This window comes from Lithobates pipiens, unplaced genomic scaffold (assembly GCF_037356315.1).
Source record: "Lithobates pipiens isolate NorthernLeopardFrog02 unplaced genomic scaffold, aLitPip1_a1.2 Scaffold_10, whole genome shotgun sequence".
NCBI classification, from domain to species: Eukaryota; Metazoa; Chordata; class Amphibia; order Anura; family Ranidae; genus Lithobates; species Lithobates pipiens.
The window spans coordinates 103,040,521-103,112,609 of NW_027507686.1; positions in this window are offsets into that span (position 1 = coordinate 103,040,521).

A 72,089-nucleotide genomic window follows, 5' to 3' on the forward strand; every position below is an offset into this window, starting at 1 on the left:
AAAAGGAAGAAGCAGTTGCCCTAGCAAGACAGAGTTCTCGAACAAGCGATGGGAGAAAGTGCTAACTCAGACCTGTCCATCCCAGCGGAACTGCAAGACCCAGTTGAACACACCAATGGATATGTACGAAAGCATAATACATGCAATGATACAGAGTTTTCTCCTGTACATCTTACTAACAACGCTCTTCTGATTCTCAACACAGAGACCTCTCAGCTCCAAATGCCTAAGCCTCTTCAAGTCTACAACACAAGTGCATCTATGCAGCAAACCACATCACAAGCCGCAGCTCAAGCCACAGCCAGCACAAGCCTTAGGGACTACACCACAGTTAAATGCTCCTGCAACATCATTTCATCCTGGTAAACCTCACTCTACTTCACCAGAGAACTTTCACACCCAAGGGGGTCCACAAGTTACTTCGGCACCGAAGAGTGGGAGATCAGACTTGAATGAATTCGCCAGATATATGGTATGCCGTGAGCTCATTAACACTACCCTCTCAAGGTTTGACGACTGCCCAGAGAGCTATAGGGCCTGGAGATCAACCTTAAAAGCTGCCATTGCTGATCTCAACCTAACCACCAAGGAGGAAATTGATTTACTCAAAGTGGCTGGGGCCATAATCTGCAGACAGTGTTAAAAGACTGAGAACATCAGTCCTTTTATTTGTACCATGGACATGTTTTTGGTATGACACATACGATGCATATTGTTGGTATATCTTGTTATTGTTTGTAATGTTTAACTTCTCTTCCTCAACCTTTCTCCTGAATAAAATTAAGATTGAAGTAAAAGACTGAGAACAGTGCATGTTGACCACCCAGATGCAGGTCTTGTTGCTGCATGGGCAAGACCTGAGCAAGCCTATGGTAGTTCTGAAGCCATAGAAAGCACCCTATTCAAGAGACTGCAAAACATCCCAAAAATAGGGAACAAAGACTACCGCAAGCTCCAAGATCTGAGTGACCTTCTCATGGAGCTGGAGTTGGCAAAGACAGACCCACGTCTACCTGGGCTAAGCTTCCTGGACACTGCTCATGGTGTCTATACAGTGGTGTCTTAACTGCCATACGGCCCTGCAAGAGAAATGGGCACAACAAGGCTCAACGTAGAAAAGAGACTATAACGTATCTTTTCCTCCATTCGCATATTTTTGCAGGTTCATCAGTGATCAAGCCTGGAGGAGAAGTGATCCCAGCTTCAGCTTCAGTGAACCCAACTTTGTGTTAACAAAGAAGAAAGCACTGCGCTAAACCCTAATGAAACAATGTAATAGCATATAAAACAGCTAGCACTCAGACAAGGTCAAAATAGCATGCAGGGAAATATATGCAGCTCTCAAATTTGTGTCCAATAAAAATAAAAACATAGTTAGATTAATCGGTGAATAATCTAATCCAAATAATAATATAAATCATGTAATAATGCAATAATGCAAAAAGCATGTAAAATGTGAACAAAAAAACTAAATCAAATGGTGTTATTAGTGCTAATACAACACAGTAAATTATAGGACTAATTTAAATACAAAGGAAAAATTCTTATGGTTTTGCTTCCAGATGCATTTGGCTGCAGTGATTGGTGTACCGGTGAACTCTTTTCAAGAATAAACACAACGAGGTACTCTTACCGACTTGGGTGGACACATGTACCATACGGTAGTGAGTCAAACAGGCTTGTCACTCTGAAGGAGTATGATGATAAGCAGTTCCAGAGAGTTCGACCAGATGAGACCAAGACCTGTGGTAGATATAGATGATGTCACATAGGATGCGGTGGTAGGCGACTCTGTATTTGGGACCAAACTAAACCAACTGCCAATGGCAGGTGACCAAAGCACGTCACGTAAAGATGGTGGAAAGGTGGTCAGGGATGGAGGAATGTTGAATATGGAGGAAAAGAAAAACAGGAGCTTCACATGGTTCAAATCAACCAGTTAAGGTTTTAATGGGCATAAAAAAATCCTACGACGACTTGCAAGACAATAAAAAAAGTGATCACAAATATACATTTTGATAAAAAGCCATGTGGGTGGCAAAAATGTGCAAGCCCAACACAGGGGTCTTCAACAGGGGCATCAATCTATCTCACCACATTGCTACTTGATTTATAATCATGATTTATAAATAAATAATAGCACTCGCTATTCCTGTATTTACTCTTTTCAATATTGGCGAGTGCTATTATTTATTTATTTTTATTATTTGCGTTATATTGGGCCCCTTCTGATTGAGCCATGGCTTTTGACCTTGCGCCCGCTTGGGGCCCTTGGCCATTTGAGGCTCGGCACAATTCGGCAAAGCCTTCCTGTGATGTTTTTATTTATGCCGTTTAGGTTTTTTTCTTGTTGTTTACTAACATTGTTTATATATTGCACTGAATGAGCATTTCCTCCTCCCAGCAGACACGTTTTCCCCTTCCCCGAAGGTGCTGCCGCGTTATTCTAACCCTGGTTATGGGTTGGGATGCGTATGATGCACATCGGGAGTTAATTCAATATATGTAGGGGTGATTGATTGACTGGGCAGTATGTGATCCGCGTAACCATTAGATATGATGTTGCTGCTCTCGCTGGGGTATTTTGCAAACAAGGTTTGGAACGCTGAGTGATTGCCCAGAATGCCAATTGGCAGAGAGAGCACCACGTGATCTACTGGTATGCTGGAAGTGAGGCCGCGCTTTAACCTTTCTTGTTCCAAAGTGAGGCTTGGAACTCAGCCTTTCCGCTTAGATCAATGGCGGAAATTACGTCATGTTCTGGTTCCTTGAGTTCCACAGTGATGCTTGGATGGGTACTGCTCGTTCGTTGCCAATATGCCGGCTGATTACAAATCTTGAATCGCCTTTGTGGCGAATGGGGTCCTGTTTGGCCATATAGGATACATGAGGGTGAAGTTGTTGCCCCTACTGTCTGTTTGATTGCATATATTACGAGTGGAAGGGATTGTGAGGCTTGGAACGCACGCCGCCTGCACCACTTCGACATGATGGGGGAGGTCCCTTCACTTTACCAATATTATAAATCAAGTAGCAATGTGGTGGGATAGATTGATACCCCTGTTGAAGACCCCTGTGTCAAAACACATTGGGCTTCCACATTTATGCCACCCACATTGCTTTTTATCGAGTTTTATATTTGTGATCACTTTATTGTCTTGAAAGTCGTAAGATTTTTTTATGCCCATTAAAACCTGAACTGGTTGATTTGCACCACGTGGAGCACCTGTTTTTCTTTTCCTCCATATTCCACATTCCTCCATCCCTGACCACCTTTCCACCATCTTTATGTGACCTTCTTTGGTCACCTGCCATTGGCCGTTGGTTTCGTTTGGTCCCACATTCGGAGTCGTCTACCACCGCATCCTATGTGATATAATTTATATCTACCATGGGTTGTTGGTCTCGTCTGGTTGAACTCTGGGACTGCTTATCATCATACTCTTTCAGAGTGACAAGCCTGTTTGACTCACTACCGTATGGTATGTGCGTCCACCCAATTCACTAAGAGTACCTCGTTGTGTTTATTCTTGGAAAGAGTTCACCGGTACACCAATCACTCCAGCCAAATACATCTGGAAGCGAAACCATAAGAATTTTTCCTTTGTATTTTTGTGGTTAACACATGAACTTAATTTACTGAGTTGTATTAGCACTATTAACACCATTTGATTTTGTTTTTTTGTTCACATTTTGCACGCTTTTTGCATTATTGCATTATTACATGATTTATATTATTATTTGGATTAGATTATTCACCACTTAATCTCACTATGTTTTTATTTTTTTGGACACATATTTTCCTACAGTGAACCCAACTTGCCTGCTTCATCGTCATCGTCATGATAACATAGCAGCTAAACGTAGAGACCTTAATAGAGCAATATCTGTTAAAAGGACAGACATCTCACCACCCGTATCATCTCCCGCTCACCAGAGTGACAGATAAAGACCCTAATCATCAGTGCCCTGTTCACAAGAAGCCTCACCCCCTAAAGAAATGTTGTGGGCTTAGGGCAAAGACGTTACAAGAGCGAAGGGAGATTCTTCAGAAACTTGGAATATGCTACAGGTGCTGTGCTTGTTATAGACATTTTGCGAAAGACTGTAAAGTTGTCATCTAGTGCACAGAATGCAGTAGCAACAGACATGTTACAGCTATGCATCCAGGTCCACCCTCAGACAATTCACAGCAGCTTCCTACCTCCAGCCCTGTCTTAAGTCATGGAGGGGAGCAACAAGTTCATGTTCCAGCTAACGTTTCTTCTTCATGCATAAAAGGCTGTGGAGAAGGCTTAGATCACAAATGCTGCACTAAGATATGCCTAGTCAAAATATACCTAAAGGGTCAACCTGAGGAAGCTTTTAGTTTGTATGCCATAATAGATGAACAGAGCAACAGATCCCAGGGTTAAATCGAAATTCTTTGAGATCTTTGGTATAGAGGGACACGCATCACCGTATACTCTCAGAACCTGTTCTGGTCATGAAGAGACCTTCGGTAGAAGGGCCAATGGGTTCATGGTCTCTCATATCAATAAGGGAGAGGGCATACCCCTACCAACATTAGTTGAATGTGACCAGATACCAGATGAAAGGGAAGAAATTCCTACACTAGAGGCTGCATATCGCCACCCTCACTTGAGGCACCTTGTTAATGAAATTCCTGCAATGGACATGAATGCTAAAATCTTGGTCTTTTCTTAGCAAGATAAGACATTCTCAGAGTATACAAAGTACGCAAGCAGTGCAATGGACCTCATGATGCCCCTTACGCACAAAAACTCGATCTAGGCTGGGTAATCGTGGGCAATGTATTCTTAGATAGAATGCATATGTCGTCCGAGATCCACTCCACATACATGTTAGGAAACGGACGTGCATCCCATTTTTAAACAGTGCCCTCACTGACATCATCCAAGTACCTGATATCACTACTAACCTACTGTTTTGTACTACAAGCGATGACAACAAAATAGCCTTGCCAGTCAAAGAAAGAGAGTTAATCAAAATAATGGACAAAGGATGAGTCCAACAGCTGGGTTTCATCATTACCTCTTCATGCTACAAGGGTTAAACTCCCAAACAATCGCAAACAGGCTCTATCTAGATTCAACTCACTTCAACAAACACTAAAAAACAGGTGTGAAATGAAGGACCATTTTATCTCTTTTATGAAAAGGATCTTTGACAATGATCACACTGAATCAGCTCCACCACTTCAAAGACACGGTGAGTGCTGGTACCGGACTTTCTTCAGAGTGTATCATCCAAGTAAGCCAAAGCAAATCATGGTAGTATTTGACTCCAGTGCCAAGCATCAAGGCGTATCCCTGAACGATGTTCTTCTCACTGGTCCGAACCTAACCAACAACCTTGTAGGTGTACTTATGAGTTTTAGAAGAAAGCCATAACTGCTGAGACCGAACAAATGTTTCATTGCTTCACTGTGTGTGAAGACTATAGTAACCTAAGGTTTCTGTGGCACCGTGACAACAACATGGACAATGAGATGATTGAATACCGCATGAAGGTACAGGTTTTCAGAAATAGTCCCTCACCCGCTGTTGCAACATACAGTCTACGAAGGACTGCCCTTTATGGAATCCATATACCAGGCTGCTACACTTCTGCCTCCCTTGCCACAGTCAGAGGAAAGAGCTTCACATCTTCTCAGATTCTACTGAGGCCATAGCAGCTGCAGCTTACCTCAAGTTAAAGTGGTGGGCCAGCGAAAAAAAAAATAAAAAATAAAAGTCAGCAGCTACAAACACTGTAGCTGCTTACTTTTAATAAGCACTTACCTTTCTAGGGTTCCCGCGATGTTTCGTCCACCCGAGGCCGACCCATCCCTCGGCTCTCAGGTCCCGGCACCCCATTGAAAGTAAGGGAAACAGCCACTGGAGCCTTGCGGCTTCACTGCCCATTTACTACTGCGCAGCACATTGTGAATGGGGTGCATGTGTTGTGGGACACACACAGTTCCCACAACACACCACATTCACCAGAAGACAATGCAAGGAAGAGAAAACCGAAGATCAGAAAAGAATAGGGATGAGCTTCGTGTTAGAGTCGAACATACGTTCGACTCGAACATCGGCTGTTCATCCGTTCGGCGAAGTCCGAACATTTTGGCCCGTTCGCGACAAATTCGTGTGGCGCTCACGGCCCACAATGCACTGCGATGGCGCAGTGCATTGCTGGCTCATGATTGGCCAAGCATGCACTGTGACCTCGCATGCTTGGCCAATCGCAGCGCCAGCAGCGAGGAGAGCCATGATTGGCCACAGGCCAGTACATACCGCTATATCCACCTACATAGCTGTTCTCTATTTGAGCCCACTTGCCATCTGCAGGAGTTATTGGAAGTTGTGTGTGCCTCCAGCACAGCACAGTATACATCTGTATATACCCCTTTATCTCTGGTGTTCTATAATAAAGGCATCTGCAGGAGTTAGTGGGTGTTGTGTGCCTCTAGCACAATATACACTACCCAACTGCTTTTTTACCCAACTCCCTTCAGGCCATTACCATGTCTGGAAGGCCAGCAAGGAGAGGCAGACAGGCGCGAGCCGATAAAAGAGGGCAAGCAGGCTCTGTGTCTAGAGACAACAGTGCTGGTCGTGGACGCGGTGCATTGTCATCAGCACGTGGCCATGGGACACGCTTGTCCTTTTCGGCAGCTGGACATGTTGAGCCGCAACATGCCAAGACTTGGTAGAGTGGATGGCCAAGCCCTCTTCATCCTCCTCATCCTCTCTCACCCAGTCTCAGGGTACTAGCAAAGCAGCTGCCAACGCATCGTCTTCCCTCCTCTCAATGTCATCATCAGTGACTCCTTCCCTAGACCCACCACGTCCTCCTGAGGAGTCTCCTGAACTCTTTGAGCACAGTGTTGGGTACATGCTCCAGGAGGATGCCCAGTGTTTTGTGGGCTCTGATGATGACACTCAGCTAGAGGAAGGCAGTAGCGTGAGCGCAGAGAGAGGGGATGCTCAAGAAGGACAGCAATCTGGCAGTCATGTTCCACAAGCTGCAGCATACTGCCAGGTTTGCTACAGCGATGAAGAGGGAGGGGATGATGAGGGCACTGACTCCACGTCGGTGCCTGGAAGGAGGGAGGAGGAGGAGGAGGAGGCACATGTCCAACGAGGCAGGATGCCCTCCGGGGGCCAGCTTAGGGGCAGCACACCGACTGAATCACACCGCAGAGCTCCGCCTGTGCAGGGCGCTGCCTCTGCGCGTTATTCTAAAAGTTCTTTGGTGTGGGCCTTTTTTGAGACGAGTGCATCAGATCGCACCGCTGCTATTTGCAACATATGTCTCAAGCGTATCTGGCCAAAACATCAGCCGCTTGGGCACCACATGCTTGACCAGACATATGTTGACCTGCCATGCAGCTCGTTGGCAAGCGTACCTCAAAGACCCACACCAAAGAACAAAGCGGACCTCTCTTTGCTCCTCATCAGCTGGCATCTCCAACCCCACTAGACCTTCAGTCCTCTCTGAAACCTGCTCTGAGAGGAATGAAGGTGTAGAATTAGGTGTGTCACAGCCAAGTGCTTCCGGGAACTCTGCTAGCGGTACACCCACATCCGATTATAGCAGGCAAATGTCCCTGCCCCAGCTGCTGGACCGGCGAAAGAAGTTCACTCCCAGCCATCCACATGCCCAGCGGTTGAATGGTAGCTTGGCTAAATTGCTAGCACTTCAACTGCTGCCTTTTCAGTTGGTAGACTCGGCCCCCTTCTGTGAGTTTGTACAATGTGCGGTTCCTCAGTGGCAGGTCCCCAAACGCCACTTTTTCTCACGGAAGGCGATTCCGGCTCTCTACCAGCATGTGGAAGGCAATGTCCTTGCCTCGCTGGACAGGGCGGTCAGCGGTAAGGTGCATATTACCGCTGACTCATGGTCCAGCAGGCATGGACAGGGACGTTACCTGTCTTTCACGGCCCATTGGGTCACTCTTCTGGCAGCTGGGAAGGATGCAGGACAAGGTGCAGTAGTGTTGGAGGTTGTTCCGCCACCACACCTCCAAAATGCTACTATTGGTTGTGACACACTTCTCTCCTCCACCCCTCTTCTTCTTCCTCCACGGCCTCTTCCAGTGCTCTGTCCTCAGAACCAGTGGTGCTTCGTAGGCGTTCCAGGGGCTACGCAAGTACGCAGGCAAAACGATGCCATGCCGTGCTTGCGCTGGTTTGTTTGGGGGACAGGAGCCACACTGGGGCGGATGTTTTGTCAGCTCTGCAGGGGCAGGCCGAGAGGTGGTTGACGCCACGTCAGCTTAAGCCAGGAATGGTGGTTTGTGACAATGGCACCAACCTCCTCTCCGCCCTCCGACAGGGACAACTGACCCATGTGCCCTGTGTAGCTCACGTCCTTAACCTGGTGGTGCAGCGGTTCTTGGGCAGGTACCCCGGCTTACAGGATGTCCTGAAGCAGGCCAGGAAAGTCTGTGTGCATTTCCGCCGATCATTTAATGCCTGTGCTCGGCTGGCTGAGCTCCAAAAGGAGTTGAACCTGCCCAAGAACCGCCTTATATGTGACATGCCCACCAGATGGAACTCAACATTGGCCATGCTGCAGCGGCTGCACACGCAGCAGAGGGCCATCAATGAGTACCTGTGCGACTACGGCACCAGGACAGGGTCAGGGGAGCTCGGTTTTTTCTCACCACGCCAGTGGGGCATGATCAGGGATGCATGCACTGTCCTGTCACCGTTTGAGGAGGCCACAAGGATGGTGAGCAGTGACCGTGCATGCATCAGTGACACTGTACCTCTTGTCCACCTCTTGGAGCATACGCTGCGTGGAATAATGGACAGGGCACTTGAGGCAGAACAGAGGCAGGAAGAGGAGGACTTCCTTGCCTCTCAAGGCCCCCTTTATCCAGACAGTGTTCCTGCTGTGCCACCCATCACACAGGAAGAGGATGAGGAGGAGGAAGAGGAGGAGGAGGATGATTGTGTCAGCATGGAGGTGGAGGCTGGCACTCAGCATCAGCAGCAGCAGCAGCAGTCTTGTAGGGATGATTTACAGTCCCAAGAAACACGTGGACTTGTGCGTGGCTGGGAGGAGGTAGCTGCGGATCATGTTGTCCTTAGTGACCCAGAGGACTCCGGACCGAATGCCTCAGCTAACCTACGCTGCATGGCCTCCCTGATCCTGCAAAGCCTGCGGAAGGATCCTCGTATTGTTCGGATCAAGGAGAGGGACCATTACTGGCTGGCCACTCTCCTTGATCTCCTCTCCTTGGCCCTGAGGAGAGGTCTTGGATCACTGCATCTGAGGTCTTTGCTCCTAGTTTGTTGAGGAGGTTCCATTTGAAGTTTCCCTTTAAGCCTGGACCCAGGCGGGGGAGGGGGAGGCCTCTTAAGAGGGAGGGTACTGTAATGGTTATGCAATAGAGTTTGTCTGCTTGCCTGTTTCCATGTGTTCATCTCTAGAGACCAGCCGACCTTCACCTGACTGCTTTTGTAATCCATCCTCTGGCATGACTCCACCCTAGCTCCTATCAGAGAACTCTATATTAACCTCTATATATCAGCCTACTGTGGGTGCAAGCTGGGGGACCCTGAGGGTCACGACCTGGAGCCAGTTGCAGCTAAGTCCATCCTCACCACTAGAGGCTCTGGTGAACACCTGCTGGCTCTTAGCCCTTGTACACACGGTCGGAGATTCCGACGGAATGTGTCCAATCGGACCGTTTTGTCGGATATTCCGACTGTGTGTGGTCTACATCGGACTGTTTCCATCGGAGTATACGACGGACCAAGTTTTACAACTTGTTGGTAACATTTTCCGACAAAATGCTCCCATCGGACATACTCCGATCATGTGTAGAGAATTCCAATTGGACACGCATGCTCAGATCAAATTCCTACACCAAAGCTATTGGCTACTAGCGTGAACGTAGTCCCGTCGTAACGAAATAACGTAATCCGTCAACTTTGTCCGACCGTGTGTATGCAACAGTTTCGGACAAAATCCGACGGACTTGGTTGTCGGAATCTCCGACCGTGTGTACAAGGGCTAAGACTCCGCGCCCCAGGGAATCTTACGCTCTAACCTCGGTGGGATCTGTCTCCGTCTGCAGCAGTCAGCCTTAGGGTCCACAACCTTGCGGTGCACTCCTGATCCCTACGGTGTGCATCTGTTACCTCGCCTCAAGGTGACCTGACACAGGGAGAAAACATAACAGATCTCCCTCTCCAGAGCCTGATCCTGATGGTGAGTCATATGAGCATCAGGACTCTAATAACCAGGCAGGGCCAGGGGATCCAGAGCCAGAGAGGGAATAGGATCTGGTCTCAAAGTATCGGGAAGAAGGAGAAGCTGAGGACTCCTCAACGGGGGAGTCTAGCTCAGAGGAGCCTTTCTCAGCCTCCCATTCCCAAAAATTATTTGTCCAATCTCTAACAGAGATGGTTCGAGCTGGGTTTAAATTACCCCCAGTTCAGGAGACTGGACCCTCCTGTTGTACTTTGGGTTCTCTTTGACCTCAGCAGGGTTCCCAGGCATTTCCTGTGCATCCATTATTAGAGCAGGGGATCTACACAGATTGGGATCTTCCTGACAGGATATATTTACCTCCAAAAAACTTTCCCCTCTTATATCCTATGGAGGAGCAATTCAAGAAGAAGTGGGGTACACCTTTGGTAGATGCCGCCATTTCCTCAGTGAATAAAAATTTGACCTGCCTGATAGATAACGCCCAGGTATTTAAGGACCCGGCCGATAAAAAGCTAGAATCCTTGAAGGCCTCCTTTGCAGTAGCTGGTTCAGCAGTTCAGCCAGCGGTAGCAGCTATTCACATCTGCCAGTCCTTAAAGGATCGTGTTAAAAGATTGGTCAGGAATAGGGATGGCCGAACGGTTCGCCCGGCGGTCAGTTCGCGGCGAATTTCGGCTGTTCGCGGTCTGCCCGATCGGCGGACTATTGCCGCTGTTCGCCCGGCGGACTTCCGTGTTTACTGTGTAAAAGAACTTTGACCTATGATGACACATTCATCATGTGGTACAGGACAGCCAATTGATACATTACAGCACATGGACACTTGGACATTCCCCCTAACTTATAAATAGACCCGATCCGGCGGCCATTTTACATTCTTTCATATGTCACTATAGGGAGAGGTTGCTGTGTGGAGCAGGGAGAGACTGCAGTGACCCAAATCGCTAGCTATTAAGTCCACAAAAGTTCTTTTAAGGACTGGTATGGTATAGGTGTTAGGTGTAGTTCAGGATATAGGTTTGAGGCACTGCTATTCAAGTCATTGTTGCAGCAGCCTGTCTTTTGTCAGTGTAGAGAGGGACAGGACGCTGTGTGCAGCAGGGACAGTGAGTTTAATCATTAGCTGTTACTATTAGGTCCACAAAAGTCCTTTTCAGGACTGGTATGGTAAAGTAGTACAGGATATAGTTTTGAGTGCTATTCAAGTTATTGTTGCAGCAGCCTGTGTTTTGTCAGTTTAAATAGGGACAGACAGGAAGCTGTGTGTGGCAGTGAGGGACAGTCAGTTTAATCAGTAGCTGTTAATATTAGGTCCACAAAGGTTCTTTTCAGGACTGGTATGGTAATAGGGTTGTACACGTATAATATTCTTTCTTCCAAATATAGAAAGAATATTATACTTGACTGCTGCCCTTCTGCTGCAGTAGTCCTTTATCAGTATAGGGACTGAGATACAGTCTGCTAATCGCAACCTACTAGTTCCACAAAGGTCCTTCTAAGGACTGGTAAGGTATAGCGTACTAGAGTATATAGGGTTGAGTGAGGTACAATCTGCTAATCCTTAAGGACTGGTATAGGTCCACAATATATAGGGTTGAGGTGCACTACTGCTGACTGCTGCCCTATTCTGCAGCAGTCCTTTATCAGTATAGGGACTGAGGTACAGTCTACTAATCACAACCTACTAGTTGCACAAAGGTCCTTCTAAGGACTGGTAAGGTATAGTGTACTACAGTATATAGGGTTGAGTGAGGTACAGTCTGCTAATCCTTAAGGACTGGTATATGTCCACAATATATAGGGTTGAGGTACACTACTGCTGACTGCTGCCCTATTCTGCAGCAGTCCTTTATCAGTATAGGGACTGAGAGTTTTGTCACAGGGTCATTTAAAATATGACAGGCAGAGGAAGAGGCAGGCCCTTCCGCAGGGGTGGTAGGGGTAGGGCAGGAGCAACAGGCTTGAGCCAAAGTGGGAAATTGCAGAAGGTGTGTGTGATTACGTCAAAGGAAGCACCAGAATTGGTTGAGTGGCTCACTCAGCCTTACTCTTCTGCACCCTCCTCATCCTCTCGTTTGGCACCCTCTTCTTCACTCTCTATGTGCACCCCCAAAGACACTACCACCAACACCACCACCACATACCTTCCGCTTGAGTCACAGGAATTATTTTGCGATCCATATCAAGACATTTCTGATGCGCAGCCACTCTTGGCATTGGATCAGGAAGAGGAAGTAGCAACAACCGCCAATCAGCAGTCTGACGACAGTACCCAGATCAGCCCAAGGAGGAGGTTGGTTCCCGGTGTTGCTGCCTACTCCGAGATCTCTACTTATAGCGGTGGAGAAGGTGACGTCGATGATGACGTGTCTAGTGATGTCACATGGGTGCCCACAAGAGAGGAAGAGGAGGGGAGTTCAGAGGGAGATATGGACCAGCAGATAAGGAGGAGAAGCAGGAATAACTTACATTGCACAGGAGGGACAAAGCAGACTGTTAATGTATCAGGAGCGAGTCATCGACCATGTACGGTCATATCTGGCGCTCTCAGGACGCCGGCACATGGCTCCGCAGTGTGGGCTTTTTTTAACGTGTCCGCTGCTGACAATAGTGTTGCCATCTGCAATCTTTGCAGTCAACGCATTAGTCGCGGTAAGCCCAACACTCACCTAGGGACGACCACCTTAAGAAGGCACATGAGCTGCCATCACCGAGCCGAGTGGGAGCAACGGAACACACAAAGCCACAATCCAGGCTCTCACCGTCCAGCCTAGTCTTCTACTTCTTCTCCTCACAATTGTCCTCCACTCCACCTTCCATCACACCAAGCTCAAGTTTTTCTGCAAAAAGGCAGTCTTCCGTGGGCCTAATGTTCGAGCGTAAAAAAATGATGACGCCGGATAACCCTCTTGCCCAATGGTTGACGGTTGACTTGTCAGAACTGATAGCCCGCCAACTACTGCCATATAAACTGGTGGACTCGGAGGCCTTTCGAAAATTTGTGGCCATTGGAACACCACAATGGAAGGTCCCAGGAAGGAAGTATTTCTCACTGAAGGGCATCCCAGAGCTATATGGCCATGTTCAGCGGCAAGTGAATGTATCTCTGGCACACAGTGTCGGTGCCAAGATACATCTGACCACAGACACGTGGTCTAGCAAACACGGGCAGGGAAGGTATATCACTTTTACTGCCCACTGGGTGAACCTTCTGACGGCCGTCAAGCATGTAACCCATGGCACCCGTGTAGATTTGGTTTTACCGCAACGGATTGCATGCAGGCCTGGCTCTTCTTCTCCTCCTCCTCCTCCTAATCCATCCTCCTCCCTCTCCTCCTCGGCTTACTCCTCCTTTTCAGCTGCTAGCATCTCTTCCGCTGCGCCGCCCAAGCTCCCCAGAACCTATTCGACATGCCAGGTTAGACGTTGCCATGCCGTGCTGCGTCTGTTGTGCCTGGAAGCCAAGAGCCACACTGGCCCGGCACTCCTTTCAGCTTTGCGTTCACAGGCAGATCAGTGGCTAACACCGTTCAATTTGACAGTTGGTAAAGTGGTGTGTGACAACCATGCCAATCTGCTTAGCGCATTGAAACAGGACAAAATTACGCATGTGCCATGCATGGCACACGTCTTAAACTTGGTTCGTTGTCAAATACCCTGGGGTCCAGTACATCTTGAGGCAGGCAAGGAAAATCTCGGCCCATTTCAGAAGATCTTACACGGCCATGGCTCGCCTTGCTGACATTCAGCGGCGACACAATCTGACGGTCAGACGTCTTATTTGCGATTGCCCGACGCGATAGAACTCAACCTTCTATATGCTTGATAGGCTGCTCCAGCAGAAACGTGCAGTTAACGTCTACCTGTATGAGCTCTGCGGCAGAACAGGTTCTGGGGAGCTGTTTTTTTTTTCACCGCGCCAGTGGCTGCTCATGCGCGATGCATGCAGACTTCTGCGGCCATTTGAGGAGATCACCAAACTGGTCAGTCGCAGCCATGGCGCCATCAGTGACATGGTACCTTATGCCTTCTTTATGGAGCGTGCATTGTGTCGTGTCATTGATCAAGCTGTGGAGGAGCAGGAGCGGGAAGATGAGGAAGTCGCAATGCTGGATGAATTCCCAGGGGGGCTACTCTATCTGAGACAAGTCAACAACAGGAGTCTGAGGAGGAGTCAGAGGAGGATGGTGCCGGGCGGATGAGGAGGAGCAAGAAGAGCATGCTTTAAACCTTTCTGGGATCCCTGTTGTTGTGCGTGGATGGGGAGAGGAGAATGAAGAGGTCGATATCCTGGATGATGAGCAGGAGCCAGGCCACCACACCACTTCCAGTTTAGTGCAAATGGGGGCCTTCATGCTCCAGTGTTTTAATAGGGACCCCTGTATAAAAAGCATAAGGGTCAAGGACCAGTACTGGGTGGCAACGTACTTGGACCCCTGGTACAAACACAAAATGGCGGAAATGTTACCGCCGTCACAGAGGGCTGTCAGAATGGAGCACTTCCAGGCCTTGCTTCGAGAAATGCTGCATTCTGCTTTTGCGTGCACTGGCAGAGGAGCAATTCCCACTCCCAGAGAAGGAGTTGCGGGTACCAATCCAACAGCGCCTGCAAGAAGAGGCCGGTTTGAAGATGTGTTGGTGACTTCTGATATGAGGTCATTCTTTTAGCCGCCCCAATCGACAGGTGTCATCCGGATCCAGCATCAGGGAACGCCTAGACCGTCAGGTGTCCGACTACATCAGGTTAATGGCCGATGTGGACGCTCTGAGGAGTGATGAACCCCTGGACTACTGGGTGGGCAGGCTTGACCTCTGGCCAGAGCTTGTCCAATTTGCAATCGAACTGTTGGCTTGCCCCTCGTCCAGTGTCCTGTCCAAAAGGACGTCCAGAGCAGCAGGGGGGATCGTGACCGATAAGCATACTCGCCTAGCTCACGACAGTGTTAACTACCTCACATTTCTAAAAATGAACGAGGCATGGATCTTGGAGGAATTCAACACATGTGACCAGTAGACCATGTATATGTCTATAAACTATTTTTTTAATCGAGCACACAGACCTTCTTTCTTCAGTTGGCTCACTTCCTTGTCCAAAAAAAGCACACCGTACTATATGCCCGTACCCTCCTGTTTGAAGAGGTTGAGCGGTGTCATATTTCTACTGGGGCTGCTTATTATGAGGGGCTCCCACCATCCCTGTGCTGTGCTGACTTCCTCCTGGGACTGCTTATTATGAGGGGCTCCCACCATCCCTGTGCTGACTTCCTCCTGGGGCTGTACCTCTGCTGTGCATATGAGGGGCTCCCACCATCCCTGTGCTATGCTCATTATGAGGGGCTCCCACCATCCCTGTGCTGTGCTGACTTCCTCCTGGGACTGCTTATTATGAGGGGCTCCCACCATCCCTGTGCTATGCTGACATCCTCCTGGGGCTGCTTATTATGAGGGGCTCCCACCATCCCTGTGCTATGCTGACTTCCTCCTGGGGCTGCTTACGGTGCTGGTGTCAGTGCTGTATATCACGGTGCTGGTGTCAGTGCTGTATATCACGGTGCTGGTGTCAGTGCTGTATATCACTGTGCTGGTGTCAGATCACTCTATCACGGTGCAGGTGTCATTGCTGTATGTCACGCTGCTGGTGATCATCTCCTGCACCCTCTTCTTTGCCTACCCTGACCTTCCCTCTCCTCCATTGCCTTCATGCGCTCCACAGTCCTGAATTGTCACAATTTCACATATAAAAAAAGAATGCTTGTAGTTGTCGATCCCAGATTTACCTCATACATGTGTTATGTCATTGGCCATGTGGTGGGACTATGTTTTCACAGCTAGTAATTATTTTGTGGCTGCAAATTTGACCTGTAGGTTTGCAAAGTTCGCCTCCCATTGAAGTCAATGGGTCCCCCCGTGAACGTTACGGTTCGCGAACTATCGGCCGCGTTTGCGGTTCGCGTTCGCGAAACGTCCCGTCGGAAGTTCGTCCATCACTAGTCAGGAACCTTCCTTGTCAAGGAGAAACTACAGAGGAATTATTGGAGCTCTCTCGCGCCTTATGCTTTGCAGTACATGCATTAAAAGATTTGATCCAGCAGATGTCTCGCTGTGCACTTCTGTCTGTGCATATGGCAGGGTCTTGTGGCTAAAGAATTGGTCGGCCGAAACACTATGCAAAAAGCTTCTTGCAGTTTTTCCTTTTCATGGTGAATGCCTGCTTGGCGAAGATCTGGATAAGTATATCCAAAAGATCTCAGATGGGAAAAGCGCCCTGCTCCCTGTTAATAGGAAGAATAAGCGACCCTCCTTTAAGATTCCCCAGGCTCCATGACCTAGTTCTTCTTCTTCCAATCTGTATCGACGGCCTCAGCAGTCCAGTTTTAAAAAAACGCAGGGTCAGAAAAAACTCTGGACTCAAAGGTCAACCAAGCCCAGTTCCAAGTCCAGCCTGTGAAGGGGGGCCCCCGCTCTTACTGGTGGGGGGAAGGCTTCGGCTGTTTTTGGATGCTTCGGAGAAGCTGTTTCAGGACAAGTGGGTCATTTCCATCATAACATCAGGTTACAAGATAGAGTTTTGGGAGTTCCCTCCAACTCGGTTCCTGAACTCAAGGGTTCCGACGGAACCAGACAAAAGGAAATGTCTGCTCCTAGCCTTAGAGCGTATGGAATCGACCCGCTCAGTGATAACATCCCTAAGAAAAGGGGATTACTTGGCGTCCATAGATATCAAGGACGCGCACCTTCATGTGCCTATCCGCATGTCGCATCAACGGTTTCTGCGTTTCGCGGTAGAAGGGCGCCATTTTCTGTTTGTTGCATTGCCGTTCGGTTTAGCCACAGCCCCTCGGGTCTTCACAAAAATACTGGCTCCTGTGCTGGTGGTCCTAAGATCCCAGGGAATTGCTGTGGTGGGATATCTGGACGATCTTCTCTTGAAGGATCAATCTCGTCCCATCCTGGTCCAAAACATCTTGAAGACCGTTCAGATTTTACAACACCTAGGCTGGATTCTGAATATAAACAAGTCAACCCTTCATCCCATTCAAGTATTGATGTACTTGGGCCTAAATTTGGACACCGCCCGAGAAAAGGTGTTTCTACCCCCTGTAAGGATCAACTCCATAGTGGAGCTAGTCCGGAGGGTGAAAAGAGAATAAAAACCATCTGTTCAGCTTTGTATGAGGTTACTGGGCAAGATGGTGTCATCTGTCAACACAGTCCCTTATGCTCAATTCCACTCCAGGTTTTTCCAGAACAACATTCTAAGAGCCTGGAACAAAACCACTCAGAATTTGGATCATCCTATGGTTCTGTCCCCACAGACTCTACGGAGCCTATTTTGGTGGTCAAAAACCAGCAATTTAAAGGTCGGAAAATCCTTTCCAAAAGTGGCCTGGAAAGTTGTAACCACAGACACCAGCCGTCTGGGCTGGGAAGCAGTTCTGGAAGAAGCATCAGTCCAGGGCAGGGCCGGACTGGGAATAAAAACCAGCCCTGGAAAAAATTTCATACCAGCCCCACAGCATTATTATACCAGCCCAACAGCATAACGTTATTATTTTCTTGTTTATGAAAAGGAAAACCATACATTTTAACCTCTTCACGCCCGCCCTATAGCCTAATGACGGCTATAGAGCAGGCGCTTTCGTCCGGGAGGCCGTCCCTGGACATCCTGTTTACTTCCGCAATGCGCGCCGCCACGGGTGCACATCGGGGAAGTTCTGTGGTTGCCGTGTCCCCCGGAGACAGGCAAACACAGATCACTGTAAACGGCCAATCACAGCGGCCGTTTACAGCGCGATCGGCATGTCCAATGTGAGAGATCATCTCTCAGCGCCGCTCTCCCTCCTCACACAAACAGCGTGTGAGAGGGGAGAGATGAACGACTGCAGTGGCCGTAAGTGTAAAAAAATAAAAAAAGTGCCATCCTGCCCCAGTGCCATCCTGCCCCAGTGCTATCCGCCCCAGTGCTACCTGCCCCCAGTGCCACCTGTTAGTGCAATCTGTCCCCAGTGCCACCTGTTAGTGCAATCTGTCCCCAGTGCCACCTGTTGTCAGTGCCATTTGTCCCCAGTGCCATCTGTCATCAGTGCCACGTATAAGTGCCACGTGTCATCAGTGCCACATAGTGCCATCTGTCATCAGTGTCACATATTAGTGCCATCTGTCATCAGTGCCACCTGTCAGTGTCCCGTGCCATCTGTTGTCAGTGTCACGTGTCATCGGTGCCACGTATTAGTGCCATCTGTCATTGGTGGCACGTATCAGTGCCACGTATTAGTGCCATCTGTCATCAGTGCCACGTATTGGTGCCATCTGTCATCAGTGCCACGTATAAGTGCCATCTGTCATCAGTGCCACATATTAGTGCCATCTGTCATCAGTGCCACGTGTCATCAGTGCCACGTATAAGTGTCATAATTTCCACGTATTAGTGCCATCTGTCATCAGTGCCGCGTGTCATTGTCCTGGTGCTCCAGGGCCTTCAAAAGTGTAATAGGTAGTCAACAATTTAGATGTGTAATTTATGCTCCTAGAACACCTGATGGCGCTCCTTGCATGTTGGGCCTCTCTATGTGGCCAGGCTGTGAAAAAGTCCCACACATGTGGTATTGTAATACTCAGGAGGAGTAGCAGAATTTTTTTGGGGGTGTCATTTGTGGTATACACATGCCCTGTGAGAGAAATAACCTATTACAATGACAATTTTGTGGAAAAAAAAAATGAAAAATCTTAATTTTGCAAAGAATTGTGGGAAAAAAATGACAACATCAAAAAGCTCACCATGCCTCTTACTAAATACCTTGGAATGTCTACTTTCCAAAAAGGGGTCATTTGGGGGGTATTTGTACTTTCCTGACTTGTTCAGGTCACAAGAAGCGAGATAGGCCACCAGTACATCAGATGTGATCGATTTTGTGCGATTCGCACCACAGCTTGTAGACTCTCTAACTTTCACAAAGACCAAATAATATCCACTAATTTGGGTTATTTTTACCAAAGATATGTAGCAGTATAAATTGTGGCCAAAATTTATGAAGAAAAATTAATAATTTGCATAATTCTGTCACAGAAACAAAGAAATATGCGTTTTTTTTCAAAATGTTCGGTCTTTTTTCATTTATAGCGCAAAAAATAAAAACCCCAGAGGTGATCAAATACCACCAAAAGAAAGCTCTATTTGTGGGAAAAAAGGACAAAAAATTCATTTGGGTACAGTGTTGCATGACTGAGTAATTGTCATTCAAAGTGTGAGAGCACCGAAAGCTGAAAATTGGTCAGGGCAGGAAGGGTGTTTAACCACTTAACGACCGCCGCATGCCATTGTACGTCATCACAATGGCATGTACAGGCACAAGCACGTACATGTACGTGCTTGCCTTCCAGCGGATGGGGGGTCCGATCGGACCCCCCTCCCGCTGGATGCGGCGGTCCGTTTCGCTTCAGGAGCGATCCGGGATGAGGGGATGGCCGTTGGTTTCTGGCCATCCCCTCTCGATCGCTCCTGGCGAATGAGAAGCTTCCTCCCACTGTGTATTGTATACACAGGCAGGGAGGAAGTGATGTCATTCTCCTCGGGGCGGTCTTATTGACCGGACTACGAGGAGAGGACACAGTAAGTCTGCACCAAACACTACACTGACACTAACTAACACACAGGCACACAAACCCCCGATCGCCTCCCGATCCCCCTCCCCCCCCCCTCAGTCACAGTGTCACTGATTGCAGTGATCATTTATTTACTGATCACTGCATTCAGTGTCAGTTGTAAAAGTAAAAAGTGTCAGGGTAGCTAGTGTTAGGTCCAGGGTAGCCCCCTACCACCCCCCCAATAAAGATTTAACACCCTGATTGCCCTTAGAGTTAACCCTTTCACCCCCTTTTGCCAGTGTCACTAAGCGATCATTTTTCTGATCGCTGCATTAGTGTCGCTAGGTAGCTAGTTATTTTTTTAGGTTCACCACCATGTTTTTGTAGCGCTAGGTACCCCGATATACTACCCAATAATGGATTTAACCCCGGATTGCCCCTAGTTAACCCTTTCACCCCCTTTTGCCAGTGTCACTAAGCGATCATTTTTTCTGATCGCTGCATTAGTGTTGCTAGTGTCGCTAGGTAGCTAGTTATTTTTTTAGGTTCACCGCCAGGTTTTTATAGCGCTAGGTACCCCCATATACTACCCAATAATGGTTTTAACCCGCTGATTGCCCCCAGTTAAACCTTTCACCAGCGATCTATAGTGCATGTGATATAATTATATACCAAAAGATTGTATACCAAAAAAATATTTTATATTAATTCCTATCCACTATTTCTGTGATTCACAACATATTCACAACACATAAGTGTTAAAAAAATTCTCAACTCAAAAATATAACAAAAATTTATATAAAAATTATAAACCAAAAAAAATTATAAAAATAGTCCTCAAATGCAATGGTCTTTAACCACTTCAGTTCCGGACCAATAAACACCTTAAGGACCAGAGGTCTTTTTGCAATTTCGCACTGCGCTGCTTTAACTGGTAATTGCGCGGTCATGCAATATTGCACCCAAACGAAATTTGCGTCCTTTTCTTCCCACAAATAGAGCTTTCTTTTGATGGTATTTGATTGCCTCTGCGATTTTTTTTTTTTGCGATATAAATGAAAAAAGAGCGAAAATTTTGAAAAAAAAAGATATTTTCTTCTTTTTGTTATAAGAAAAATCGAATAAACTAAATTTTAGTCATACATTGAGGGCAAAATTTATTCAGCCACATGTCTTTAGTAAAAAAAATGTCAATAAGCGTATATTTTTTGGTTTGCGCAAAAGTTATAGCGTCTACAAACTAGAGTACATTTTCTGGAATTTACACAGCTTTTAATTTATGACTGCCGATCTCATTTCTTGAGGTGCTAAAATGGCAGGGCAGTACAAATCCCCCCCAAATGACCCCATTTTGGAAAGTAGACACCCCAAGGAAATTGCTGATGGGTATGTTGAGCCCATTGAATATTTATTTTTTTTGTCCTAAGGGATTGAATAATGACAAAAAAAAAAAAAAAAAATTTTTTTTACAAAAAGTTGTCACTAAATGATATATTGCTCACACATGCCATGGTTATATGTGAAATGACACCCCAAAATACATTCTGCTGCTTCTCCCGAGTACGGGGATACCACATGTGTGGGACTTTTTGGGAGTCTAGTCGCGCACGGCACCCCGAAAACCAATCACCACCTTCAGGATTTCTAAGGGTGCAAATTTTTGATTTAACTCCTCACTACCTATCACAGTTTCGAAGGCCATAAAATGCCAAAATAGCACAAAACCCCCCCAAATGACCCCATTTTGGAAAGTAGACACCCCAAGCTATTTACTGAGAGGCATGTTGAGTCCATGGAATATTTTATATTTTGCCAAAAGTTGCGGGAATATTACAAACTTTTTTTTTTTTGCACAAAGTTGTCACTAAATGATATATTGCTCACACATGCTATGGGCAGAAGTCAAATTACACCCCAAAATAAATTCTGCTGCTTCTCCCGAGTACGGGGATACCACATGTGGGGGACTTTTTGGGAGCCTAGTTAACTAGCTACCTAGCGACACTAGCGACACTGATGCAGCGTTCAGAAAAATTATCGCTTAGTGACACTGGCAAAAGGGGGTGAAAGGGTTAACTAGCGGAAATCAGGGGGTTAAAACCATTATTGGGTAGTATATCGGGGTACCTAGCGCTATAAAAACCTGGCGGTGAACCTAAAAAAATAACTAGCTACCTAGCGACTGTAGCGACACTAATGCAGCGATCAGAAAAACGATCGCTTAGTGACACTGGCAAAAGGGGGTGAAAGGGTTAACTAGCGGCAATCAGGGGGTTAAAAACATTATTGGGTAGTATATCGGGGTACCTAGCGATATAAAAACCTGGCGGTGAACCTAAAAAAATAACTAGCTACCTAGCGACACATGCAGCGATCAGAAAAATGATCGCTTAGTGACACTGGCAAAAGGGGGTGAAAGGGTTAACTAGCGGCAATCAGGGGGTTAAAAACATTATTGGGTAGTATATCGGGGTACCTAGCGCTATAAAAACCTGGCGGTGAACCTAAAAAAATAACTAGCTACCTAGCGACTGTAGCGACACTAATGCAGCGATCAGAAAAACGATCGCTTAGTGACACTGGCAAAAGGGGGTGAAAGGGTTAACTAGCGGCAATCAGGGGGTTAAAAACATTATTGGGTAGTATATCGGGGTACCTAGCGATATAAAAACCTGGCGGTGAACCTAAAAAAATAACTAGCTACCTAGCGACACTAGCGACACATGCAGCGATCAGAAAAATGATCGCTTAGTGACACTGGCAAAAGGGGGTGAAAGGGTTAACTCTAGGGGCAATCAGGGGGTTAAATCTTTATTGGGGGGTGATAGGGGGCTACCCTGGACCTAACACTAACTGTCCTGACAGTTTTTACTGTCACAACTGACACTGAATGCATTGATCAGTAAAGAAATTATCAATGCAATCAGTGACACTGTGACTGGGGGGGGAGGGGGGGCGGGGGGGGATCGGGGGGCGATCGGGGGGGGGATCGGGGGGGGTTTGTGTGCCTGTGTGTACCTACATGTCAGTGTAGTGTTCGTGCAGACTTACTTTTACTCTTCTCCTCGTAGTCCGGTCAAAAAGACCGCCCCGAGGAGAATGACATCACTTCCTCCTTCCTGTGTAAACAATACACAGGGGAGGAAGCTTCTCATTGGCCAGGAGCGATCCAGAGGGGGTGGCCGAAAACGAACGGCCATCCCCTCATCACGGAGCGCTCCTGCACCGAATCGGACCGCCGTAACCAGCGGGAGGGGGTCCGATGGGACCCCCCACCCGCTGGAAGGCAATCACGTAGATGTACGTGATTCTGCCTGCCTGTGCCATTGTGCTGACGTACAATGGCAATACGGCGGTCCTGAAGTGGTTAATCTTATATCCAGATCACCCCACTATTATATGGATACAATTCAATCTCTGAATTACAATCCAATGTTAAATCAAAGCCCAAAACCTTCTGTATTTATGTGCCACCGGTAAAAACTAATCGTGCTACCACCACTTTGTAGAATGTCCACTCACCAGACTTCACCGTCACAATACGCCTTCAGTTCATTCAATGGATAACCACTCCTTAATACGCTCTCCCGTTAGAAATTCCACAGTTATTGTATATTCATAAAAAGGTAAATGAAGCCAACATAGTGTAAAACCGTTTCACCTTCAATTATAAAACTTAAAAAACATATTGCACTCACATCTCAATGTGTCCTCTAGCCGACACAAAGCTTATCCAGCCATATGTAAACAGCATAGAATCAGGCAAGCCAATGATGTTGGTGGTTCCTTCCTCCCTCTACTCGGCCAACCTGTCTCTGGCTCCTCTTATTGCACCTATTGTTCCCACAGCCTCTACACGTTTCGCAGCACCCTCTGCGTCGTCAGGAAGCTGTGGGTCTCCTTTCCACCCCCCTTCTTATAGTCCCCTCACTTACCTTTCTCCCTTCAGGTGTAACAGGAAATGGCACTGCCGCCATCTTGATTGCGGAAGTACTCTTTACATCCTTTGACCTGAACCTCTATTTTCATGTTTATTACCAAGTCTTGTTACCAACCTCTTTTCTTATCCCCTGAGCCAACCTTCCTCTTACTCTTTCATGTTATCCTATATCCTTTTCCCTTCAATATCCTTTTATTATCCTCTCTTTTCTCACTCGAAACTGGAAGCACTTCCTCCGCCTTACTGATACACCGGAAGTGCCTCCTCCGCCATTCCCCTCTTGGGCACACTTACCCTTTTGCCAATTCTAGGCTTCCCTTTTGTCTATTTGTTTATCCTCACCTCATATTATTCTCCATTTATTTTTCCCCTTTTGTTAGGTCACCCCTCACTAGGGATGAGCTTCGGCTGTTTGCCCGTTCGGGGAATTCCAAACGTTATGAGCCGTTTGCGCCAAATTCGCGTGGCGCTCACGGCCCACAATGCACTGCGCCATCTCAGTGCATTGCTGGCTCATGATTGGCCAAACATGCACTGTGACCCCGCATGCTTGGCCAATCACAGCGCCGGCAGCGAGGAGAGCCATGATTGGCCACAGGCAGGATGCCTGTGGCCAATCATAGCTCAGGCTGTGTAGTACATGCCCCACACTATATAAGGCCACCAGCACGGCGGCCTTGTGTAGTGTGTTGGCGTCTGTAGGAGTTAGTGGGTGTTCTGTGTACCTTCAACACAGTATACACCGATCGTTATCGGCCAATTTTTCGTTCTTGCTCTTCTGTAGTGGTTGTTGTCTGCGTGCCCTGACCGCAGTATACACCGCTATATTCACCTATATCGCTAGCTATATTTCTCTTTTTTAATAGAGCTTGCAGTCAGTGGTAGGAGATTGTGCATGCTGTCTGCGTGCCCTGACCGCAGTATACACCGCTATATCTACCTATATAGCTAACTATCTTGCTCATTTTAAATAGAGCTTGCAGTCAGTGGTAGGGAGATTGTGCGTGCTGTCTGCGTGCTCTGAACCCAGTATACACCGCTATATCCACCTATATAGCTAACTATCTTGCTCGTTTTAAATAGAGCTTGCAGTCAGGGCTAATTCCTGCACTAAAACTAGAGTATATGGGAGAGGTTGCAGTGTCGTGGCACCAGCACCAGTGCCTAAGGCCCAATTTTTATGCCCCTGTTTAAGAGGGACATGTAATTACAATTCTTGATATAATATTTCACAGGAGGGCCCGTTCCTGTGCTCACCCAGAGTAACTGAGGACTTATAGTGTTGTGGCACCAGCACCACAACCACCAAAGGTCAATTTTTCTACCACTATTCAACAATGGCATGTAATTACAATTCTTGATATAATCGTTCACAGCAGGGCGCTCCAGCACCTACCAAGAGTCACATTGAGGGCTTACAATGTTGTGGCAAAACCCACACCTTGTTCCGCCATTTCTGCAGAGTATATAGGGCAGGCCCCTACTTTCAAACATCCAACTTACAAACATCTCCTACTGCAAACGGAAGGAGACAACAGCAAGTGAGGTGAAAAAAGACGGACGGCAAAACAAATTATACAGGGGTGATAACCCTTCCCTATGTTTTCCAAAAAGCTTAAAAATTGTTTTTTTGACTGGAGCTACACTTTAAAAATGTACCAGTTGAAAATTACAAACAGATTCAACTTAACACAACAAATCTACACAGTCCCTGTCTTCTTTGCACCGCCTGTATACTGCTGTTCTGAGTATATAGGGCCTGGGGGCCACATGTATTTCCTTTTTTTAATATGGGTACGGGGTTCCCCTTAATATCCGTACAAGACCCAAAGGGGCTGGTAATGGGCAGGGAGGGCTACCCATGCCATTTTTCTCAATGATTTTCAACCATATTGCAGGAACCAGATATAACATTAAAACCGCAAGCAGTTTGAAATGACATTATTTCCGTTAAATGTCATTTTGTGCAGGGACTGTTCTAAACACGGGAAACACGTGGCACTTCACAAGCATACTATATACACCCCCAGGCACGATATTTAAAGGAATATTTCACTTTTATCGTCATTAAAATCAGTGCTCCCGCCAAAACGGCCATTTTTAAAACTTTTTTTTGCATTGACCCATGTCCCCTGGGGCAGGAGCCAGGTCCCCAAACCCTTTATAGGACAGTATCTTGCATATTAGCCGTTAAAATTAGCACTTTTAATTTCGAACGTTCGAGTCCCATAGACTTCGATGGGGTTCTAACGTTCGTACGAATTTGGGGTCCGTTCGAAAGTTCTGGTGCGAACCGAACCGGGGGCTGTTCGGCTCATCCCTACCCCTCACCCCCCAGGTCCTCCGTTGTTCTCATTTCCATTCATAAGCATATCCGGAAATCTGACATTCCCATGTCCCTTCCAGATACGCGTCCGCTGCCATTTTTAATTATTGGTAGCTCCCCAAACACTTCCAGAAATGATGACATGCCGTCGCTGCCATTACTATTCCGGGAAGGGTCTGCCGCCATTTTTAACCTTGGCATGTTCCCCGAATACTCCCGGAAGTGACGACAGCCGTCGCCGCCATCACTATTCCGAGATACATCGAGTGCCTATATTGTCTGCTGGCAACCTCCTCTCTTACATCGGGGTTGGGAGAACTATATTCCCATCACCTAATTGGTGCCTTATTCTCTCCCGGGGTTCCCCTATTAGTCTGCTCACTGATTGATTTCCTATTTAGTAAATTAGTTACCATTACTTCTAATTTAATAAACTTACTATATTTATTTTGTTCTATCTCAAGGGATTATATCTATTCACCATTTTATTTCTTTAGAAGGTGTGGGCCGCCTTCCCATGTTACTGGATAGGCTTTTACAATTATTGTTAATAAAATCATTATTTTTCAATTTTTCTAAAACAAAAAATATATATATAAAATAATATATCAAAAATCTTCTATAAAACAATTCAAATAAATTTCCACATTTAATCCTGATGGCTGTATTCTGTTTAATTTATGTGTCCAGTATGATTAATTTCTCAATAAGTTTGAATTCCTCCAGTCTCTTTCTATTCTGTCGATGGCATAAAATTTAAGGAACTGTGGGTCTCTATTATGTTCCTCCCTGAAGTGTCTAGACACACTGTGGTGTTTATAACCTTTTTTGATATTTCTGTGTTCTCCAATGCGGGTAGACAATTTTCTGGTGGTTCTACCTACATACTGGAGTCCACAGCTACACTCCATCACATATGTGACATACCTACTATTGCATGTAATCAATTTGTTTACCTTAAATCTCTGCTTAAATCTCTGCTTAGTAGAATTACGATTGGAACTCTAAAATTTTCTTGTCCGTAAGCCTACATGGTTTGCATTTCCTAAAGCAGAAAACCTTTTGTTTAAAAAAGGTCATCATCCATTTGGGGGGGGGGGGGGGGGTCAGGGATGTTTTTGACAATATGATCTCTCAGTCTTTTTGCTCTCCTATAAACAAATAAAGGCCTCCTGGGAAGTATTTAGCCTAATTGGGGGTCACTGCAAATAATTGGCCAATGTTTTTTAATGGCTTTTTCCATACTTCTATATTGTTTATTGAAACCCATGATAAATAGTAATCCATTCCCTCCCAATGTGGTTTTATTCTTTTTTTCCCAATAATATTTATCTACTTCTACTGCCTATTTGTTCCCTTGTTCTCTCAAGCTCCTTCCTATTATATCCCTTGTTTACTAATCTATTTACCAGCGTTTCTGTTTGCATATAATAATCTGACGGTAGGTTACAATTACGTCTAATTCTAATAAACTGCCCTTTCGGGATTGCTCTCTTCCAGTGGGGGTGATGGCAGCTACTGTAGGGGATGTATCCATTCCTATCGGTTTCTTTGAAATGTGTTCTAGTGTAGAGATGGGTTTCATGCTTGAATATTTCTAAATCCAGGAAGTTTATGCAACTGTGATGTGTATTTACCATAAATTTTATACCATACTGGTTAGCCTTAATATGTTGTACAAAATCATCTAACTCCTCCTGGTTACCCTCCCATATTATCAAGATGTCATCAATAAATCGTTTGTATGTTCTTAGCTGTGGCCACTCCTTCCCAAAAATCTCCTCTTCCTTCCATTTTTTCAGGAAAAAATTGGCCACACTGGGCACATACTTATTTTCCATGCCTACTCCTTTATTTTGTTCATAGTATTTGTGATTAAACCAGAAGTAATTATTCCACATGGCCATCCTCAATCCCTCCAGTATGAATCTTCTTTGCTTTAACTTTAAAATTAGACTGATGTTTCATGGCCCAAGCCACTGCTTCTCTTCCACACCCAAGAGAATGGAATGACAAAAAACAGACTAGGAGAAAGGGGTGCAGAGGGGGGAAAAAGAAGAAGAGAGAACTAGGTCAAGGGATCTTTAAAGAGGAAGTAAACCCCACCAAAAAAATTCTAATTTTCAAATGTTTGTATAATAATTAATATCAGCATTCATAATATCTATAAATCTTCCAAAAACGAGTGTCAGAATTACCTTTTTGAGAAGTTTTATAAAGCAATGTCTTCCGGGTATCGCCAGAACCATTTTTACTGCCGATTTTAGAATCCTTTGCGGACGTCAGTTCCGCCCTTAGTTTGACTCCCTCACGAAATCTCACGCATGCGCCGTATCGTCGTAACCTCGATCACATGTACATTCCAATTCTGACAAGCAGGAAAAACACACACGGCATAGGATACATGCCGCACTTTAAAGTCCATACTGCGCAATCGCGCATGACGTCATGGACTATAAAACAGCGATTTTTATGAAAAGTAAACAAGTACATCAGCTGCCTGAGAAAAGTATTATCTGACAAGCTAAAGATTTATCTGAGGGTTTACAACCACTTTAACCTGACGGATATTGAATCTACACATGAAGAATTATTAGTTTTGAACAAAGGGATTAAGTATGCACCAGATAGGGTTTTCTTTTTTTAATTTATATAATCTTTATTTATTTTCCATAATAATTTTTCCATTCATAGACTTTATACAGTTAAACACTCCGTTTTCCACATTAACATTTCCCTCCCCCTCTCCCCCCCCCCTCACGTACATAACAGGAAGAAGCAGTGGGCCCCTCATACCCAAACTATGACCGTGTTACTCTCTATATCACTAACTTCTTATCACCTATACCACATATTCTCTCTCTCCTTCTTCCCTCCAAACGTCATTCTCTCCAGTTCTTTATACTGTGTAACCCAACTTGTCTAACCATGGTTTCCACATTTTATTAAATTCCCTAAAATTCCCTCTCCTTACATATACTACTTTTTCCTTCCAGATCGTCTCTGTTATTAGTTGTCTCCACTCCGCTACCGATGGGGAGTTTTTTGCCTGCCACCTTTGCGCTATTAGCTTCCTTGCCTGGAACATACATCTCATTACTGCTTTATTTATACAGGCCGGCCCTCCTATTCCTTCATTCAGGCCCAATAGGCACATTCTGGGGTTCCCATCAACCGACACTCCAAATGTTTCATTCAAGTCAGCAATAACTTCTGACCAGTAACGGAACAGTTTAGGGCACCTCCAGAACATGTGCATCAGATCCCCTGTCGCCTGACATCTCGGGCAGCCATCATCTTCCCTTCGCCTAAACCTGTATAGCCTCTTCGGTGTATAATAGGCTCTATGTAGCAGCATTAGATGTGACACCCTCTGGGCTGGTGAGACAGATATCAAGTGTCCTCCCTCCAGTATCCTCATCCACTGCTCATCTGAGAATGTTCCTACTTCCTCCTCCCATTTTATTTTACTTTTAAGTTTATCTGGAGTTTCTATGCTCCCTTCACAAATATATGGATACATTTCTGCTATAAACCCTTTTGCACTATCTTCAGATTTTAATCTATTATAGATGGGGGATTTGCTCCACACTGGCCCCGGTGCACCAAATTGTTTCGATAATGCGTGTCTGATTTGTAAATATTTATAAAATGAGTGTTTTGGTAGATCATATTCCATTCTCAGTGTATTAAATGTTTTTATTATACTTCCTTCATACAACTGGGCCAGTCTGTCAATCCCCCTACTTTCCCAATCTTTGTGCCTCTCTATCATTCCCATTTCCTGTAGGTTCAGATTATTCCATAATGGGGTTTCTTTGGTCATCCCTTCTAGACCCTTTATCGCTTTTACTGCCTTCCATACTTTTAGAGCGAGTTTTATTGTGGGCGTTCTATAGGGAAATGAGTTTGCCTCCAAGGCCTCTACTATGGTTTTATGAGGTGTCCCAGTAATCATTAACTTCCTATTTATATCTCCACTAAACTCATTGCTCGTCCCCAGATGTTGCAATTGTGCAGCTAAAAAGTAACTTCTTGGGTGAGGTACTGCCATTCCTCCTTTCCTTGTCGGTAATTGCAGAATTTGTAGGCCTATTCTTGAGGTACCTCCGCTCCATATGAGTTCTCTAAATAGTGTTTCTATTTTTTTAAACCACTTTATATCTATCCATAACGGCACATTATGCAACAGATACAATAACTGTGGCATCCATAGCATTTTGATAAGATTGCATCTCCCTGCAACCGAAAGAGGGAGTTTCTTCCAGATTTCGATTTTATTTTTAAATTTAACTAGTAAGGGGGCGATATTATCACTTATATACCTTTTTGCATCACTTTGTATGTATATTCCTAAATAATTTTTTTTCTCCACTACTTCTAACTGCGGGATTGTCGATATAGTTTGACTCTCCAGTGTATCTACAGGCATCAGAGATGATTTTTCCCAATTTATTGTTAATCCCGAGAAGCTGCTAAAATCCCCGAGGACTTTCATCCCCTGCCTGGTTGACTTCTCCACGTCCCCCAGATAGAGGAGAATATCATCGGCGTATAGCGCGATCTTTTCTTCCCTCGCTTTTCTTTTAAAGCCTTCCATGTCAGCTTTAGATCTTATTGCAATGGCTAATGGTTCCATTGCAAGGGCAAAGATCAGGGGTGACAAAGGGCACCCCTGTCTTGTACCTCTTTCTAATAATATCTTATCTGAATACTCGTTGTTAACCCTAATTCTAGCACTAGGACCATTGTATAAGATTTTCATCCATTCAATGAATGAGGAGCCAAAGCCAAATTCTCTCAGAACTCGCCAGATGTATCTCCATTCAAGACTATCAAAGGCTTTGACTACATCCAAAGCCATAATTGCCCTTTTCCCTATGTTTTCCGTTGGTATCTGTAAATTAAGGTATAGTCTTCTAATATTCATGCTGGTTGATCTACCGGGGATAAATCCTGTCTGATCAGGATGTATTAATCTAGAAATAATTTTATTCAGTCTGGCCGCCAGTACCTTAGCTAGTATTTTTGCGTCCGTGCACAAAAGTGAGATAGTTCGGTAAGATTTAGTTTCCAACGGATCCTTCCCCTCCTTGTGCAGAACGATTATCGTTGCCTCCGTCATCGAGGTAGGCAATCTCCCTTCCTCCTTTACCCTATTTAACACTCTGAGAAACTCTGGAAGCAGTACTTTCCCATAGTATTTATAGGTTTCCAATGGAAGACCGTCTGGTCCTGGAGACTTCTGGTTAGCCATTGCTGTCACTGCAGATTGAATTTCTTCTAATGTTAATGGGGCTTCCATTGTCTCTCTCTCCTCCTCGGTAAGGGAAGGGACTTTAATATTTCCAAAAAACTTTTCCATCTCCTCGTCTCCCCTCATCCCCTGCGATCTGTACAGTTTTGCATAGTATGATCTAAAAGTATCTATAATCACTGAATTCTGAGTTGAGATTTCTCCCTTCTCTGTTCTGATCGCGGGGACGATGGATGGCGAGGAGTTGGTCTTCACTAGGTGTGCCAGCATCTTCCCGACACTTTCCCCCTCCCCAAACGCCACTTGTTTCTGGAATAGTCTTTTGTTCTCAGCTTTCCTGATAATCATTGCTTTATACTTCTGCTGTGTATCTAACCATACCTTTCGTTTCTCTGGGGAGGGATTTACTATATATTCTCTTTCTGCTCCTACTAACTCACTTTTAACGGTATTCTCCCATTCTCTAGATATTTTCTTAATTTTTGCCACCTGTTGAATAAGGATACCTCTGAGGTAGGCCTTTAATGCGTCCCATATTACTCCACTTGCAGCGGTATCCTTATTGAGCTCTATGAACTCTTCTAGCTGGGATAGTACTTTGCTTGCATCCCCAATAATCTCAAGCCATACTGGGTTCAGTTTCCATACTTTCGGGGGACTTCTCCCCTCTAAGTTAACCGATACCGTCACCAATGAGTGATCCGACACCCCCCTGGGTTGGTATACTATTTCCCTTACCACTTGGTTAGCTTCTTCGTTCCCCAACACTAAATCTATTCTTGAGAGTGAAGAGTAAGAACTTGAAAAACACGAATATTGTAGGAGGTCCGGATTCCGAACTCTCCACAAATCAAATAGTCCCCCTTCTTGCATAAACCTGGATAACCGACTCTCACCCTCTCTCTGCAAATTTGTCCCTGATGGGAACCTATCCTGATTTTTATTTATAACCTCGTTGAAATCTCCCACTGCTACTACTGGGATCCCAGATTTACCTACTATAAATTCCATTAGATTATATAAAACATCCAGTTTAAACGGAGGTGGAATATAAATATTTGCAATGACATACTCCCGATTTTCAATTACACAATGCAAAAATACATATCTCCCTTCTTTATCGATGCTGGTCTGCCGACAGTTAAATGCTACTTCTTTTCTTATCAACACAGCCACCCCTCTTGAATAAGAGGTGTGGACTGAGTGAAACTGAGTGGGAAATTTCCTGCTGTAGTTCTCCAACTTGGAGTCCTCAGTTAGATGCGTTTCCTGTAAGCAGACCAACCCGATATCACATTTTTCGAGGGCATCAAACACCGCTGCTTTTTTAACTGATGTACCCATCCCTCTAACGTTCCAGGAGCCAATATTCATAACTCTATCCTGCATACCTTTCCAGAAAACAGTAAAAAATGACAGGAAAAAGGGATTGTCTCAATATTATAATTGATCTCATAGGGATGTTCTCTATGCCCCCTCTGAAAAAAAGTTGACGAGATGTGAGGGAACAAAAGGAGAGAAAAAAAGCCTACTCAAACTAAAATTCCTAATAACCTTGTGTATCCTTTTGAATATTGTGATACCATTCTGTCCCAAACTTCCCTTTAGTGAAAGAGAAAAGATAAACTTTTCATATATTCCCAACGTTATTTTTAATTTATCCTCTATTACTGTGCAATCTTTGCCCTTTTCCTGTCCAATATTTCCCTTTTTATTCCTTGTTCCTACTCCCCACCCCTCCCCATACCCTTCTGGGTTACCCCTAGGGGCTTTTCCTGTGACCGTTACAACCTCACCCATACCTTCAAACTCCCTTCTCTTCCCCACCCATTCACATACTACCTTATCCCCCCTCCCCCCCTCCCTAACCCAACTTCCCTTAAACCCAACCTGTGCCTCATTTTTTTTACCCTTCCTAATTTCATTCATGTAATCCTTTATACTGTGGGTGTCCCACCTCCCACCGTTGCATGTGTATATACATTGTGCCCGTAATTCAGGTGCATTGTACCCACTATATCTCCCCGTCCGAACCCACCCCCCCCCCCCCCCCAACGATATCAGTCAGGGGTGAGGGGAAGAGAGAGCAGGAGGGAGCAAGGAGAGTAAAGGGATGGACAAACCAAAAAAAAAAAAAAAAAAAAGCAGACTAGACAAAAAAAAAAAAAAAAAAAAAAGGGGAGAGAGAAAAAAAAAAATAAAAAAAAGAAAAAAAGGAAAAAAACAGAGAAAAGGAGGAAGGGGGGAAGAGGCTTTCCTTCCTCCCCCCTAACCCTTCACCTCCTTATCAACCGATCCCCCTTTTCCTCCACCCAAGCTGACACATCAGCAGGAGAATCAAAAAATAAAGTCTCTCCCAAGGCTGCAACTCGTAACCGGGCTGGGTACAGCAGAGCATATGTAACATCTAATTTCTGAAGTCTGCGCTTGGTTTCAGCGAACTCTGCTCTGCGCTTCTGTAAGTCCGGGGAAAAATCAGAATAAAATGAAACTTTGGCCCCTTTATAAGTGATACTACCCATTTCTCTGGCCTTTCGGAGCACAGCCGCTTTAGCTTTATAATTCAAGAATTTCAGTAAGATGGATCTGGGTTGGCCCCCTCGGTTCAGGATTCTAGCCGGGACTCTATGCGCCCTTTCGATTGCGAACTGTTGGGAAAAAGTCTCTCTTCCAAAGGTTTCAACAAGCCAATTTTCCAGAAATATAATTGGATCAGGGCCTTCACGTTTTTCCAGGAGTCCTACCAGCCTCACATTGTCCCTCCGGAGCCTGTTCTCCATTTCATCCAATTTCCCTGCGAATTTCCCCATCTGTATTTTTAGGTCTTTGACCTCTTGATTCAATGGGTATACCTCATCTTCAATCTGAGATATTCTCCCCTCTGCTGCTGTTATCCTATCAGCCGTGTTTTGAAGATCTTGCCGCATCAAAGCTAGCTCCTCCTTAATGCCTCTTGTTTGTTCACATAGCTCTACTAGAGATTGTTTACACACATTAACCGCCCCCAACACCTCCTTTAATGTGGGTTCTCCTTCTCCATTAATCAAATGGTCCTGCATAGACACTGTTTCGGATCTCCCGACAGTACCCACCGTTTGTTTAACTGCGTTCTTTCCCCCTACCAGTCCTGATTGCCCTTGGCTCTTTCTATCTGTTGAGATTTTTACTTGAGCTCCCTTAGTTGGCGTATGTTCAGAAGTATGCGCATATTTTTCTAGTTTTGCTGCTGCTGATGTCCCTGTTGCCATGGCCTGGGAGCTCTTTTCCTTGACTTTATCCTTAGCTGACCTTAAAGATTGCGTTCCAACATTCTCTTGACCTGCCAGCTCTTCCCCTCTCCTCCTTGCTGCCATAATTGATTCGGTATATAACCAAAGAACACAAAAAAATTAAAAAATAAAAAGGGGGGATTGCTCTCTTCTCCTCCAGGGAAAGAGGGAGGGAGGGGAGGGGGGTACTCACAACGCAGCCTCCGCAATGCCGTGGGGATCCACTTTAGTTATATAGCCTCCAAAAGCTCCGACAATTCCCACTGTCCAGCTAGGATCCCCCTCTCTTAATAACAAGAGCAACAAAAACAGGTGCGGCACATTTTTTATTTTTTTTCCTTCCTTTCAAAGGCTGGTCAGATCTTACACATTTGTTAGCAGGTTAATTCATGAAAGTTCAGACAATATAAGTTCCACTCCTCCACACTTTCAGATAGGGTTTTCAACCAGTTTGAAGCTTTTATTGATCTACAGAAATTTATTAGAAAATTAAACCTGAAGAAATATTTTCTGGAAAAGGGTGACAAGGATACCCAGCCTAATGACACGATTTACACCCACAGCCAATTAAGGAATAAGTCCACATTTAATCCGAAATCAAATTCAAACCAGTACATTGAAGTGTTCAAGAAAACGGTGGAGAAGGACATACAAAAGATTGAACCAGCAAAAACTAACATGAGGGATAGAATATGGCAGGGAATAAGGAAATTGGAAAAACTTAAGAACATAGTAATTAGAGATGGCCTTGCAGTTCGCTCAGCAAGTTGGTTTGCGGCGAATTTTGCGTGTTCGCGATTCGCCAAACCAGCGGACTTCTGGCGCTGTTTGTCCGGCGGACATATGCGTTTACATTGTGAAAGAACTTTGACCCATGATGACACATCCATCATGGGGTACAGGACAGCCAATTGAGACATTTCAACACACGGACAATTGGACATTCCCCCTACCTTATAAATAGACCTGCTCTGGCGGCCATTTTACATTCTGTCCTATGTCAGTGTAGGGACAGGACGCTGTGTGGAGCAGGGAGAGACTGTAGTGACACAAATCACTAGCTATTAGGTCCACAAAAGTCCTTTTAAGGACTGGTATAGGTGTAGTACAGTATATAGGGTTTGGTGCACTGTTGCTGACTGCTGTGCTAGTGATTGCTGAGTGCACTGCTGACTGATTCTGCAGCTGTCTTTTGTCAGTGTAGGGACAGAACGCTATGTGTGGAGCAGGGACAGTCAGTTTAATCACTAGCTATTACTATTAGGTCCACAAAGGTCCTTTTAACCGGTTCCCGACCAGCACACGCCAATGTATGGCATGGGCAGGCATATTGGCATACAGGTACGTCCAATCTTTAATGCCGCCCTGCCATCACAAGTGCGCCGCCGGCACACTCGCGTGCTGGTCGGGGACCCCCGTGAGTCCGGTCGCGGATCCCACAGACTCGATCGCCACGGGCATACCCGTGATCGTCTCACGGGGTGGCTGAACAAGGAAATGCCATTGTAAACAGCATTTCCCCCTTCTGCCTAGCAACTAGTGACGCTGATCTCTGCTCCATGTGATTGGAGCAGAGATCAGTGTTCACTAAATTAAAGCCCAGCCCCCAACAGTTAGTAACACACCCCTAGGAACACTTAACCCCTACACTGCCACCCACTGGTTAAACCCTTCACTGCCAGTGTCATTTACACAGGAATCACTGCATTTATATAGCAGTGATTGCTGTATAAATGACAATGGTCCCAAAAATGTGTCAAAAATGTCTGATGTGTCCGCCATAATGTCGCAGTCACAATAAAAATCGCTGATCGCTGCCATTACTAGTAAAAAAAAATATTAATAAAAATGCCATAAAACTATCCCCTATTTTGTAAATGCTATAACTTTTGTGAAACCAATCAATAATCGCTTATTGTGATTTTTTTACCAAAAATATGTAGAAGAGTACGTATCGGCCTAAACTGAGGGAAAAAAAGTTTTTTTATATATTTTTGGGTGATATTTATTATAACAAAAAGTAAAAAATAATGCTTTTTTTTCAAAATTGTCGCTCTATTTTTTGTTTATAGCGCAAAAAATAAAAACCGCAGAGGTGATCAAATACCATCAAAAGAAAGGTCTATTTGTGAGAAAAAAGGACGTCAATTTTGTTTGGAAAGCATGTCGCACGACCGCGCAATTGTCAGTTAAAGCGACGCAGGGCCGAATCGCAAAAAGTGGTCTGGTCTTTGACCAGCAAAATGGTCCGGGGCTGAAGTGGTTAAATTAAGGACTGGTATAGATGTACAGTATATAGGGTTCTGGTGCACTGCTGACTGATTCTGCAGCTGTCTTGTCAGTGTAGGGACAGGACGCTGTGTGGAGCAGGGACAGTCAGTTTAATCACTAGCTATTACTATTAGGTCCACAAAGGTCCTTTTAAGGACTGGTATAGGTATACAGTATATAGGGTTGTACACGTATAATATACTTTCTTTCAAATATAGAAAGCCTATTATACTTGACTGCTGAGCTGAGTGCTGACTGATTCTGCAGCTGTCTTTTATCAGTGTAGGGACTGAGGGACAGTCTGCAAATCACTAGCTACTAGGTCCACAAAGGTCCTTTTAAGGACTGGTATATAGGGTTGTACACGTATAATATACTTTCTTTCAAATATACAAAGTATATTATACTTGACTGCTGACTGATTCTGCAGCTGTCTTTTATCAGTGTAGGGACTGAGGGACAGTTTTGTGTTCTGAGCAGGGACAGTCTGCAAATCACTTGCTACTAGGTCCACAAAGGTACTTTTATAGGTGTACAGTATATAGGGTTGTACACGTATAATATACTTTCTTTCAAATATAGAAAGCATATTATAGTGCACTGCATGCAGTGCTGCTGACCGATTATGCAGCTGTCGTTTCTCAGGGAGGGACAGTTCGGTTTTTGGGACAGTCTGCAATTCATTAGCTATAAGCTAGCTACAATTAGGTCCACAAAGGTCCTTTTATGGACTGGTATAGGTGTACTATTTGGTGTGCAGTATATAGTGGTGTAATACACATATAAAATTCTTGCACATACAGAAAGCATAGTATAGTGCATTTCCACTGTGCAGCATTGTGACTGCTGAGCGGCTCAGCAGCGATACTACAAAAAATGACAAACGCAAATCAAAAAAGTATTTTAACTGGTGTGATAGACCAGTGGCCCACAAAAATGACAGATTGAAGCGGGGTGCTATATACCTTCTTCCACATACATACTGCACTTCTCTAGAGACTTTTGAACCGGGGTCATTTACAAAATGACAGGCAGAGGAGGAGGCAGGCCCTTCTGCAGGGGTGGTAGGGATAGGGCAGGAGCAACAGACTTGAGCCAAAGTAGCAAATTGCAGAAGGTGCGTGCGATTACGTCAAAGGACACACCAGACTTGGTTGAGTGGCTCACTCAGCCTTACTCTTCTGCACCCTCCTCATCCTCTTGATCTGCACCCTCTTCTTCACTCTCTGCTATGTGCACACCCAAAGACACCACCACCAACACCACCACCATATACCTTCCGCTTGAGTCACAGGAATTATTTTCTGATCAGTATCAAGACATTTCCGATGTGCAGCCACTCTTGGCATTGGATCAGGAAGAGGAGGTAGCAACAACCGCCGCTCAGCAGTCTGACGACAGTACCCAGATCAGTCCAAGGAGAAGGTTGGTCCCTGGTGTTGCTGCCTACTCCGAGATCTCTAATTATAGCGGGGGGAAGGTGACGTTGATTATGATTAGACTAGTGATGTCACGTGGGTGCCCACAAGAGAGGAAGAGGAGGGGAGTTCAGAGGGAGATATGGACCAGCAGATAGGGAGGAGAAATAGGCAGAATGTAGATTGCACAGGAGGGACAAAGCAGACTGCTAATGTATCAGGAGCGAGGCATGAACCATGTACAGTCACATCTGGTGCTCCCAGGATGCCAGCACATGGCTCCGCAGTGTGGGCTTTTTTTAACGTGTCCGCTAATGACAATAGTGTTGCCATCTGTAGCCTTTGCGGTCAATGCATAAGTTGCGGTAAGCCCAACACTCACCTAGTGACGACTGCCTTAAGAAGGCCCATGAGCTGCCATCAATGAACCCAGTGGGAGCAACGGAACCCACAAAGCCGCATTCCAGGCTCTCATCGTCCAGCCTCGTCTTCTACTTCTCCTTCTCCTCTCTTCTCACAATTGTCCTCCACTCCACCTTCCATCATGCCGTCCTCGCGTTTTTCTGGAAAAAGGCAGGCTTCCGTGGGCCATATGTTTAAGCGTAAAAAAATGATGATAACCCTAGTCCAACGGTTGACGGCTGGCTTGTCAGAACTGATAGCCCGCCAACTGGTGGACTCGGAGGCCTTTTGAAAATTTGTGGCCATTGGAACACCACAATGGAAGGTCCCAGGAAGGAATGTATCTCTGGCACACAGTGTCGGTGCCAAGATACATCTGATCACAGACATGTGGTCTAGCAAACACGGGCAGGAAAGGTATATAACTTTTACTGCCCACTGGGTGAACCTTCTGACGTCAAGCATGTAACCCATGGCGCCCATGTAGATTTGGTTTTACCCCCACGGATTGCATGCAGGCCTGGCTCTTCTTCCCCTCCTACTCCATCCTCCTCCCTCTCCTCCTCAGCTGACTCCTCCTTTTTCCGCTGCTAGCGTCTCTTCCGCTGCTCCGCCCAAGATCCCCAGAACCTATTCGACATGCCAGGTGAGACGTTGCCATGCTGTGCTGCGTCTGTTATGCCTGGAAGCCAAGAGCCACACTGGCCCTGCACTCCTTTCAGTTTTGCATTCACAGGCAGATCAGAGGCTAACACCTTTCAATTTGACAGTTGGTAAAGTGGTGTGTGACAACGGTGCCAATCTGCTTAGCGCATTGAGACAGGGCAAAATTACACACGTGCCATGCATGGCACACATCTTAAACTTGGTCATGCAGCGATTCATTGTCCAATACCCTGGGGTCCAGGACATCTTGCGGCAGGCAAGGAAAATCTCGGCCCATTTCAGAAGATCTTACACGGCCATGGCTCGCCTTGCTGACATTCAGCGGCGACACAATCTGCCGGTCAGATGTCTTATTTGCGATTGCCCGACGCGATGGAACTCAACCTTCTATATGCTTGATAGGCTGCTCCAGCAGAAACGTGCAGTTAACGACTATCTGTACGAACTCTGCGGCAGAACAGGTTCTGGGGAGCTTGTTTTTTTTTCACCGCGCCAGTGGCTGCTCATGCGCAACACATGCAGACTTCTGCGGCCATTTGATGAGATCACCAAACTGGTCAGTCGCAGCCATGGCACCATCAGTGACATGGTAGCTTATGCCTTCTTTATGGAGCGGTCATTGCGTCATATCATTGATCAAGCCATGGAGGAGCAGGAAGATGAGGAAGTCGCAATGCTGGATGAATTCCCAGGGGGGGCTACTCTATCTGAGACAAGCAATATAGAAGTATGGAAAAAGCAATTAAAAAACATTGGCCAATTATTTGCAGTGACCCCCAATTAGGCAAAATACTTCCCAGGAGGCCTTTGTTTATAGGAGAGCAAAAAGACAGATATCATATTGTCAAAAACGTCCCTGACCCCCCCCCCCCCCCCAAATGGATGGTGACCTTTTTTGAACAAAAAGGGTTTTTCCGCTGTAGGAAATGCAAACCATGTAGGCTTACGGACAAGAAAACACAAGAAATTTTAGAGTTCCAATCGTATTCTACTAAGCAGAGATTTAAGGTAAACAAATTGATTACATGCAATAGTAGGTACATCACATATCTGATGGAGTGCAGCTGTGGCCTCCAGTATGTGGGTAGAACCGCCAGAAAATTGTCCACCCGCATTGGAGAACACATTAGAACCAAGAACCGCCCTATATGTGACATGCCCACCAGGTGGAACTCAACGTTGGCCATGCTGCAGCGGCTGCACACGCAGCAGAGGGCCATCAATGAGTACCTGTGCGACTACGGCACCAGGACAGGGTCAGGGGAGCTCGGTTTTTACTCACCATGCCAGTGGGGCATGATCAAGGATGCATGCACTGTCCTGTCACCGTTTGAGGAGGCCACAAGGATGGTGAGCAGTGACAGTGCATGCATCAGTGACACTGTACCTCTTGTCCACCTCTTGGAGCATACGCTGCGTGGAATAATGGACAGGGCACTTGAGGCAGAACAGAGGCAGGAAGAGGAGGACTTCCTTGCCTCTCAAGGCCCCCTTTATCCAGACAGTGTTCCTGCTGTGCCACCCATCACACAGGAAGAGGATGAGGATGAGGATGAGGATGAGGATGAGGATGAGGAGGAGGAGGAGGATGAGGAGGAGGAGGAGGAGGAGGATTGTGTCAGCATGGAGGTGGAGGCTGGCACTCAGCATCAGCAGCAGTCTTGTAGGGATGATTTACAGTCCCAAGAAACCCGTGGACTTGTACGTGGCTGGGAGGAGGTAGCTGCGGATCATGTTGTCCTTAGTGACCCAGAGGACTCCGGACCGAATGCCTCAGCTAACCTACGCTGCATGGCCTCCCTGATCTTGCAAAGCCTGCGGAAGGATCCTCGTAATCATCGGATCAAGAAGAGGGACCATTACTGGCTGGCTACTCTCCTTGATCCACGGTACAAGGGTAAGGTTGCCGACCTTATCTTGCCATCGCAGAGGGAGCAAAGGATGAGACATCTCCGGGAGGCCTTGCAGAAAGGTCTGTGCAACGTGTTCCCAGAGGCTGGGAGGTTACAAACTCCTGGTCCTGGACAACGTGTTGCTGAGGCATCGGTCAGAAGGAGCGGTGGAGAAGGTGGCTGTCTGACTGATGCTTTCAGACAATTTTTTAGTCCGCAGCCCCAAGGTATGATCGGTTCCAGCAACCATCGCCAGCGTCTGATTTACATGTTGCAGGAATACCTAGGGGCAAGGTCAGACTTGGACACCTTTCCCACCGAAAATCCTCTGGCTTACTGGGTCTTGAGGATGGATCACTGGCCAGAGCTTGCACAGTATGCAATTGAGCTACTGGCCTGTCCTGCATCCAGCGTTCTTTCGGAACGCACCTTCAGTGCTGCTGGTGGCTTTGTTACCGATCACAGGGTGCGCCTGTCCACCGAATCAGTTGATCGACTGACCTTCATCAAGATGAATCAGTCTTGGATAACCCGCAGCTACCAAGCACCTGAAGCTGATGTAACCGAATAATTTTTTTTGAAATATCACATCCCTTCAAGACTGCCTATGCTGATGCTGAGTGACTGTCCTGTTATGTTGATTGTCTATCCTCTTCCTCCTCCGCTGATATGTTGGAAGAACATTTCTGGTTCTGGGTGATGCCATCAGCCCAATTTTTCTGCCCCTGTTTAACAGGGGCGTTTAATTACAATTTTTGATGCAATGCTTTGCAGCAGGGCCAATTCCTGCAATAAAACTAGAGTATATGGGAGAGGTTGCAGTGTCGTGGCACCAGCACCAGTGCCTAATGCCCAATTTTTCTGCCCCTGTTTAACAGGGGCATTTAATTACAATTTTTGATGCAATGCTTTGCAGCAGGGCTAATTCCTGCAATAAAACTAGAGTATATGGGAGAGGTTGCAGTGTCGTGGCACCAGCAATAGTGCCTAAGGCCCAATTTTTCTGCCCCTGTTTAACAGGGACATGTAATTACAATTCTTGATATAATATTTCACAGGAGGGCCCGTTCATGTACCCACCCAGAGTAACTGTGAGGACTTATAGTGTTGTGGCACCAGCACCACAAGCACCAAAGGTCAATTTTTCTACCACTGTTCAACAATGGCATGTAATTACAATTCTTGATATAATCGTTCACAGCAGGGCGCTCCAGCGCCCACCAAGAGTCACTTTGAGGGCTTACAATGTTGTGGCAAAACCAACACCTTGTTCCGCCATTTCTGCAGAGCATATAGGGCAGGCCCCTACTTTTAAACATCCAACTTACAAACATCTCCTACTTGCAAACGGAAGGAGACAACAGCAAGTGAGGTGAAAAAAGATGGACAGCGAAACAAATTATACAGGGGTGATAACCCTTCCCTATATTTTCCAAAAAGCTTACAAATAGTTTTTTTGACTGGAGCTACACTTTAAAAATGTACCAGTTGAAAATTACAAACAGATTCAACTTAACACAATAAACCTACACAGTCCTTGTCTTGTTTGCACCGCCTGTATACTGCTGTTCTGAGTATATAGGGCCTGGGGGCCACACGCATTTCCTTTTTTTAATATGGGTACGTGGTTCCCCTTAATATGCCTACAAGACCCAAAGGGGCTGGTAATGGGCAGGGAGGGCTACCCATGCCATTTTTCTCAATGATTTTCAACCATATTGCAGGAACCAGATATAACATTAAAACCGCAAGCAGTTTTAAATTATGTTATTTCCGTTTAATGTCATTTTGTGCAGGGACTGTTCTAAACACGGGAAACACGTGGCACTTCACAGGCATACTACAGACACCCCCCAGGCACAATATTTAAAGGAATATTTCACTTTTTTTTCCCACTTTAATCGTCATTAAAATCAGTGCTCCCGCCAAAACGGCCATTTTTAAAAACATTTTAGGCATTGACCTATGTCCCCTGGGGCAGGAGCCAGGTCCCCAAACCCTTTTTAGGACAGTATCTTGCATATTAGCCATTAAAATGAGCACTTTTAATTTCGAACGTTCGAGTCCCATAGACTTCAATGGGGTTCTAAAGTTTGTACTAATTTGGGGTCCGTTTGCATGTTCTGGTGCGAACCGAACTGGGGGGTGTTCGGCTCATCCCTAATCAGGAGGTAATATTGGGCACACAGCTAGCAGAGCAAATCTTTTCACATCACATTCAAATTGAAAGAGGAGCAAAAGGCCAAAATTGTAAACATAAGGCAAGCCATAATTTAGGTAAGACTTAAGCCCCATACACACTATCAGATTGTCTGCTGATTTTTTCCTTCAGGTTTACCAAAACCATGTAGTACAAGGGCCTGCCTGATTGCATACACATTGAAACCCCTAAGGTTTGACCTCATATTATATGGTTTTGGTAAATCTGATGGAAAAAAAATCAGCAGAAAATCTGATAGTGTGTATGGTGCTTTAATAGCTAAATAAACATTGAAATAATGTGAGCATGGCTACAGACTGTGATTGAAACAGCAGTGACAAACAGATTTACCTAATAAGCATGTGAGTAGTAGAGTCAGTGTTCAGTTTGAAGTAGATGGGGGTATAAGTGCAGATTTACCTGTGAAGAGAGAAGAAAATGTTCAGATGGATCTTGCAAGAGCAGAAGTGCCACTTATTTAAAGAACCCCACTGCTTTGGAAGAACCCCCTGTATGGGCAGCCCCCTGTATGTGTTTCCCCGTATAAAAGGCCTTGTTATTATACTGTCAGGGTTTCTCCCGCACGGAACGGGCGGGTGCGTGTGTCGGGCGCGTGCGGTGTTCGCGTGGCACGCGTTATGCACGTTCGTGGCGTGCGTTAGCACGGTTTGGCGCCAGTGGCCCTATTTAAAGGAGGCGGCTGCACCTACTCGGTGCTGTTTGTGTGCAGCTCTGTACCCAAACTACCTGCTATCTGCCTGCTGTTGTGATATCTGACCCGGCTACCGTCTGACCTCGCTGACCTCTCTTGCTCTGACCCCGGCCTGCCTGTCCTTGCTTTGGACTGAACCTCTGTTGCCGAACCTCTGCCTGCCTGCACTTCTCTTCTGCCTGTTGTACTTACCTGTCTGCTTATCCGTTGTGACCTGGCCCGCCTGACTATTCTTCTGCTGTTCAAGTGTGCTGCACCCGGTCCTTGCTGCCGCTGCCTTGCCTGCTTATCGCTGCCTGCCTGTCTACCATCTTCTCTGCAGTTCCAGCATCCAGAAGTAACCAGCCGCTGCTTCCAGTCAGACACTCCTACCCCGCTGCGCTCACGGGGCCACTGTCTCCATTCCAGTGGTCCCTGAACCAGAGCTGTAAGAGAAGTCTTCTTCCATCAAGTCGGGCTCATCACCAGGTACCTAACATATACTGTGTTGGGTATGGGTTGAATCTGGCAATTAATCGATCAGGAGGTAATACTGGGCATACAGCTAGCAGAGCAAATCTTTTCACATCACATTCAAATTGAAAGAGGAGCAAAAGGCTAAAATTGTAAAGATAAGAAAAGCCATAATTTAGGTAAGACTTAATAGCTAAATAAATATTGAAATAATGTGAGCATGGCTACAGATTGAGATTGAAACAGCAGTGACAAACAGATTTACCTAATAAGCATGTGAGTAGTAGAGTCAGTGTTCAGTTTGAAGTAGATGGGGGTATAAATGCAGATTCAGAGGCGGCTCTAGGCTTTGTGAGGCCTTAGGCAAACCTTAGACATGAGGCCCCACTCACTCCCATAACTGAAAAAAATATTTGAGTGATAGAAATTGCTGCAGAAAAGACCGCAGACATGATAAAAGAGATGGTCAGAGACGGCAGACATGATACAAGAGATAATCAGAGGCCACAGACATGAGATAATCAGAGGCCGCAGACATGATACGAGAGATGGTCAGAGGCCGCAGACATGACACAAGAGATGGTCAGAGGCCGCAGACATGACACAAGAGATGGTCAGAGGCCGCAGACATGACACAAGAGATGGTCAGAGGCCGCAGACATGACACAAGAGATGGTCAGAGGCCGCAGACATGACACAAGAGATGGTCAGAGGCCGCAGACATGACACAAGAGATGGTCAGAGGCCGCAGACATGACACAAGAGATGGTCAGAGGCCGCAGACATGATACAAGGGATGGTCAGAGACTGCAGACATGATACAACATAACGCCACATTGCTGCAGCACCCACCAAACACTAGAGCCACAGACAGAATTCAGACAGATAATCCCTCTATACACTACTCTGTCCTCTACTACAAGCAGGAGAAGCTGACGCATTCGCTTTGGGTGCCCTGCAGTGCATCCTGGGAGTTGTAGTCTCTGCAGAGCGCAGGCACTGGAGGGCCAAGTCCAGTGTGTGGTGTGGAGAACTACAACTCCTGCCTTGCAATGTGGTTCTGGCTTTGTGTGAAGGCTAGGATGGCGGTAGAGCTTGCTATTGCCTGCAGCTGATGAGAATTATCTAAAAAAACAAAACATGTTAATAATGTAAACATAAAGATCTGGTTCACACTCACTAATTGCTTCAAGCTCACTGATTGGTTGCTAGAGGTTACTGCACATAATTACCGCTTACCCATTGGTTGCTGTAGGTTACTGCACATCATTGCTGCTCACTGATTGGTTGCTATAGGTTACTGCTTATCATTATCACTCTGGTTGCTAGAGGTTATTGCACATTATTAATAATCACTGATTGTTTGAAAGGGGTTACAGCACATCATTACTGCTCACTGGGTGGCAGAGCAGTATTGTGGTGTGTGACGCAATTGTTGGGGTACTGTTGGTTGGATTCTGGTTCTGGCTTTGGGTGAAGGCTAGGATGGCGGTAGAGCTTGCTATTGCCTGCAGCTGATGAGAATTATCTTAAAAAAAACACGTTAATAATGTAAACATAAAGATCTGGTTCACACTCACTAATTGCTTCAAGCTCACTGATTGGTTGCTAGAGGTTACTGCACATAATTACAGCTTACCCATTGGTTGCTGTAGGTTACTGCACATCATTACTGCTCACTGATTGGTTTCTATAGGTTACTGCTTATCATTATCACTCTGGTTGCTAGAGGTTATTGCACATTATTAATAATCACTGATTGTTTGAAAGGGGTTACAGCACATCATTACTGCTCACTGGGTGGCAGAGCAGTATTGTGGTGTGTGACGCAATTGTTGGGGTACTGTTGGTTGGATGGCAGGATACAGGATACAGTTTAGGTTGATGGTGGCAGCATTGGGGTGAGAGGCTGAGATATCTCCCATATAATGATAGGGGGTAGGGTGATAGGATGCCAGAGGTGGGGTACAAGAGGGATGTGGATGATAATGGCAGGAGGCAGGGTTGTAAGATGCTAGAGGTGGGGTACAGGGTAATGATGACAGGGGGTGGGGTGGTAGGATTTCAGCAGAGGGGGAGATTAATGATAGTGGGGAACAGGGGGGATGAAGATGAGGATGATGATGGGGATAGATTGTTGGATGCTAGAGGTGGGGTACACGGGGGTGATGGGGATGTTGATGACAGGGGGCAGGGTGGTTGGATGTCAGAAGTAGGGTGTGGGGATGATGATGATGATGATTATAGTAGGTGAGGTGGTAGGAAGCTGGAAGAGGGGTACAGGGGGGTGACGATGACAGGGGGTGGGGTGGAAAGATGCTAGCAGAGGGGTACTGGGGGAGGTTAAAAATGATAGGGGGTGGGGTGATAGGGTGTCAGAGATCGGGTACAGGGGGATGAAGATGAGAGGTGGTGGAGTGGTAGAAAGCTGGCAGGGGGGTACAGGGGGTGAAGATGACAAGGGTGGAGTGGTAGGAAGCTGGCAGAGGGGTGCAGGGGGGATGAAGATGACAGGGGGTGGTAGGAACCTGACAGAAGGGTGCAAGGGGGAGGAAGAGGACAGGGGATGGGGTGGTAGGAAACTGGTAGAGGATTGCAGGGGGGATGAAGATGACAGAGGCTGGGATGGTAGGAAGCTGGCAGAGGGGATGAAGATGACAGGGCATGGGGATGTAGGAAGCTGACAGAGGGGATGTAGATGACAGGGGGTTGGGTGGTAGGAACCTGGCAGAGGGGTGCAGGGGGATGAAGATGACAGGGGGTGAGTGATAGGATTTCAAAGATGGGGTACAGGGGGATGAAGATGAGAGAGGTTGGAGTGGTAGGAAGCTGGCAGAGGGGTACAGGGGGTGAAGATGACAGGGGTTGGAGTAGGAAGCTGGCAGTGGGGTGCAGAGGGGATGAAGATGACAGAAGCTGGCAGAAGGATGCTGAGGCGATGAAGATGACAGGGGTTGGTAGGAACCTGGCAGAAGGGTGCAAGGGGGAGGAAGAGGACAGGGGATGGGGTGGTAGGAAACTGGTAGAGGAGTGCAGGGGGGATGAAGATGACAGAGGCTGGAATGGTAGGAAGCTGGCAGAGGGGATGAAGATGACAGGTGGTAGGGTGGTAAGAAGCTGGCAGAGGGGATGAAGATGACAGGGCATGGGGATGTAGGAAGCTGACAGAGGGGATGAAGATGACAGGGGGTTGAGTGGAAGGAAGCTAGCAGAAGCTAGCAGGGGTGCAGGGGGATGAAGATGACAGGGGGTGAGTTATAGGATTTCAAAGATGGGGTACAGGGGGATGAAGATGAGAGAGGTTGGAGTGGTAGAAAGCTGGCAGGGGGGTACAGGGGGTGAAGATGACAGGGGGTGGAGTAGGAAGCTGGCAGTGGGGTGCAGAGGGGATGAAGATGACAGAAGCTGGCAGAAGGATGCTGAGGCGATGAAGACGACAGGGGTTGGTAGGAACCTGGCAGAGGGGTGCAAGGGGGATGAAGATGACAGGGGTGGGCTGGTCGGAAGCTTGCATAGGAGTGCAGGGTGGATGAAGATGACGGGGTGGGGATGTAGGAAGCTGGCAGAGGGGATGAAGATGACAGGGGGGTGGGGTGGTAGGAACCTTGCAGAGGGGTGCAGGGGGATGAAGATAAAGGGGTGGGGTGGTAGGAAGCTGGCAGAGGAGTGCGGGGGGATGAAGATGACAGGGGTGGGGGATGTAGGAAGCTGGCAGAGGGGATGAAGATGACAGGGAGTGGGGTGGTAGGAAACTGCCAGGGGGGTGCAGGGGTGATGAAGATGACAGGGGGGAGGTGGCAGGAAGCTGGCAGAGGGGTGCAGGGGGGATGAAGATGACAGGGGTGGGGTGGTAGGAAGCTGGCAAAGGGGTACACGGGGGTGAAGATGACAGGGGGTGGGGATGTAGGAAGCTGGCAGAAGGAATGAAGATGACAGGGGGTGGTAGGAAGCTGGCAGAGGGAATAAAGATGACAGGGGGTGGGGTGGGTGGAAGGAACCTGGCAGAGGGGTGCAGAGGGCTGAAGATGACAAGGGGTATGGATGTAGGAAGCTGGCAGAGGAGTGCAGGGGGGATGATAAGAAGTATGATGATAGTATGCCAGGCCCAGGAACAGGATAATGATGACAGGGGTCAGTAGGTGGCATCATATGCTGAACGGCAAACATATCATCAGTGTACTGCTCTGTGTCTGAGTGAGGTCGCAGGTGGCCGGCAGCGGTGATATTCTGGGCGCCGGTCATGGGATGCTGTTTGTGTCCGGTAGTGTCGTGCAGTACCTTGAGATCTGGATGATCGGCAGGCGCCAGCTCCATTATGGATTTGATCAGGGAGCTGCTCAGCCTCTGCGGGCATTATCAGAGCTCTCTCTGCAAGTGCACATGGTAGGAGAAGGATATCCTCAGAGCGCGGAAGAAGGGGAGGAGCCAGAGGAGGGGACTACATGCAGCCACTCGGGATCATGACTCATGAGCTCTCGGGCAGTTCTCAAGTGGCCGGGGAAAACCTGGTTGCGCATATGGCAGGCTTTTGCCCCGCATTAAAGTCTCTGAGGACGCTGACCAGGGGACATTCACTCCCACACACAGTAGGCAAATTAGGTCGGCCGCGAGGCCCCTGGGAGTGGGAGGCCTTAGGCGACCGCCTAATTTGCCTAATTAGAGAGCCGCCTCTGTGCAGATTTACCTGTGAAGAGAGAAGCAAATATTCAGATGGATCTTGCAAGAGCAGAAGTGACACTTATTTAAAGAACCCCACTTCTTTGGAAGATCCCCCTGTATGTGTTCCCCCGTAAAGAAGGCCTTGTTAATATACTGTGTTGGGTGTGGGTTGAATCTGGCAATTAATCAATCAGGAGGTAATATTGGGCACACAGCTAGCAGAGCAAATCTTTTCACATCACATTCAAATTGAAAGAGGAGCAAAAGGCCAAAATTGTAAACATAAGACAAGCCATAATTTAGGTAAGACTTAATAGCTAAATAAACATTGAAATAATGTGAGCATGGCTACAGATTGAGATTGAAACAGCAGTGACAAACAGATTTACCTAATAAGCATGTGAGTAGAAGAGTCAGTGTTCAGTTTGAAGTAGATGGGGGTATAAACGCAGATTTACCTGTGAAGAGAGAAGAAAATGTTCAGATGGATCTTGCAAGAGCAGAAGTGCCACCTATTTAACCACTTCAATACAGGGCACTTTCGCCCCCTTCCTTCCCCGCCCAATTTTCAGCTTTCATCGCTCTAGCGATTTCAGTGACAATTGCGCGGTCATGCTACACTGTACCCAAATTAAATTTTTATCATTTTGTTTGCACAAATAGAGCTTTAGTTTGGTGTTATTTATTCACGACTCCGTTTTTTATTTTTTGCGAAATAAGCGGAAATTTGGAAAAAAAACAATATTTTCTTTTTTCTATTTAAAAAGAAATCCAATAAAATAAAATGTTGTCATAAATTTAAGCCAAAATGTATTCTGCTACATGTTTTTGGTAAAAAAAAATCCGTTAAGTGTATAATAATTGTTTTTTGTGCTCATGGACATATGTACGCAAATGATCATGTACATATGTGTGCAGATAATCATTGGGACATGTGATTTTAGTGGGACATATGTGGGGGACATGTTTTTATTATTAAGGACATGTGTTTTTATTATTTGGGTACATGTATGTTTTGGGGACATGTGTGTTTTGGGGACATATGTGGGGACATTGTGTTTATACTGTGTGGTGTGTTGTGTTTTTACACTAGACTGATGATCAGTGAGTAAAAAGCTGTAAAAAACAGCTCATACTCACTGATCATCAGCCGGCTGCAGCGATCTGCTCTCCTCTCCTCAGCGATGACTTCTGTGTGACGGCTGTTTGTTTACATCACATGACAGCCGTGATTGGACACGGACGTCATGTGATCAGGAGGGCCAATCACAGAGCCCTCCTGCTGATCTGAGATACGCCGTGTCCGGGTGACACGAGCACATCGGGATCGCGCCACTGCGCGGTCACGCGCGCGCACGATCCCGCTCCTTCTGAAGGACGTTCCTGAATGTCCTATCAGAAGTAGACGGCCTAAGTGGTTAAAGAACCCCACTTCTTTGGAAAAAACTCCTGTATGGGCAGCCCCCTGTATGTGCAGCCCCCTATATATTACATCACAAGCTTGATTGACTCATTAGGTGTATACTCGTTTGAGTTCAATCTCTCTGGTAAGCCTTTAGATTTTCTGGTGGTCAATCTTCTATCAGCAAGTTTTCTAGCACATTTTTTTGTTCTCAACTCACAGTGATGTCTAGTCCATTCTCGATTAGTTTCGAATTGTTTTTTGGACACTTTTATTATTACATTGTTCAATCTATGGTTTTCACCAATGTTTTCTCACTAGTGATATGCCCTCTGGACATTATCCTTGGACACCATTTCATTTAAGTGTTTGTCCTTTGTAATATTTTAACATTGTCATTTATCACTTTTTTGTTTACAGGTTTACACTTTATGTAAATTCTGTTCATATACACTTTCCACTCTCAGTTTACACTGACCATTCATTAGAGCTGTACTTATTCTCTACCTGTTTAGAGTTAGAGAAAGTCTTGGGCTATAATTATTGCTCTCGCTCTAACATTCATGGTGATACCTTACATGTGTAGTTTGAATGCCGTTTACATATGCGGACACGACCTACGTATATGTGTTCACTTCTGCGTGCGAGCATGCAGGGACGGGGGGCGCTTTCATTTATTTATTTTTTTGTTTATTTACATTCTTTTATATTTACACTTTCCCTTTAAAACTTTAATTTTGATTGCTTTTATTCCTATTACAAGTAGGGATGAGCCGAACAACCCCTGGTTCGGTTCGCAGCAGAACATGCGAACAGGATAAAAATTTGTGCGAATGTGCGAACACCATTGGGATGCAAGCATAAAAAATCAAAAGTGCTAATTTTAAAAGCATATATGCAAGTTATTGCCATAAAAAGTGTTTGGGGACCTGGGTCCTGCCCCAGGGGACATGTATCAATGCAAAAAAAATAAAGGGGAACCCCGCACCAAAATAAAAAAAAAATGGTGTGGGGGTCCTCCGGGCACTATATACTCGGAATAGCAGTATATATACTATATGGCCTGCCCTATATATACTCTGGTGAAAAATTGGGCCTTAGGTGTAACCCCACACTGAAACGGACTTGCCTACACATGATCACACCAAAGTCCGACCGTCTAGAATGCGGTGACGTACTCCAGGTCTGACTAGACTATAAAATGGAAGTTCAATTGTGAGTGCGCCACCCTTTGTGCCCCTTCTGCTAATTTCGTGTTTATCTTGTATTAGTAGAAGTTTGGTGAGAGACGATTCACGCTTTTCAGACTTGTGTTTTTTCAGATCGTTTAACTGTTGTTCAGTTTGTGTTAGGACTCTTTAGTTAGGACTCCCTTTAGTTTAGTTAGGACTCCCTTTAGTGATCTTGTCTTGAATCTTGTTTGCCTTGAACCTTGAACCCTTTGCTCCTTCCATGAACTTCCTGATTGCCAGAATATTGTGCCTTTACCAGCCAATATCTTGCTTCTATCTCTCCTGCTGCCGACCATATCCTCGCTACCTTTCGTTACCGACATTTGGCTTGCTCCTGGACTACGCTTCTGCTGAATCCCAACCTGCAACTATTGGTTACCGACTTTTGGCTTGTTTCTCAACTACGCTTCTGCTTGATCTCTACCTGCTATATCTGCTACCAGACCCCCGGCTTGCTCACCTCCTGGTGGGGCTATCCTGAGGACCGCGACCTGGCACTAACACGCAGCCAAGCCCATCTCCACCTTTGGGAGCTCTGGTGAATACCGGTTAGTGCTTAGACCCCGAACCTCAGGTGAACCCGTGCCATCAGCCAGGGTGACCTGTGTGAATATCTGCTCTGCTGCTATAGCTACTGGTCTCTGAGCCTGACTCCAGATCGTGACAGAATATTCTGGCCAAAAACATGGAGGCCGTTGTAGCAGCTGCCGTGGCTCCTCTCAGGGTTCAAATCGCTGAGTTACAGGCATTTGGTGTTGACTACCAGGAAAAAATTTCTGAGTTACAAATTGAAGTAAAAGGTCTACAAGAGGAAATCCTTGATTTACACAAACAATTGCGGGATTTTCATGCCCGAGATACTGCTGCCATAGAAACTAATGCACGAATGCCCCTACCACTCAAGTTTAGCGGAGACTGCCGCCATTATAGAGGATTCCTTAATCAATGTCGTATATACTTTCAGATGCAACCTGCTGCATTCACTTCTGACAGGAAAAAGGTGCTGTTTATTATCAACCTCCTGAATGAGGAAGCCTTAGCCTGGGCCTCCCCTTATGTGGAGAAAGATGATGTCATCCTGGATAATTTTGATTCTTTTGTGACTACGATGAACCAAGTTTTCGATGATCCTAAACGCTGTGCTACTGCTGAGGCAAAATTGCACAATTTACGGCAGGGAAGAGCGCCTTCCCTGCAGAGTACACAACTGAATTCCGACGTTGGATCTCAGATACCAATTGGAATCCAGCAGCACAGAAGAGTCAGTTCCGTCAAGGACTCTCGGAACAAGTAAAAGATGAGCTTGCCAGAGTAGAAAGTCCTGATGACCTTGAAGCTTTTATTAAATTATGTATTCGAATTGATCAGAGACTTACTGAAAGGAGAAAGGAGAGACTGGGAATCCTAGGCAGTAATGGTGGCATGCGTTTTTCTACTACTCAGTATCCTCCTAAGGGTCCAAGAGTTTTTCCTGATTCTGACACTCTTGAACCTATGCAGGTGGATGCTATTAAAAGATCTATTACTACTCAGGAGAAAGAAAGACGACGTTCAGAAAACGTATGTCTTTATTGTGGAGACTCTGGACATTATGCAGTTAATTGTCCCAATAAATTTAAAAGAACAATTGCAGCAATGGATGTTACAGTATCTGAACAAATAAACTCAATTTCTCAGTCCATCTCTCCTTTGATTCAGGATGCAAATAAAGTTAATTCTTTATCAACTAATTTTGTCACCCCTATAAAGCTTATTGTTGAAAGCAATGAAATACCTTGCTCTGCTATGCTGGACTCAGGGGCTGGGGGAAACTTCATCGACATCGAATTGGCCCAAAGTAATAACATTCAAATAAGAAATAAACTTGCCCCAATTGATATGGAAACTGTGGATGGCTCACCTTTGACTTCAGGCCCTGTTACCCACGAGACAATCCCACTTAAACTCCTAATTGAAACTGACCATCAGGAGACTATCAGCTTTGAGCTGATTACATCACCCAAGTTCCCTATTATCCTGGGCATTCCTTGGTTCTCTATCCATAATCCCTCCATCAACTGGGAGACACGTTCTTTAAGCTTTACATCTGACCATTGCAAGAAACATTGCAAAGAATCTTATCAAATAAGCCCTCCACCAACCCAAGATTTACAAGCAGTTTTGGCAACTATCCAGTCATACGACAAGCTACCTCCACAATATCTTGAGTTTCGGGACGTTTGTGATAAAAAGAACGCAGATCAGCTGCCTCCTCATCGCTCTTATGATTGTCCCATTGAATTGCTTCCAGGGGCAGAAATACCATTTGGTCGCCTTTATTCTTTATCAGAACCTGAACTGAAAGTGCTCAGGGAGTGGATTAATGAGAATCTTGAGAAGGGTTTTATCAGACACTCAACCTCTCCTGCTGGCGCAGCCTTATTCTTCGTGACGAAAAAGGACTCCACCCTGCGTCCATGTATTGACTACAGAGAAGAATCGCTATCCACTCCCACTGATTCCAGAAATGCTTGAGAGACTCCGCTCTGCCAAGCTCTTTACCAAATTAGATTTACGGGGGGCATACAACCTTGTCCGCATTCGTTCCGTTGATGAATGGAAAACTGCTTTCAGAACCAGATATGGACATTTTGAGTCTTTGGTCATGCCCTTTGGGCTTTGCAATGCTCCTGCAACTTTTCAACATTTTATTAATGATGCTTTTCGAGATTTGCTTGATCAGTTTGTAATAGCATATTTGGATGACATTCTCATTCGCATTTGTTAATTCAGTGCGTTCTTGTCCGCTCATTACTGATTTTCAGCTCGCTCTTCACAGGCCTTGCTGTTCTTTAGTGCGCTCTATTAAGTTCATTCTGACCAGCCGACCATTTTGAAGTCATGTTACGTGTATGTACTAGTCGTAGAGTTTGTGCTTTGCTTGGGCTTGGTGTTGGGGTTCATTCTTCGCCCCAAGCCCAGTCCATGAACAGGGTGGGGAGGAGTTCATGGATGAAGAATTGGTTGCTCCAGCGTGATCAATTCTCTCACATGCCTTTGCTTCGTGAGAATAATCCTAATGATTTCAGGAACTTTCTCTGGATGATGGACGCCGTTTTTCACCATTTGTTGGCTTTGCTGACCCCTTATATCAGCAGGCAGGATACCTGCATGAGGCAAGCCATCGCTCCGGAGCAGAGGCTAGTCGCCACTTTGCAGTACTTGGCAACTGGGAGAAGCCTGCAGGACCTCAAGTTCTCAACAGGCATCCCCCCCCCCCCCCCCCAGGCTCTGGGGATCATTATCCCAGAGACCTGTTCTGCTATCATTCAGGTCCTGCAGAAGGACTATATTAAGGTAAGATTTATCCTTTAACATGATATTTTATTGTATTTAATGTTTGCTAATGTATTGTATTTCTTTCCTCAATCCCTAATTACCATGATTGCAATATGCTGTAAATGTCCCCTTTGTTCTCATGCATGCTGTCATCTTTTAATGCTCCTTTTTTGTCCTTTGTGCATATTTGCCTTCACTAACCTCCCCAGTTTGAATGCCGTTTACATATGCGGACACGCCCTACGTATATGTGTTCACTTCTGCGTGCGAGCATGCAGGGACGGGGGGCGCTTTCATTTATTTATTTTTTTGTTTATTTACATTCTTTTATATCTACACTTTCCCTTTAAAACTTTTATTTTTGATTGCTTTTATTCCTATTACAAGTAGGGATGAGCCAAACAACCCCCGGTTCGGTTCGCAGCAGAACATGCGAACAGGATAAAAATTTGTGCAAATGTGCGAACACCATTGGGATGCAAGCATAAAAAATCAAAAGTGCTAATTTTAAAAGCATATATGCAAGTTATTGCCATAAAAAGTGTTTGGGGACCTGGGTCCTGCCCCAGGGGACATGTATCAATGCAAAAAAAATAAAGGGGAACCCCGCACCAAAATAAAAAAAAATGGTGTGGGGGTCCTCCGGGCACTATATACTGGGAATAGCAGTATATATACTATATGGCCTGCCCTATATATACTCTGGTGAAAAATTGGGCCTTAGGTGTAACCCCACACTGAAACGAACTTGCCTACACATGATCACATCAAAGTCCGACCGTCTAGAATGCAGTGACGTACTCCAGGTCTGACTAGACTATAAAATGGAAGTTCAATTGTGAGTGCGCCACCCTTTGTGCCCCTTCTGCTAATTTCGTGTTTATCTTGTATTAGTAGAAGTTTGGCGAGAGACGATTCACGCTTTTCAGACTTGTGTTTTTTCAGATCGTTTTAACTGTTGTTCAGTTTGTGCTTGTGGGGTTTGTATCTGCTTTTAAGTGCATGTAGTCAGTTCGCATTTGTTAATTCAGTGCGTTCTTGTCCGCTCGTTACTGATTTTCAGCTCGCTCTTCACAGGCCTTGCTGTTCTTTAGTGCGCTCTGTTAAGTTCATTCTGACCAGCCGACCGTTTTGAAGTCATGTTGCGTGTATGTACTAGTCGTAGAGTTTGTGCTTTGGTGTTGGGGTTCATTCTTCGCCCCAAGCCCAGTCCATGAACAGGGTGGGGAGGAGTTCATGAATGAAGAATTGGTTGCTCCAGCGTGATCAATTCTCTCACATGCCTTTGCTTCGTGAGAATAATCCTGATGATTTCAGGAACTTTCTTGGGATGATGGACGCCGTTTTTCACCATTTGTTGGCTTTGCTGACCCCTTACTGTATTTCTTTCCTCAATCCCTAATTACCATGATTGCAATATGCTGTAAATGTCCCCTTTGTTCTCATGCATGCTGTCATCTTTTAATGCTCCTTTTTTGTCCTTTGTGCATATTTGCCTTCACTAACCTCCCCAGTTTGAATGCTGTTTACATATGCGGACACGCCCTACGTATATGTGTTCACTTCTGCGTGCGAGCATGCAGGGACGGGGGGCGCTTTCATTTTTATTTTTTTTTGTTTATTTACATTCTTTTATATTTACACTTTCCCTTTAAAACTTTTATTTTTGATTGCTTTTATTCCTATTACAAGTAGGGATGAGCCGAACAACCAACAAGAGATCCTGAAGGAGAATGTCCGACCATCTGTTCGTGTACTCAAGCTGAAACGAACTTGGGTTCTGCAGCAGGAAAATGATCCTAAACACACCAGCAAGTCCACCACCGAATGGCTGAAGAAAAACAAAATGAAGACTTTGGAGTGGCCTAGCCAAAGTCCTGACCTGAATCCTATTGAGATGTTGTGGTATGACCTTAAAAAGGCCGTTCATGCTCGAAAACCCTCTAATGTAACTGAATTAGGACAATTCTGCAAAGATGAGTGGGCCAAAATTCCTCCAGGACGCTGTAAAAGACAGTTAGAACAATGACGGCGCCGGTCTGTCTGTAAGGACAAAGAAAGATAAATAATGAGCGGGAGGGGCGTCCGAGATCGAACCACAAGATGGGAACCCAGTCGGAGCAGTTGCAATTCATGGGCAGACACTGCCCCCCAGAGGCCAATTATGGCAGGACTGTCCGAGGTGGTTAGCCTGGGGGAGGAGATGCCCCAGAGACGTTGATTGGTCCACAGGCAAAGTAGGGTGGGCAATGGGGTGTGGTATGGCTGAGGTATGTTTATCAAAAAGGGTTTCAACAATGAGTTCGGCCTCTCACTTCCATCATGAGGCTTAGCTGCGAAGGTCTGATAAGTATTGCTTATATTGTATTCTGATTGTATGCTATGTATTCTTGTAACCTTTATTGATACCTTATGTAAGCTTATTTCCTTGGGAAATGAGATTTGATTGATCTTAGACCGTGTATCGATTTCATAGCTGATTGTGGTAGTATTGTGATATTAACGATGGCATGTGCTTGGAGTATAGATAGACTAACTAAACTATAGGGACTAGACAAAATAATACATAACTGATAATAATAATAGATTGAATTCATCAGTTACTTCATTTGGCACCCCAGAACAGCGTGTAAAATGTATTTTTACACAGAATCCACAAAAATCTAATGTATTTTTGTTTCTGAGTCCCTGTAAGCACAGATCCTCAGACACCCAGAACTGAAAGTCATCTCTAGTGTGGACAAGATTGGCGCTGGCTCGCGAATTCTGAAACCACGCTTGGATGAGCAGGATGATTCTGTGAGATATTTCACGGGTAGAACGGACGCGTAAAACCTGGTGAGAACTGTGACTGATATATATATATATATATATATATATATATATATATATATATATATGTACGTTATTGTTGTGTTTGCTGCAGACCTGTAACCAGAGGGCAAGTTGGCGCACTGGCGAGATAGGGACTGATCATCCCTGGTTATGTGATATAACCGCAGATTGACAGGATAAACCATACAATTTTAAGGGAAAAGTGGAAATATCCAGCTGATTGTGAAAAAGCTCTCTGTCCCAACAGAAATTCCCTATGGCCTGCTAGTGGAGAGGAGGGCATTGAATAAGAGTGTGTTCTCCTAAAGAAATTTGTGGTTAAACGGATTTGTATTTGTTTTTTTTTGCGTTTTTTTGCGGTTTTTTTTGTATTTGGTGTGGGACTACAGGTGAAAGCTAGCTTCTAAACAGCTTCATCTGTGTCTTTGTGTGTGCTTGGTATCTGTTTGTTTAGTGTATTGCTAATGCAAAGTGTTGGTTAGAGATTGACAGGAATGACCATACATCTTTGAGGAAAAAGAAAAAAGTGGGGGAAATATAGGTTTTTATTTCTACCCACGTGAGAGTGAAATAGCTCTGGTCCAATAGAAGACCAAGGCATTGATTAAGAGTGTGCCTTGTGTCTTGTATGCTGTAGAACCACAAGTCACTGTAGATTTAAACGGTTTGTATCTGGGTTTTTTTTTGTTGCTTTTTTTTTGTTTGTTGGTAGGACTAGAGGTGGAAGCTAGCTTTTAAACAGCTGTATCTGTGTCTTTGTGGGGGTTATCTATTTGTTTGTCTGTTTTCTATTGTCTAAGCAACTGGTGGAGCAACTTTAGTGTGGGTAGGCTAATTAGCATATCAATGGAAGCCATTGAAGGTTTCATTAGCAAGCATGGTGGTATTAGATTTCAACTTACTCATGAGAGTAAGTTATCGTATCAATTTGGGGAACTTTTGAGACAATATAATACACATAACAATCTCATAAGTAATAAATCAAAAAAAGGCAGGAAACAGAGAATGGCCAATGCCTTATGCATGTTAATGAGAATGATAGAAATTGCGGAACAAAAAGAATTAGAATGGTTTGCTGATAGAGAAAAAGTGATGGAACAGGTAAGTGATATATTAATGGGGATTGAAAAGGCTGATGCAGATGCTCGTAGTCGGATTAAACAATTAGTGACTGAGAAATGTGTATTGCAACAGAGATTAGATGAATTAGAACAAACGTGCAAATTAAGAGAAAGTTGCATTGCCTCTTTGAATCAAAGGGAGGCTGATAATTTGCAGGTTATCACAATGCTTAAGGCACAAGCAGCCATAATGGAATTATCCTCCAAGTGTGCAATGGTGGAGGTACCCTCCGCACATGCTCAGTGTACAGAAAAGCTAGAAGTGAAACATGAAGAAAACCCGTATGCTATTATCACTGCAAGTGATAGTACTGTGATGGGAATCGATGTGGAAGAGCCAAATAAAGGTGGGATAACTGCACTTGAAATTGACTCAGGAGTTGAAACTTCTGATGACTCCTCAGACAACGAAAGTGTAAAGTCTGTTCATTCCAATCGCAGTAATATTATCCAGCAATGTGGGTTTCCAGCGCCATATGCTAAAAAAATGGCCTATGCAGGGAAACCAGAACTAAAATGTTTTTTGTGTAAAAGGGGGGGTCACATTTCAAAATATTGTCGGGCGGCGAATAATGATATCGAAAGGAAATTATACCCGAAAACGACCCCAAGGCTTCATGTGTGTTATTCAGCCAGGTGGGGTAGCCATCCAAAGCATGGAACCCATAGTAATCAAACCCATTTCCCGTGTAAAACGCAAATGCGGGGTCTACAAACAGAAAAGCAATATGTAGGACAGTTGCGTAAAGTCAAAATGGAGGTAGACGCATGGTTATTCAAATATAGCACTGGGGGAAACAATGTTAGCAGAACTTAGTGAGCTGCAGGTATGGTAAGAATATTCTGGTCAATGTTTCCCTGCTATGAAAAAGGTTTGATGTAAGTTTCAGGTTCAGAATATGATAGAGGACCTTGATATAGATATACATTTTTTTTTTGTTTTTTTTTGTTTTGTACTTTCAGGGATAAACTTCTGAAATTGGTATTGTGTTTTATTTTTTTTGTGTGGTTAAAAGATGTTTCAGTTATGAGTATTGTTTTTCTTGTGTTTCTTTACTCTTCTCTTATTGTCAGTCTTTGTAAACTTTTCCTGAGTAATATCCAATACTGCTGCTTAACATAAGAATTGTGTGTAATCACTGTCGGTGTGTTCCTTTTCCAGAGACCAGGGAAGAAGTTAAACTGGTTCGGATACGGACATTTGCATTTGTTTGCAGGTCTCTCAAAGTGAGAACAACAGTGGGAAAAATATAGCAGAACAGGGGTTAGGTTATTGTAAATGCATAATCGATTATCACATGGTACCATGAGCTCATTAGTTAGTAATTGTTTGCAAACAATGAAAAATAAATAGTACTAAAAAGATATAAATGAAGCTACAGTGTTGTGATGAGATCCATATGCTTTGTTTTGTTTTTGTTTTTCGTTTTCCCCATTAACTAATTGTATTTCAGATTGGAATGAGCACTCTTCTCAGGAGAAAAGTCCATAGATGTTGTCAACTAAAAGTTGAGTGTTTGTCATTGTTGTATGGTGGTTGTCTTGTCATGTTATTTGTGTGATCATGGCCAGATTTTAAATTTTTTTTTTTTACATTATTTTTATTTAATTTTTCTTTTCTCAAAATTTTTTGTTTGATATTGGTTTAGTCGTCTATTTTAGTTATATTTTTATTCAGGTGGAAAAGTAGTAGGTCTAATCCACCTGAAAGGGGGGGAATTGACAATGCCCTCAGTTAGAACCAGTCACCTGAAAGGGGGTAGTGCATACATCGTAAAGATACAGATAGATGCATTGTCTTTGTAGCTTGTAAAATTTGAAGTTTTTGGGAAGCAACACTGACGTTCATTTTTCAACATTTTTTGATCATACCATGGGCATCCATTTTACAGTGGGTTCAGCCTAAAGAGGTCATTGTTGTTTGGATAGTTTGGTCAGAGTTGCAGAAGCCAGGAATACTGAGGTCCTGGGTTCCAAGGAGGAAACTATAAGTAAACATGGTAAGCGAACAGATATTGTGGATAAGAATTTGATACTGCTCTTGTTTTTCACTTCCAGAATCCTGGTGGGGCGAGAATTGGAGAGGCTTCTGGAACATGGATGACAGATGATCATCTGGTTGGCATTTTGTCTGTGCCACACCACGCCGCAAATTTGTTCTGATAAATATCAGGGGAGGAAAAAAGAAAAAACTTTAAAGATTCAGATTAATACTTGTTTTTTTTTCCTTATGGACAATGTGGTGCGAGTGCTGAATCTGAAACAACAGAGAACTTGTGAAATATTTTTACCGAAGTCTCTCCTGATGAATGCAAACATGTTATCAATGGTTGGAGGATGGGGAAGAATTATGACACATCCAATCCGTCAAAACAGGAAAATGTAAAATATGTGTTTTTTTTGTTGGAAGGAGGAATTGAAAGAAGAAAGGTTTTAATGTATGACATGTATTGATGTAACGGAGTTAATATGGTGCAGGTACCCAGGAGGCAGGCTGGCGCTTATGCATAATAAGGTAGCTCTTGGTCAGACTAAAGGGTGCCAGGTGACACATCAATGGGGTGAAAACATCCTCGTAGGGGTGGTGTCTCAATCCTAGCGGTCCTAGAGAGAAGCTTTCGGTTACTGGACATGCGGGACACCAGAACTAGACATGGGGAAGATACGATTGGTTGATGTCTCACCTGTGAGGTTGAAACTCTGCACAGATAATGCCAGTAAATACACACAGGAGCATGCTCTGTTAAAATAAAGGGAACAAACGCTGGTTACCAGGGTATCATATGACTTCACCATATGGCGCTGCAACAGCTCACGGTGGTTGATAAAAACCTATCACCCTATATGTGCTGAGTATACACTGAATCAAGTGCGGTCATTGTACCAGTGACTTACTCCCAGAGAATGAGGTCCATGCAGGATGCTTATTTCTGAGGAGTAACCCGAAAGAGGAGGGATGTATTCAGCACTATATTGGGGGGGGGAACAATAGCTGGGATGGGTGTTGTTAATGGAGGGGACATCAGCCTCCTGAGGAACAAACTCACAGCCATAGCTTCAGAGAAGGAGCGTGACTTTGTTACCCCGGGAGATTGGTGGCATCCGTGATAACATTCAATGAAGTCACAGAAACACTCAGGTTAGAATGGCTCCGGATTTTGTCAACCATGTTGAGAGGTTGGTAGAGAGGACAGAAACCTGTCATTGGCTCTGGCGCGCACTCTGTGGCAGGTGGAAATATCAGCCAACATCAAGCTGATTGTACCGTCTCTGTATGAGGGGCAGTGGCCTGATGAGTTAGCATCACCGCTCAGTAAGATTTTGCCAAAACACGTTGCTTACACTAATCCAAAGTAGTGGTCGAATGCCTGTATGGGCTGTACTAAGTTGGATTGTGAAAGGTGTTATGCTGTATGTTCCCATATACAGAAGTGCAGACTCGGTTTGTATATTTGGTGGCATCAATGGGCTTACTGACTGGGGATTCTATCTTGTTGCATTTGAGGCTATATCACACATGTGATCAGAGAAGATGAACGCTGGGGGCAGGTGGATATTTTCCTTTGTCGGAAGCATGACTATGATGTCCGTTGTATGCCAGGTCAATACGTGGGGATGAACGAGTAATGTTGGGAAGTTATTTCTCTCTGTGTTCTGGATGGAGAGATCATTGCTGGGAAGGAGGCACCCAGGTATTATTTAGGACATAGGCGAGTTTGTTTCTTTGTCCTAAAGAATACCGGTGTAGTGTTAGTCATGGAACTAAAGGGTTCCTTGAACCTAACCATAGGTAGAGGTGCATGGTATACCATGGGCATGATCTCTGAAATCCAGGCACAGGGGTGGAATTGTGTGGGTTTGGTAATTGTTGTAAATTTATATGTGTAGTTAAGCGTTATTTATCTAGAAGGGTCTCCCATTTGTCTATGCAAGTTGAGGGACGATTTGACGGTAGGCTCTCTGTGTACAAATTGGAGACTTTGCTGCCAAGTCAGAGCCCTGCAACCCCGCTGCGAGCAAGTTTGCCGGATCCCGACCCATATTCACAGTAAAAGATCATAGGAGGTTGGAAGCGGGATACGCAATTTGAGGGGTCCTATGTATATATGTATATTAGGGTAATGGGTTGATTTATGTCATGGCGTAGTGTGATAAAGGTGTGTTTTAGGTTAAAACATGGGCGAAAGGCCCTCCTCGTGACTCTGGGTCTGAAAGCTGGGTGATATGTTGCTCTGAATGGGTGCTGGTGAATGGTGAATGAATGGTACCCCTTGCCTGTACTGCCATCCTGAAGATACCCAAGATACAGAATGGTGATATGGAAGCTGTCGCTGAAGAATGGTGGAGATGTGTCACTCAGTGGCAAAGCGGCACGTGTTGGGAAACATCACATGGTAAAACAATTATGGACGGCTCCATAGGACCTGTTTCTGCACACGTTGAAAGCACAGCGTGGTAAGACAATAGTGTACTGTTCGGAAGCACATGTTGGGGAACTACACACGTTAAGACAGTTATGGACTGTTCAATAGGAGCCGTGTCTAAAGAAGGGTGGTATGCGCATTTTAGGCGCAAAGCGGGTATGTTGGAATCGAACAGGAATTAATGTTATACATATAAAGTTCTACACAGCTGTTTGTACAGCCGAACTCAGCCATATTGATATTTGCAGTCCCACATGTTTAAAGGATAAAGGAATGTGGCACCAAAACACAATCTGAATAGCAGAATGAGTTCTATTCAGCCCACCTGGAGTGTACTGAGCTTCAAAGACAGCTAGAACAATGACGGTGCCGGTCTGTCTGTAAGGACAAAGAAAGATAATTAATGAGCGGGAGGGGCGTCCGAGATCGAACCACAAGATGGGAACCCAGTCGGAGCAGTTGCAATTCATGGGCAGACACTGCCCCCCAGAGGCCAATTATGGCAGGACTGTCCGAGGTGGTTAGCCTGGGGGAGGAGACGCCCCAGAGACGCTGATTGGTCCACAAGCAAAGTAGGGAGGGCAATGGGGTGTGGTATGGCTGAGGTATGTTTATCAAAAAGGGTTTCAACAATGAGTTCGGCCTCTCACTTCCATCATGAGGCTTAGCTGCGAAGGTCTGATAAGTATTGCTTATATTGTATTCTGATTGTATGCTATGTATTCTTGTAACCTTTATTGATACCTTATGTAAGCTTTCTTATTTCCTTGGGAAATAAATGAGATTTGATTGATCTTAGACCGTGTATCGATTTCATAGCTGATTGTGGTAGTATTGTGATATTAACGATAGCATGTGCTTGGAGTATAGATAGACTAACTAAACTATAGGGACTAGACAAAATAATACATAACTGATAATAATAATAGATTGAATTTATCAGTTACTTCAGTGTTCTATATCACAGTGCTGGTGTCAATGCTCTATATCACAGTGCTGGTGTCAGTGCACTCTATCATGGTGCTGGTGTCAGTGCTCTATATCACGGTGCTGGTGTCAGTGTTCTATATCACAGTGCTGGTGTCAGTGCACTCTATCACGGTGCTGGTGTCAGTGCTCTATATCACGGTGCTGGTGTCAGTTCTCTATATCACGGTGCTGGTGTCAGTTCTCTATATCACGGTGCTGGTGTCAGTGTTCTATATCACTGTGCTGGTGTCAGTGCTCTCTATCTCGGTGCTGGTGTCAGTGCACTCTATCACGATGCTGGTGTCAGTGCTCTATATCACAGTGCTGGTGATCATCTCCTGCACCCTCTTCATAGCCTACCCTGACCTTTCCTCTCCTCCATTGCCTTCATGCGCTCCTGAATTGTCAAAATTTCACAGATAAAAAAAGAATGCTTGTAGTTGTCGATCCCAGATTCACTTCATACATGTGTTATGTCAGTGGCCATGTGGTGGGACTATGTGTGCACAGCTAGTAATTATTTTGTGGCTGGAAATATGACCTGTAGGTTTTCAAAGTTTGCCTGCCATTGAAGTCAATGGGGCCCACCGCAAACTTTGTGGTTCGCGAAACGTCCCATCGGAAGTTTGTCCATCTCTGATTACATTATTGACACATTAATAGGTTTGATCTGTACTTACAAAAATGCATTTAAACATAACATCTTCCAACGGGAAGAGAACTGTGGTCTTAACTTCTCACAGGTTCTAAATTATACCTCCTTAGATCATATTGACCCACAGGGTGAACCTCCACTAGGGGACTCAACTCAAATAATGATTTCTGCCTCATTCTATATTGTTATTAGATATTGTTTATGCAGCAGACCTGCATAGTTGGCTAATTTAAACCTGTAAATGGTGGTCATACCTGAAGAAATCTATCCAATACTAGTTGAGGGGGTGCCAATCCTGGGGTGTCCAGCCAAGGTTGCCAGATTTTGTAGAATTTTTGGACTGCATTCCTGTGCTGATACGTCAGTTGTTCTTTTATAATTGTGTTATTAACTCAATCCACTGTTTAATCGGACAATTTGCTTACGAGCGAAGTATAGCAGTCTGATTACTGCTATGTTTGCTGGAGGGGTAAAAAATTCCTTGTCGACGACTCCTAATAAGCATTTGAGTGGTCCATACTGAACAGTGGATTGGTATACAGTTGAGATAGTCCTGGTCACCCCCCTCCAGTACCTGAAGAGCTTGGGGAACCACCACATCAGGTGTATAAGGTATGTGTATCCTTAAATTAAATTATAAGCCCCCCCCCCCTTAAAATGTGTCCAAATGGTATGTGTAGCCTTAATGTAATTTATAAGCCCCCCTTAAAATGTTTACAAACGGTCTGTGTGTCCTTAAATTCATTTTTAATCCCCCCCTTAAATTTTATCAATGAGCCATCAGAGGAGGTGAGGAATCTAATAAGTGGGCCTTATATTTTAGTCTTTAACCACTAGGAGTCAGCGCTATAGCCGAAAGATGGCTGCAGCGCGGACGCCAATTGCCGGGAGGCCGTCCCTGGATGTCCTCCTGTTTACTTCCGCGTTGCGTGCTCCCGCATCAGGAAGTTCTGTGCTGGCCATGTCCCCTGGACACAGCCAGTCACAAATCGCTGTAAACGGCCAATCACAGCGGCCATTTACAGCACAATCGGCGTGCCCAATGAGAGATGATCTCATATGTAAACATATGAGATCATCTCTCATCGTCGGCTTTCCCTCCTCACACAGACATCGTGTGAGGAGGAAGAGATGAATGGCTGCAGCGGCCGTTAGTCGGTAAAAAAAAACACATACAATAAAAGGTCCCACAATGTCATTGCCACCTGTCCCCACTGCAGTCTGTCCCCACTGCCACCGGTCAGTGCCATCTGTCCCCAGTGCCACCTGTCAGTGCCATCTGTCCCCAGTGCCAGCTGTCAGTGCCGTTTGTCCCAGTGCCACCTGTCAGTGCCATCTGTCCTCAGTGCCACGTATAAGTGCCATCTGTCAGTGCCACGTATAAGTGCCATCTGTCATCAGTGCCACATCAGTGCCACGTGTCATCAGTGCCACATAGTGCCATCTGTCATCAGTGCCATATCAGTGTCACGTGTCATCAGTGCCACATATTAGTGCCATCTGTCATCAGTGCCACGTATCAGTGCCATCTGTCATCAGTGCCACCTGTCAATGTCACGTGCCATCTTTTATCAGTGTCACGTGTCATCAATGCCACGTATCAGTGCCATCTGTCATCAGTGTCCCATGTCAGTGCCACGTATTAGGGCCATCTGTCATCAGTGCCACGTATAAGTGCCATCTGTCATCAGTGCCACATATTAGTGCCATCTGTCATCAGTGTCACGTGTCATCAGTGCCATGTCAGTGTCATTGTCCTGGCGCTCCAGGGCCTTCAAAAGTGTAATAGTTAGTCAACAAGTTAGATGTGTAATTTATGCTCCTAGAACACCTGATGGTGCTCCCTGCATGTTGGGCCTCTCTGAGTGGCTAGGCTGAGGAAAAGTCCCACACGTGGTATCGTAATACTCAGGAGGAGTATCAGAATTTATTCTGGGGTGTCATCTGTGGTATACACATGCCAAGTGAGAGAAATAACCTATTACAATGACAATTTTGTGAAAAAAAAATCTTCATATTGCAAAGAATTGTGGGAAAAATTACAACATCAAAAACCTCACCATGCCTCTTACTAAATACCTTGGAATGTCTACTTTTAAAAAAAAGGGGGTCATTTGGGGGGTATTTGTACTTTCCTGGCTTTTTTCGGGTCGCAAGAAATGAGATAGGCCACCAGTACATTAGATGTGATCAATTTTGTATGATTTGCACCACAGCTTGTGGACTCTCTAACTTTCACAAAGACCAAATAATATCCATCAATTTGGGTTATTTTTACCAAAGATATGTAGCAGTATAAATTGTGGCCAAAATTTATGAAGACAAATTAATAATTAGCAAAATTTTATCACAGAAACAAAGAAAAATGCATGTTGATTTTTAATTTATAGCGCAAAAAATAAAAAACCCAGAGGTGATCAAATACCACCAAAAGAAAGCTCTATTTGTGGGAAAAAAATGACAAAAAATAATTTGGGTACAGTGTTACATGAGTAATTGTCATTCAAAGTGTGAGAGCACTGAAAGCTGAAAATTGGTCTGGTCACGAGGGGGGTTTAAGTGCCCAGTTGTTAAGTGGTTAAATAATACTTAACCACTTAAGCCCCAGACCATTTTGCAGCTAAAGGACCAGGCCCCTTTTTGCGATTTGGCATTGCGTAGTTTTAACTGACAATTGCACGGTCGTGTGACGTGGCCCCCAAACAAAACTGGTGTTCTTTTTTTTCCCACAAACAGAGCTTTCTTTTGGTGGTGTTTGATCACCTCTGTTTTTTATTTCTTGTGCTATAAACAAAAATAGAGTGACAATTTTGAAAAAAAAAAATATTTTTAACTTTTTGCTATAATAAATATCCCCCCAAAAATATATATAAAAAAATGTTTTTCCTCAGTTTAGGCCAATACATATTCTTCCACATATTTTTGGTAAAAAAAAATTGCAATAACCATTTATTGATTGGTTTGCGTAAAAGTTATAGCGGATAGGGGATAGTTTTATGGCATTTTTATTAATATATTTTTTTACTAGGAGGCAATCATTTTTATTGTGACTGTGACATTATGGCGGACACGTCGGACAATTTTGACACATTTTTGGGACCATTGGCATTAATACAGCGATCAGTGCGATTAAAAATGCATTGATTACTGTAAAAAATGTCACTGGCAGTGAAGGGGTTAAGTGTGACCTAATGTGTGTTTCTTACTGGCGGGTACGCACCCGCCAGTAAGAAACACACATTAGGTCACACTTAGCTCCCTTAACTGCCAGTGAAATTTTTTATTTAACGTTTCCATACGTTTTTTGAGAATCAGAGAAACTGCAGAAAAACTTTCTTTTTGTTTTGCCGTTGTAAAAAGCGTCACATTCGCATTGCATTATATATACAATGCGAATGGACTGGCAATTAACAGAAAAATTGGGTTTGTGGATACGACCATTAGGTAAGGTAATAGAGCGAGCCGCATAGATGTATCTACAAAAGCTACACCTATGACACGGTTGCGTACCTTTATTCAATTCATGGAGACCATCCAAAGATTGGGTATAGTGGCTTTGGACTAGCTTATCCTTCAGAGATTTGGATCGTCTGAATGTGATCTCTGGGTAGGGTTTAAGATGATTTGCAACTTTATCATCCCCTAGAAGGAGGTGCCAATATTTGGTCAGAATGTCTCGGACCTGTTTATGTTGTCCTGAAAAAGTTGTAACCAGTATGACTCCAGATCCACATTCAGATTTATTTTTATTTTTTGATTTGTGTAGTAAAATGTGTCTCTGATGATTTTTAGCTCTGCAATAAGCTTTTTTAAGCCAGGTGCGACTATAACCCCGCTGCAATAGCCGTGAGTATAGTGTACGAGCTTCTTTTTCAAAATCTTCAGTAGAGCTACAATTACGCTTCAACCGTAGGTACTGTCCGTAGGGCACACTTGCAACTAGAGATGCTGGATGTGACGAAGTTGCATGTAAAAGCGTATTCCCTGATGAAGGTTTACAATAGAGAGTAGTGCCAATGCTGCCGTCTTCATTGACAAAGATCTGAACATCCAGAAACGTTAGTCTGGATTGACTAAACTCATACGTAAACTTCAAATTGTAATTGTTAGTTTTTAAACTTTCAAGAAAATCAATAAGGGATTCTTTCAAACCAGACCAGATAAAGAAAATATCATCTATGAATCATCACCATAACGGCAAGGGTTCCATGAAAATCTGCATATCGTCACGATAAAACAGATTGCGGTCCCTCCCCCCCAGGAACAGGTTGGCATATGAGGGCACACATTTGGTCCCCATAGCCACACCCTGCACCTGGAGGAAGTGGGAATCGTCAAACAAAAATGTTTTATTTGTCAGAATGAATCTCAACAAATCAAGAATGAATGTATTGTACTGGTCCGACACCTCACCACTCTCCCTAATGAAGCCCTCCACAACTGCCAAACCCCAGGCGTGGGGGATGGAATTGTAGAGGGCATCAACATCCAAAGAGACTAACCAGGACCCCTTCTGAATATCAACCCCCTCCGGGGCCCTGAGTAAATCCCTTGTATCCTTCAGATATGATGCCAACCCCTCCACATGTGGCCTTAAAAAATCATCTACCAATTGACTGGCTTTTTCTGTTAGAGATCCATTCCCTGAAACAATAGGGCGACCTGGGGGTTTGGTAGGGTTCTTATGTATCTTGGGAAGCGCATATAGGGTCGGTGTACGTGGTGAGGTGACATTAAGAAATTCCCACGTCTTCTTAGTGATCAATCCAGACCAGTATGCTGATCCGATCAGATATGAATATCTAGTAGACGTTAAAGTAAGATGACTAGGAGATACCTTTCTATACCAATCTTGATTGCATAAAATGTCGAGAACCATACTTTCATACTGTTGGGTATTCATAATTACCAAATTCCCCCCTTTATCCAAGGGTTTGATGATTATGTTAGGGTTTTGGTGTAAGGACCTTATTGCATCAACCTGAGATGGAGATAGATTGGAACTAGGTGGACTTTTCCACCTGGTTTCAGAAATTTCTTTGGTGACTTGGCATGTGAATGCCCACACATTAGGATTACCCTGTAAGGAAGGAAAGGTACGAGATTTAGGTTTGTACTCTATTGGTTTAGATGGTTTGGGCTGATCTGTTTGAAGGGATCTTGAGGTATGGGGGAGCGAGCTCACACATGCCGCTAAATTGGCCTCCCCCTCGATCTAGATCTGTCTCATCAATCCCCCCTTCTTCCCATAATTCCATCAGCTCCTCCATGGCCTTAATATCTTTAATTGCTTTAATTGTTAGTTCCTTCCAAGCAGGGTTCTCCAAGGTCTGTGATTGACTAGGAGATTGTGATTTATCCAATAAGATTTTAAACATTAGTTTTCGGGAAAACAAATTTAAATCTTTGATGAGTTCAAATTGATAAATTTTTTGTACAGGACAAAAAGTGAGTCCCAATCTTAGGACTGACATTTGCTCATCTGAAAGTGGATAAGAGGACAATTTAATTATTTCGAACTGGTTTTCATGGACTTCTGGGACTCGAGGTTCACCGTTTTACTCGAATCCGGTACTGGTTGCGTGAATATTGGTGCCGGTCAAAAATCTGACTGTGAAGAAGTAATAGAAGTGAGATTGGAATTGCTTACCTGATCTCGTTGGAATATTATTGAACAGGTATGTATGGTGGGGTGTTATTCACTGCTGAGGTGCATATGTGGTCTGGTACTGGTGGGCAGCATCTTAACACTCTTTAACCACTTGCCGACCGCCGCACGACGATATACGTCGACAAAATGGCACGGGCAGGCATATGGGCATATATATACATCCCTGCCTTCCCGCGGCGACGGTCGGTATTCGTTCGGGAGCGATCCGGGATGAGGGGGCGGCCATTCATTCATAGCCACCCCCTTGCGATCGCTCCCGACGAATGGAAATGCTCCGTGACATCACTTCCTCTCCTGTAATGTAAACACAGGCAGAGGAAGTGATGTAATCTCTCCTCCGTGTCGGTATTTTTCGTTCCGGCACCGAGGAGAGAGGATCGGTGAGTTGCACCAACATAACACTACACAGTAGAACATGCCAGGCACACTCACACCCCCCCTTCACCCCCCGATCACCCCCCCAATTACCCCTGCCCCCCAGTCACAGTGACACCAATTGCATTTTTTTTTTGCATTGGTGTCATTTGTGACTGTAATAACTGTTAGGGCAGTTAGGGTTAGCCCCCTTTAGTTCTAATGTACCCCCCTAACCCCCCCAATAAAGGTTTAACCCCGTGATCACCCCCCGTCGCCAGTGTCACTAAGGCTGGGTTCACATTGCAGCGGTTTATGAGAACGGATGTGATTCGCACCGCACTGCAGTGCAAATCACATCCGATCTCTGTGCGATTCGAGTTCAGCCATACAAATAGTATGGCTGAATTCGCGCCGCACCCGTCGCACCCGCCGCAAATTCGCACGGGACCCTTTTTTTGGTCCGCAGCAGAATCGGATCGCATGGGTGTTCACGCCAATGCGATCCGAGTTTGCAGATCGCACTGCGATATGCGAACTGATCTGGGGGTGTCATTAACATTTCACTGACACTCCCAGCAGTTCGCATAGGGCAGTGTGAACTGCTGCCAGGAGGCATGCGATGCGGGAACCCGCCGCGGATTCGTGGCGTTCCCGCATCGCTCCAGTGTGAACCCAGCCTAATAAGCGATCGTTTTTCTGATCGCTGTATTAGTGTCACAGGTGACGCTAGTTAGGCAGGTAGGTATTTAGGTTCGCCGCAGCTTTTTATAGCGCCAGGGACCCCCATATACTACCGCATAAAGCCCCCTGATTGCCCCC